A 72,089-nucleotide genomic window follows, 5' to 3' on the forward strand; every position below is an offset into this window, starting at 1 on the left:
AATAATAAATTCCCATTTATATTAAGGCTGTTGCCATTCTTCGTCAAAAAATAATTAGTCGTCCGATTATCAGATGAATAACATTAAACTAATCGTCCGCTAAAACTTTTCAACATCTTCCTACTGTAAATTTTTATTTACTTATTTCATGACCATGGATGCAAGGTACTTCAGTCGGAAAGTGTTTTTTTTAATTTTATGATTCCTTTTTTATGTATTAAAAACTTATTAAAACACATGTGTCTGATTTTTTAATTCAGATGTATTTTCTGTGTTTTATTTACACATATTTAGACACTTCGTTATAATAAAATAATATCATAAAGAGATGACGCGTTTAACCGCTAACTCTAATCCATTAGGCGGGCGGGTTTGGCTTCATACATGTAGACTAATAAAAATTATCATTTTAAATAAACCTAAATTAAAAGGTATACATATAGGTCATTGTTTATATTTATTTAATTATGAGGGTTTCATGCACTGGCCAACAAATGAAAACGCTTGAACTGCAGAAGATATCAAACAAGGTTCAACTGTTGGTGGATTATCCCATGAAGAAGAAAAGACTTTCGAACTTAAACAGATAAGCTCGAAGTTATAAGACATTTTGCGGGTTTTAACGTAAAGATCCTGCAAACATAATGAGACAAATAAAATGACTGTTTGTTTATTAACTCTTTATTCTCTTGAATGTTCGAAATTAATATTACAATATGAATGCGGGGTTCCATATACAATCACCCATCTATTTGCTTATATTAACACGACAGTCACAGGGTTCCGTACGTATGTTCACAATTCACAAAGATATCTAAAACTGGTTTAATGTTTCAACAAAAAACAAATAAAAAAAAGTATGAATATAATAAATTGCTTGCCACAACGCCTATAAAACAATAATTTAACGATGTCTACGGCGTCAAAATTTAACAAATAGATTCCAGTGAACACCGCACGTCACATAAATACATAAAGAAAAATAATATGAACAAAAATATAACGGGCGACATAAAACTTTCACATTTATTTACATTCGCTTAAATTTAGAATACAATTTAATTACTATACTCAAAATAGGTACATACATACATAGCTACATTTAAAAGATAAAATTGATCGATTACTTAGATCTAAGGATACAACGGAAGTTGAAACGAAGTCATGACAACTTTAACACGAAAAACTAATGAAAATATAAAATAGTAGTAAAAAAATTGTTTTATTGTTCAATAATATTGGAAGGACTCCTTTAAATGTAGGTAATACCTAAAGCCTACAACACTATGTATATGGCAAGAAGGATGGAGGTCGTATATAATCTATTTAACAAATTGCTCATTGTTCCATGTGAATTATCTGCAGTTCTTTACGACGCAGAAACAATAAAGAGAACCTGACATAAGTCATTGGACATACACAAATTTCAATATACAAAGATCTATTGTTGGAGATGAGACATGAAAACTAGTGTTTTCCATTTGATTTCATCGTTGGAATCTTGCGCATAATAGAACGAAACAAATCTAACACAGTCAAACAAACACACATACGCTCAAATCATAACAATTTTGTAATAGTTTCGTATACACTTTCTGTCATATACCTGCCTGTGTGTTCTGTTGCGATCGGATCATTCAATCAATCATTTCATCCAATAATTCATAATCAATACTAGAATAGTTAAGCGCTTTCGAACAATACATTCACTGATTCTACGCTTATCCTAATAACCTAAGATAGTTACGACTATTAATTATAATTTATTAACCTACATCACGGACTCGTAAAAAAAGAAGGACTCCGCGCCATGATATTAATAAGTGAAGCACCTTTATGCTAGTGTGTGTGCGGTATACCAGTTACACAAATTTTTCTCCCTTAAATAATCATATATCAACATATTTTTCATATAACTTTTGTTATTGTCATGTCTATGACGGCATTTTTAAAATATTTTATTGAGACGCAAACATATCTGTCACAGACGATGACAATTCTCACAATGGCCGCCTATCGGCCTGTAGTAGTGTAAGTGTGTGCGTGGGGCTATGTATTTACACGTTAATCGGCTTGTTTTGGTGCTACACTGTTATGTAAGGTGACACGAAGTCCTTATTTTTTTACTAGTCCGTGACCTACATATACACCGAAATTATTTAAGTACATTTTGTTCGGCTAACTGTTGACAGATGGAATCATTGTCTACGAGTTTCATCACACGAGATAATATGACAACAACGAATATATTAATTATTGCACATTTAGATCGATAGTTTTAATTCCATAAATGAAATGGTACACTAAATATTCATTTATATACGAAATGGCTTGGAATATTTTAAATGTACTTGAATCTTACAACTATAGAATGTATTTGCTAACTCCACAAAGATATAAACCTATTTCTGGTGTATTACGAGTGGACAGTTAGATGATTATATTTTGAAGCGATAGATTTGATTGGATACATTTGTTTAATATTAATTTTTCATTAACACTACCCTGACGTAATTTACGTATAATGGTGACAATAATATCTAATTTATCACTAAATTTTGTTCGGATTTCACGCTTTTAGTAAGCGTATAATGCACATTTGTAGGTATTAAAGGTAGGAAGAAACTTACGTATTTGGCACAATATTGTTTAAGCAAATCAATATTCTAGAACGTTCGAAATTATTTGCAGAAGCTTTATCTAAATAGAGATAGGTTACAGAGAAGCGTTTTGTGAATGTCGTTAATTATTGTTGATTGTGGACATGTATCTTCTACCCCACAACCATCAAGCGAATATGACTCTTAAGTATAGATAGGACATCTTAATTGATTATCTTAATTTAGGAATATTTTACACTTATTCTATCCCTAAAATATTTTAGTCACAATATTGTTTATTATATGTATCATGTTACGTATATAATTTTGAACTGTTGATTAGATTTGGACATTAAGTTGAATTCTCTACCGAAACCAGTTATTTGGACTCAGGTTTTTAATTATATTAAAAAAATATTGATATTTCTAAAATTCGTAAAACAGAATTCTTCAGACGACATACTTAATGGAATTGTACTTTGATACGTATTTCGTTATATTTCATACGTTTAACGTTGCTTATGAATTTAATTTTTTTGTATAAAATTTAAAAATATATATTATAAGTATAAAAATTATCAACATAAATGATGTAAAAACAATAAATTGAACTTAACCAATTGAAATGAGTCACAACATAAAAAACTTTGAAATCAACTGACAAAATTCAACAAAATTTTATATAAGTACAGACGCGTTTATCTGCGAAAGTCTAAACGTAACTGTACCGCCAAGACCGGCAAAAACTATACATAATAATGTACATAATATAATAATCTATAATAAAAAGAAATAACATAATGAATTAGAGTTAAATGTAGTAATAAATACTATGAGATTCACAGATTCAAAATCTTAACTAACAATACCGAAACTCACTCGAGCGTGTAAAACTTAGAACGATTCTAACACCTTTGTAAATTAGTAAAAATATTATTGCAATACATGGTGTGGTTATGGCAACAAAATAAATGCTTAAAGCACATCACCAGCCTGTTCACGGGCGAATGACACCGAGGCAAGTCCTTCGCACTAAAGGAACATTAATAAAAAGACTACAATGCCTCCACGATAAGAAACACTTTACTAATTAGCCGCAAATCATAAAGTACTGGATACATCGACTAACGATCAACCGAGGTCCTTTGACGAAACACATCCAACCATCACACTATTTATGATACAATGTCAGTCCGGATATTGCAACTCGGTGCAGAAGCGCCTTACGTCGGCACTTTGTTCACTTTGAGGATGTCACTGGAGCCTTTGTCAATGGGCATCTTCATGGGATCATGGTGATGTGTCACATGGTGTCCATGATGTTGGCTTTCCAACTTTGCCTGTTTCTCTTGTTGTTGCTGTTTCATTCTATCCTGCTCTTCTCTCTCCCTTCGTGCTTGCTCATTGATTTCTTTTACCGCACGAAGCTCTTTCTTTAACTTCATGCGGCGATTTTGGAACCAAATTTTGATTTGCCTTTCTGTAAGACAGAGCGCATGCGCAATTTCTATCCTGCGTCTGCGCGTCAGATAATGGTTAAAATGGAATTCCTTTTCTAGTTCAAGTGTCTGGAACCTTGTGTACGTCTGTCTACCACGACGTCTAGGACAACCGTTGGGGCCTGAAAACAAAAATAAACAATAAGAATATTTATTTGTAATTTTAAAATTAAAAATGATTGTGATGTAAAATCTGTTTTGGCTTCGATTCGCAAACTATAAAGTTTCATTCTTATAACATCTTAGGATTTAATAGCTCGTTAATATTTTACTGCAACAGTAAACATAATTTAAGATCACCCGCTACTGGAACGACCGTTAAAGTGGGGCAAATACTTTGGTTGATCCGGTAAAAATATTTTAACGTTAACGAGGTAAACATAAAGAACCTCTAAGCAGTTAATCATTGATGTCCAACTTGACCAAATAATAACGGAAAGGGTTAAATTTTAAAGCGGTTTTTGGTACAATACAATAGAACAATTAGTTAAAAGAAATCTTAGTTAAAATGCAAGGGTGAAAAGGGTTGCGCAACTTTCTAATACATTGTAGGTGCTTTTGTGTGCTCTGGTAAAAATACATTCTGAGAAACTGTGAAAGTTTTAACCCTTTTTGGTTTGGATGTTTTTGTGTTAGGCTTGATTTTTATTGGACATACCAGTCGCTAGAGTAGTTATTTATAAGTAAGATAATAATATTTATCTAAGTTATTATATCAAAAAATGTGTTGTTTTTGATGATGCATGTGCAAACATACATACTGTAAATTGTGTTTAATGTTATTAAGTAATTGCTTGTAAACTTAAATAATATAATAGATTCCAACATAACACAAAATGTTTTATAACTCAGTATCACTTATAGGAATCTAAATAAGGACGTACAAGAAGTGAAATGGCCATGTTAAATATATCGCCTCACATGGGGCTTTTAGACCACCAGCGAGTAAGTAGTGATTAAGTATTAAACGAAATAATGACGATGAAACAACACACAAATAATAAAGTGAATTTGAGTATCTATATCTAGCTTCGGAAACTTCCACGGCCTGCAACTAAAAAGTAGTACATCGGTTTTTTAGTGTGTCGTACCCAAATAGTAAAAGCGGAACTCTATTACTACTCTCTACGACTCTACTGTCCATCCGACTGTCAGGACGGTGTATCTCATTAACCGTGATAGTTAGATTGTTGAAATTTTCACAGATGATGTATTTTATCGATGATGTCTTTAATGAGAATAAGGGACGAGACGAGCAGGACGTTCCGTTGATGGTAACTGCTATGCCCTGCCCATTACAATGCAGTGTCGCTCAGGATTCATGAAAAACACAAAAATTCTGAGCGGCACTACAATTGCGCTCATCACCTTTATACTTGTTGAGTATCATTAGCCCAGTAATTTCACACATTAATGCTTCATGACATAAATAGGCGCTGTTGTGGTACCCATAATCTAGCCGGCATCCAGTGCAATGGATCACTGGTAAATCCTAAAAATTACTAAAAAACATTAAAATTAATAAATTTTAATCTGTTTTTCAGTAGTAATTACGATTTTATAGATAATGGTATGGAACCCTTCATATACAAGTACGACTCGCATTTTACCAGGTTTTTTAACTAAACTGCTGTTTTTCAATTATATATTGGACGATCATTTTTCATTAAGAGATTCTTAATTTATTCGTATTGCCGCCATTTTGCTGACCATTGCTCAAGTCCCTCAATATCCGAAGCGTTACAAGCTTACGTAGCATTACACAAACAAAATTTTAAAACAAAATTATGAACGATGCGGGACTCGAACCCACGGCCTCTCGCGTTCCGTGCGAGTACTTTTTCAACTGAGCTAACAGTTCGAGTGACGTATCGTCATAAAATCTTGTATGCTTTGTTCAACCTGAGAGGTTGTCGCTTCATCTGCAGGATCTATTTTACTATTAACTGAATATTATGTATTTGCATACCTATTAGGAAATTGACTTGAAATGTCGCTCTTGCAAAACAAATTGTTTAAATTTGCAAGAGTCACATCTCAATTTTTTCATTACATACAACAATTCGTAAATTATACAGAAATACAAATTCTTTCTCCTTCTAATATTAATTAAATAATTAATATTTGTAACTAGGTATAATAAATTAATCCATTAATATTATTTATTTGCAATTGCCGACAGAATTTGCCCGTCGCGAATTGCAGTAACTGTAGTATTACTGTAGTATTGGTAGGTACTACTAATTAATAAGTATTGATTTATATTGGGTTTTATCACTGCAATGCAATAGCAATGTGGGAAGATACTAATATTATCGATAAACACTCAAATATAGGGAATAATCTTAATATATATAAATCTCGTGTCACAATGTTTGTCCTCAATGGACTCCTAAACTAATGAACGGATTTCAATGGGGATTACTTCATGGAGTGCAGTTTAGTCCAACTTAAGAGATAGGATAGTTTTTATTTCGATTTGGGACCCATAATTATTTTTATTTCCAATATTTGTTTTGTTTGGACATATTTTCTGTGAGAGTATTTTTGACGCGCGGTTTGACAGTTCTGCTGTGAAACAATTTCATTATAACAACAAGGAGCATATTATTATGTTACAATGAAAAATTATTGACAAATTCATCAAAAACGGTATTTTATTTATTATGTACAGAACAACGTCTGTCTGGTCAGCTAGTTATTAATGTAAAATGGTGTAAGCATTAGACGGTTACAAATGCTAGGGCTGTCAGGCGCGAATTGATTATTTTTGTAAGTAATAAAAAATATTGATTAGTCAAAAACTAATTATAGTTAAATATTATTCACTATTATTATAATTATAAATTAACATAGACAGGTTGTTGTAGTAAAACTATGATCACGAAAATATAATGACTTACTTATCTACATTTAATACTACGGATAAATATTTATAAGATATCTATATAAATTTAATTTTCTAACTGCTATATAATACTGCTCAGCTTAAATCTTTAAATTAGTCTGAACACCTACAAGTTATAACGTCAATTACTTTTAGGAATGGATTTTAGAAACTTTCATCCCTGAGGATGAAAAAATCATCCTAAAAGCGTGAAAAAATTTTCTAAAGAATCACGAAATTTGGGACGAGGGAGGCCTTTAAATAGAAGTTAGTATTCACATAAAGTTAAGACAATTAAGTTACTGGGGCATATTACATTTGTAGTTCTTACTTTTGTAACTTATTATCTTTTTTTTTATTGTATACTAGCTGACCTGGCAAAGTTGTTTTGCCATATAAATAATATATGAAAACCTTCCTTGAGCTTTAAAAAATCTATTACAAAAGATTTCATTGAGATCGATCGAATAGTTTCGGAGTTATTAGGGAACATACAAACATACAACTCTTTTATATATATAGATAGATTTTCATGGCAATGATTTAACCGTTAAATATTTATTACATGTAATCATAATAAATAATCCTTTTATTTTAAAAAAAGTATAGGGATAATATTAGCAGGTAAGTTCCACATATTCTGGTATTATCTTAAATACAATTAAAAATTAATTTAACGGGAGCAATCGGCTTTATTAAATTTAAATTAATGCGCATTTTATATAAATCACGCTATTCGCCAGAAAGTTAGAAACCGCGTTAAAACGACCAATAAATTAACGTAACTGCTTTTTTACTGCCGATTTTACATTAACTGCCGATGCTTATTTCAACAAAAACTTGAAACTGTTTAAAATGTCATAAATAGACAATAGCGTTATTACACGAGCGCGGTTGGAAAAGGAGAGAACACAATGATGATGCACGAGAAAGAGATAACGATATCTATTCTAATTTTAAAAAGCAAAGATGGAACCCAAAATAACACACGTCCCGATTAAATAATCAGGGAGAAAAGTCGTAAGCGATATGTTTTGACGCATAAAATAGATCCTTATAAAGAAAGTAATACAGTCCATATTCAATCGGCTTTGGGGTGCATTTACTTTACTTAAGTTGAGTATGATAATATATTAGCAAGGCAGGTTGGCCACCCTTTACACCGTTGCCATGACAACGGCCAAAGCACCTCCCGTCAGCTGGGTCCCATTATTCTTTGGAGTATTGTAAAACTTGTATCTGTGTGAGTTGTATTGATTTCTATGGGAGCTTATCTCTTAGTGACCGTTGACAATTTTTCTTTCCCTGATAGTATTTCTGTGAATATATACTAGACATAAATTAGTACATATTATATTATGTACTAATTTATGTCTAATTTAGTTTTAGTTCAAATTTAATTTATTTGTAATGAAGGTGCATAATTTATTTATGTAAAACTCAATCGCGCTATATATCCATAGAGTGAAAATTAATATTAATTCATTTTATATATCCGAAAAATTTATTGTCTGTCCATATTAACGTTTCACAGGTCATTGTAATCTTTATAGCTTAAATTTTTATGGTACTCTTCATTTAACTCATCGAAATTGGGTAGGTACTTAGATCTAAATAAATAATAATATTGACTTCGCTTTTTATGAATGTAACAATAGTTATATAATAATGTAAAACTAAAATATAATCCTCAATATCTGGCTGTAGCTTTCCTCAAAAGTACGGTGTTCATGGAACTTTTTAACACGTACACAATTAAAACTGGAATAAATACAAGTATTGACAGTTCAGTTCTTGAAGAAAACCTTCATGAAAGCATGTACCCCACTTAAAAGGCCGACAAGGCTCGTATGACTTCTCTAGTGTTGTTAGAGTGTATGTGCAGCGATGTTAGAGAGCAATCACAAATTCAGCAAACACATAATACATGGTGTTTTTTTTTCCCTGCATAGATTTTAGAAGTACATAGAAACAAAAAAATATGTAATAGCTTTGGTATATCACTCCTATATACAGAGTTCTCAATAAGCGATAAAAATACTATATAGATAACTCCCGATAACATCTAATAAATTTAAATGTCTTTCGATAACATAGATCATTCATTTACTTCTAATCTCACAAGACAAGGGAGCTAAAAGGACCGACGCGAGAGCCCAATATATCTACATTCTGGGGACAAGGTTTATAATTAGAATTTATAGCGAGCCGACACAGAATATTATAAAATATAAACACGGACACTCAAGGTACTATCATCCTTTTTTCTCCGAAATAAATCTCACGGAATGTATTCGTTTATTTATTATTTTATTTAACTTTGTATAAACCTGCCCACCTTTTGTAAGAAACCCGTTCTCGGCCGTTTGATTAATGTCCGCAGTCGGGCCGTATTTAAGGGTCATATGTGAATTATATGTACGTTTGTCCGGTAAGAGGGTTATTTATGGAACGGCTGAGTCTGAGAGCTGACAGAAGCTGGTATTGCTGCTAGATCAAGATATATAGTGCCACTTTTGTCATCTGTGCCCGATTTATTTTTAGTTTTTATCATAAAGTTGCTGTCGTTTAAAGTTTTAAATGGCTAAATATAAATTTAGCTAACAAAGAATTTTATACGAAATAACCATATGAAGGTAAATGTATTATAACGTAAATATAATATATATATAGGCGTACAGATAGAAGAAAATAAATTAGATAATATGATCCGATACACAATTAATATATTTAAATAAACATGGTTATGGTGACATCTATAATAATACCTTCCTACCTCTTTTTTAAATACCTAAGAATAAACTATGCTGTTATTTGTAAATAAAGAGACAAACCTCTCGATAATTCATAGTTATTATGATTGGGCATATCGAAATTGTTAATTTTTTTATTTTTTTATAAATAAGACAAAAGTGCCGTCTCCATATGTTACAAGTATATTTTGTGAACAAAAGATGGAGGCAGGAAAGGCCCTAAAGTACTTTAGTGAGATATGAAAATTTATTTGTCTACAAAACGAATATTTCAGGCTTGCAGCACTAAGAATGGACTATTTTTGTTCATTGTGAGAGCCAGTTAAATCATCACAATGTTGGTCTGTACTTCGCTTCGTAAAGGACATTGGCTTTGCCAGGGCTGCCACTCAATAGTAAAATATAACCGTTATGTTTACAACACGCTTCATAATTTTTCAACATTTCAGTAAGTTATGTACAATTATTATATATAATCTACAAATATATATGGCACCAGAGCAAACGAGACTCCTATAGAAATTCAAAAATTATATATAAATAAAAATAAGTCATCGTTAAAAAAGCACTTTTTACAAAATCCTTCATTAATATTATTTTAGCAGCGGTAAGCTAAGTAGACAACTAATTTGCAATTGTTGATTATTATTTTTTATTTTCATTTTATTGATTTCTATACTATTTTGTTTGAAATAAGATCTTTGTTGTAATAAGTGTAATTGAAAATAATTTTTCTTTTCTTTTTAAATTTTATGTAATTAAATTTTTAGCGGCTTCACAAACAGATAAGCTTCCTAAAGTTTAAGTGTGTGATATTATATTGTAAGCCATAACTACATTGTATTTTAAATAAATATTATAAAAAAAAATTTACCTATAAGACATATTGTTTACAGGAATTGGTTTTCCAATGTCATGTTATACGATTGTGAGTTTTATAACAAAATGCGAGAATACAATTTGATTATATATTCTCTTGATAGCATAAAGTATTAAATCTAATGTATAAAATTCTCGTGTCATGGTGTTAAACATTGAACTCCTCCGAAACGGCTTGACCGATTCTCATGAAATTTTGAGTGCATATTGGGTCTGAGAATCGGACAACATCTATTTTTCATCCCCCTAAATGTTAAGGGTGGTCCACACGATTTTTTTTTAATTTGTTTGATTATGAGTCAGCATTAAAAATACATACAACTTCAAATTTTCACCCATCTACGATCAACAGTTACTTTTGTATCGCGATTTTAATATCGGCAATACAACGTTTACTGGGTCAGCTAGTTTTTATATATTATGTACTTAGATACTAACAATTCTTTTCAAGTGTTAAAAAATAAACTGAAGTGTTATAATAAAACCAAAACAGATGACAATAGTTAAATGTTGCTACCTACTAGATTATTGTTATGTACTATTTTGGTGTTCAATAATTAGTCATTGCTCTTTACTATATACCTAGAAATCTATCAATAAAAATAATAATAATAAATTAATATTATATATATATATATATTACTACTACTATTCGACTAAGTCGAGTTAGTAAGTATGTTCTGGGGCGATGTATTTGCTTTTAAAACAAGATCCCAAAAAATGTTCAAAACAAAAGTATTCTGATATAGCATAAATGACTTTTCCAATAATACCACAGATTGGGAATGAAGCGACCGCCCTAAGGCTATTGTATAATAAGTTTAATTACAATATCACTTTGTAAACATATTTTTTATGAAAAAAATAGCCCGCTGAGTTTGTTGCTCCCGTTCTTCTCAGGTCTGAGGCATTATTTTTGGAATGGATGGTAGTTTTTGACTTTCAATAAGTGATATCAAATCCTATTTTGAATAAAAATATTTGAATTCGAATTAATATTAAGTATGAATGAGGTTTACATAAGATATTGTTGCAACCCTAAGTATGCTAGTTGCAATTCTGTTTGAACTTTAAGCTTTGCTGTTGTGCATATATCTCAAGATTGAACAAATTGTCCATTCTAATTGAACAAAACGATCACATTTCATACGAATCATGCTATTCTGATAGACAGACAAACATACCAGTTTGTTGTTAATATACAGGAATAATAACTTGCATAAAATTATTAGATAATTATTGTCTCTATTCAATATGCAACTTACTGATATAATAACAGATAGGAACTTAGTTGATTTGCAAATACGTTAGTAAATAGTTTAGAAATGACAAGGTTAAATTAAATAAAGTACCATTCTTGGGCTTTGCACCTCTAAAGAGAGTAAAAGAATCTTTATAGGATCTTATCGTTGTTTGTATGTCCATCTGAGTAAGTCTATTTCTTAGAAACTGGAGAGTAATTATACGATGAAATTGATTAGATAGGTATTCTATCTGTTAAGTTAATTAAAAGTAAAAAAAAAATGCTAAAAATCAATCCAATTAGAAGATTTGCCTTCATAACCCATATTTTTGCATTTTACATGCAAGTGAATTGCACATTTTTAATATAGAAAGATTAATAATATCTTATATCTTATCGATAATTTATCGCGATACGTCTGTCACTTTATTATAGAGTGCATGCGTTTGATAAAAATATAGGCTAATATTTCACCTCAATTATCTAAGGCTTATATAATAAATAGTGGGTTAGTAACAACGTCGACATTTTTGTCCCACAAAGATTGAAACATCTTGAATTCTTGACCAAAAATTTGTGGTCTAACCTACATTACAATTTATTCCCACCAAGCCTAAAGGAGGTTTCGGTTTTTGTCGAATATATTAAAAGATAAAATTCTTCTTTTATTGTATTTCGTGTTGAACTGATAGTCGTATTATCAATTCTTTAATTAAAGTAATATAAAAATACTTTAAACTTATTATATTTTGAAGATGCAACGAATGTACTGTAGAAAGCGTGGCAACGCATCTACATAAACTCAGTAACAAGGGCTGACAAAATGATTCAATGTTACACGGGTCATTGCCTCAGACTGAGTATTCTTATTATGTGCACTGTTACATCGTTAACTCTTCACGAGATGTGCTTGTTAAGCATAAAATATAGAACTAAACCAACACAAATGTAGAGCGAATTTTTCACAATATCTATTCAATAACCTGGGCGAGATTTTATCTTTCAGATTGTATTTAACTTGACATTGCCTATGACATGAAGTAAATAGTTACAAAAGAATGTAAAATCAGAATATAATTAGTTGAAATGCGAGACAAAAGAAAAAAATATTCAAATATGCTATGCAAATCTTTTATAAAAATATATATCATAGATACAAACCATCTCTATCACCTTTGCAGCAAAATAGAACTCATAGTCTAGGAGTTACGTTGCCACAGATAAATATAAACACCAAATATAAAACAAGCCCCGCATTTTGTTTCTTGGGTTAAAAATAACAGATTTAAAATTTGATTTTGATGAGGATGAATTTGTTCCAACAAAAATTACCTTATTCTTGTTTTCGTATGGTGGCCAGAAAGAATGAGGTTATATTATAAGTCATAATGAAAAATTAAGCTCTTTCATTTCCAGTTTATTTGCACAGTAATAACTTTAATACTATAAAGTCCGTGCACAATGAAAGCAAATCGCTAGTTCATAAAAGACAGAGATTTTTCTCTGTCATCTGTCACTATAAAGCTATAACACAGCAATTAGTTTATTATATTATAATAACTATCCATTAAATCATATTAATATACTTATTTCCTTTAAAGCATCAATAAGAGAATCGCTGTTACAATAAATCGAGTATTATTGATAAGATGCTGTCATCTACAACCCAATTAAAATAAATAAGGCTATGTAAGGAACAGTGAATACAGAATTGCAGATCACAGCACATAAAAGCTATCATATATATCTTATATAGTAACACATTGTACTGTTATGACAGCTATTATTGAAATTGATGAGTTTCGTCGAGATAAACGGGTCACTCGGTATCTTGAACACATAATATTCGATTTAATTAGTCGCTCAATGTTTTCATTATTGCGTACTTACCTCAGTGAAACGATAAATTATATTCGCATTTATAATAATATATCGAATGTTCGTATAGTGAGAGATTTTTTTGATGAATCAAATGACGGTATTTAGTAAAGGCCGTTCTCAATATTCAGTCTATCTCTTACTTGAGATAAAAATCGTAACTATCGTTGAATTTCACCTTGATACACGCTGTCTGTCAATGGGACGACGTATAGCTTACCAGCGATAGAAGTTTGTATGGGAATTCCAATTCACGCGGCCCAATATTAGGCTATAAGAATGACTTATCGGATATATTGGAACAGCTTCAGATTATTGACAGCTAATTACTGACAGTAGAAGGTAGTAGTTTATCTCTATCTGTAGATATTATATTAGGAACAGCCGTAACTCGTACGCGATCGGGATAAGTGTCAGTTTAGCTTACAGCTGGTTAAATATCTGATCCCTATTTATAAATGATTTAGAATACAGATTTGTCGATCAATCTTGAATCTGCAATTCAATATGTCAGTCAATCTTAACCTTCAAATCCTTATAGTACTTTTTTGTCACATCATATAGATAATAATATATTGATGCATTGAAAAAGATCACTAGAATGATCGATAGATTAGTTATTGAAATGCGAAAAGTAGGAAATGAATTAAAATAACTCGGATTGTAACTGATTACAGAAATGGAAAACCTCTGAAATAGAATAATAAAGTGAAGTTAGCTTTTGTCGTTTATTATTACATAGAATAAACCGACTCAATTGTAAATTGATTGGTGACTCGATGCATGCAAATAAAGACTAATGGAGCCTATGTTTTCATATATAAAATAACATAAAACTATAGAGATGTTAGCAAACTTGAAAAAGAAATTAATTTACTATTGCCCAACCAACCGCGCTTTTACAAAACCAATAAAATTATATAAATTGTATTTCCGATACAAAGGGCGTGTATTTACACAAAAATAGTTGAATATTCATTAAGTATTTAGTAATTAAGTAATCATTTAAGCGGCAATTAACAGTATTATGTATATTTTACAACTTCACATGCACTGCAAGGTGCAACTTCGTTTAAATTAATTTATGCACAAACGTCATTCTGAATTAATTGGATATTATTTGCATCTGTCACGCGCGTAGAGTTATTTAAGGCTTAATAAAACCATTGCAAATATGTCCAAAGTAAATAAAGTTAAACCGAATAAATCCTTTATGTAAATTTAAACCAATGCACTGTATTTATTTCTAGTAGATTAAGTAGGACTAATAACATTGTAATAACTGCAAGTTGCGCTGAATGGAATGAGTTGAAACACGAAAGGACAGAAATTAACCTGCTAAAAGCCAGTCAGAATTTAGACTCTATCGCACTCAACATAAAGGCTGTGTTAAAAATCGATAGTTCGGTCTGATTTTCTCTTTCAAGCTTTGAAATAGTTATACAAGTTTCGCAAATAAAACAGAGTACGCCCACTGCAGTGGAATAATTAACTCAGCGTCTGTGATGCTACGTTGTAATTAAAAAGAGACTCTGAATTTGAATTTTTAAATTACATTTGTCTCTACTAATGTATGGAATGGAAATATTCCAGAGATAATTAAGAAATGAAAGATACATCTTGCTAATGAGAGCAGAAGACAATATGAACAATAAGCCTGCATCAGTGCAAATGTTTTAATCTATAAGGACACTTGTTTTGTAATTCAATTAATTAATATTTTTTTATCCGTCTAAGTGTTGATAATTTTTACAGCGTTTTAGCATTATAGCTATAAAAATAATTTGTTTTATCAAATATATATGAGGTAACAATATTATTACGTCGAATATACTATATGTCACAAGTACACCTATAAATAATGGAAAGAGTTATGACTACGAAAATAATAATACCTTTTCTTTATACTGTGTAGTTAAGTACACCCAACTATATAAGAGCTATGTACATATATTGTAAATTAAATGACAAACACTTCGATTTATACTACGATAAAATTATGACTGGTTATTTTGAAATCGTAAAAGTAATTCTTATTTTTTTTTAATTTTCATAAACTAAACTAGACAAAATTGCCGTCTCCATGAAAGGCATATATTTTTATCAAAATTGACTCCATTAAAATTCGTGTTGATACCAGTTCAGAAAAAACGACTCATGAAACTCTCCCAACATTCCTGTTTTTTCTGTAATAAAATAAACAATTATTTCAAAAGTTATTGCTATAAAATAATCATATCAGGAATTATGTGTCTAAATATTTTTTACACAAAAATTTTGTGAAAAATAGCAGTGGGAGGCTCCTTTGCACAGGAGTAAGCATTACTGTGTTTCGGTCTGAAGGGCGCCGTGGCTAGCGAAATTACTGGGCAAATGAGACTTAACATCTTTTGTCTCAAGGTGAAGAGCGAAGTTGTAGTGCCACTCAGAATTTTTGGGGTTTTTCAAGAATCCTGAGTGGCAGTCCATTGTAATGGGCAGGGCGTATCAATTACCATCAGCTGAACATCCTGCTCGTATCATCCCTTATTTTCATAAAAAAAAAATATTATATCGCCTGACTTCAGGCAGGAAGGCGTTTCGAAGTGAGATAAGTGATTTTATTTGTCAAACACAATACTAAATATATTAAGCTTTTAGGGCTAAGAAAGGACTATCACACTAACCTATAATTAGGTATAGCTTATAATAGAAATTATCGACGTTAAATTGTAATATTATCTGAAAGTATGTAATAACAAAGACTTTCATTTCGTAGAAGACTTAAATAAATAAAGATGGCTGCCATATACGATCGAGTTTACAATCAAGGGCGCACTCAGCACTATTTCGGGTACAAGGAAACAAATGGCTTACTCTAACTTTTGGTCGTTGTTGTTTATACATACCATCCACGTGTTAATTCTAATAACAGGATGTTTAAAACATCGATATGCGGCTCTTAAATGCGTTATTCATTTCCTATTAAATATTATTCGTCGACGTTGAGATAAGCTCCACGAAACCTGCCGACTTACAGTTTATTTTGATAATATATTGATGTTGAGCGGTTCGCTCTCTTGAAATGAGAGGGCCGTTTTATTTTTGAAAATGGCTCCATTATTCACCGATAACGATTCGAGAGTCACAAAAAACGTTAACACTGAGCATTATGTGTCACATGCCATTGAATAAACTGAGACGCATATTGTTCGAACAAACGCTGTGGTAATATTAGACCGGGTGTTTCGAGCATTTAATTGACTGGTTAAAATTATAGAACAATGTGTGATAAATTAGAAACTTTTTGTAAGAGCACTTTTGTCTGTTCTTAATAAGTATTTCAAGTTCAAATTAATATCTACAGATTAAGTATAAGTAGACACATAAATTTACAACAATGACAGGATAAATAAAATGCAAGCATAAAATATTGTACAGAACATAAGTGAATGGGTATAGTGGTGGAAAGTAATTTTATTATAAAAACAAAATATTATAAGTAATATATTTACAGAGACCAGCTTGGGCATCGAGAGATTTATTGCAGTATTCAAAACGTTATCTATATTTTTTTATTATTTTCTACAAATATTTATAATTAATAAAATCTAGAAAATACTAAAATAACAATCAAAATTGTTTGCACAATGTTCAATTGTTCACTCAACTCATAAGAGTTTAATCAAGCATACTTATATAAAAAGAAATCCTCTACTCTTTCTTTATCAGAAAACCTCAAAAGTTTAACAGAATTGTTTGTTTTGGCACTACTAAGCAAAAATAGTTGATACCATTTAAATTTTAGTAGTTTTTTTTGATTCTCACAGCACCAATTATAGATCGGCAAATTTATATATAAAATATTTTAATTTTCTATAAATAAATATATCTATACTAATATTAAAAAATTAAAGATATTAAGTTAAATAGATACTTAATTAACTGGTTGTAAAAATTCTCTCACCAGTAGAATGGCATGATATAACTGAATAACATGAGTTGTATTTAACTGAAAAATATATAGTTCTACATAAATAGCGATAATTTAAAAGACAAACATCGTAGCCAATGTTGCTTTATAACACTTTGCTGTTCAGAAAAGCAAGGCAGTACATTTTTGTTCCCATATTATCAAATTACTTATATATAAGAGGCATTCATTTTCTCAAAGTTGATTCCTTTAGAATTATTTTTGATGTCAGTTCAAACACTACCAACACTTCGGAAACAAATGACGCTCTGAGAGAGAAACTCTCCCAGTTTCCTTTTTGCGCTTTTACCAATAAAATACAATATAAAATATATGACCTACTGTCATTGTTATTGCTATAATATTCAACTGCGGAGTAGTAAGATTTACGACAGAGCCATTCTTTAATAAAACATTTAAATTTATTGATAGATAATGCCTGAACGCAACTGGGAGTTTATATCAAATGTGTGTAAAATATTTACCCTTTAAGCATGTATCCTATGAAGCCTACTAGAATTAGTTACAATAGTTAGAAGTTAAAGTGACATAGATGGGGAAGCTAATATTAATTAACAAACTAGCTGACCCGACAGACGTTGTTCTGTATATAATAAATAAAATATTTTTTTTTATATGAATTTGTGAATAATATATCATAACATCAAAAATTACTTCGTAAAATATGCACCCTGCTGTCGTAATGAAATTGTTTCACAGCAGATCTGTCAAACCGTGCGTCAATAAATTTTCTCATAGAAATTATGTATGGACACATCAAAGGAAAAACAAATTTGTTGTTTTTATTTAATTTAGCAGCATTTTCCTATTATTCAACTTTTAAACCTTCTCTGGACTTCCACAAATAATTCAAGACCAAAATTAGCCATATCGGTCCAGCCGTTCTCGAGTTTTAGCGAGACTAACGATCAGCAATTCATTTTTATATATATAGATATAGATGAGTCATAATTCAACGTAAAATACTATTTATCAAATGATATAAGGAGGATTGTCCTTCAATCGTCAATTTCCCAATAATCTTCTGAGTATTATTTAAAAAAAAATATTTGCAATAAAACACAGCCAACCTCAATGTTACCTCAATAAACAACGTAAATTTCTTAATTGACTTTAGCAACCAGTTTTAAAGGATATAGGCAGGTAGGTGGCTTGTGATACGCCATATCTATTGTTTTTTAAACAAAATGCATATTCAAGCTGATTATTCACAAAGTCATTCGGCGATTGTTAGCTATCCTATTTATATGTAATCAAAAGTGACATTTATAACCTTAATATCATTTAAATAGATTCGCATATCGTTTTAAAAGTTCATTATTGCGTGTTGAGTTATCAACACATTTTGTATTGACTCGCCATTTACATGGTAATGAATACCTAACCTGCCTCAATGTGGCCGATTAACCTCATACTCAACGTATACCATATGTGAATTTATCTATGAACTATTTATTTGTTTAATGGCTCGAAGGCACACAACACAAGGTCAAATGTTGGTTAGTTAATCACCCGATGTTTTTTGCAATAATTACTTTACAATTGTCCGCCTTTTAGGTGAGTTTGTGACTAAAATGATGATGTTTATGACTGAATTATGACTAACCGACCTAATAATAAGCAAATTGTATCCACTATCTCTTACAAAAGTTATCAGTTGACTAGTGGTAGCCCAGAGCTCTAAATTCGACCATAATTCATTTAATTTTTATTTTTATAATAAAGCATTTCATAAAAAAAACTATTTATACGTTCATCCGTTCCCGCAATTTTCTTAAAAAGGGGTACAAATATTTCGCTTTACGTATTAATATATAGATCAAGTAACTAAGTGAATCACATATAATCACAACCGCTTCAGAAACTTCTGAGAGAGAAGAAATGTTACAATTACTTATAATATATATTATATCAATTTAAAATAGTCCAAATTTAACGAATAAAGTAAATTGAGAACGCGAAAACCCAGATTTTGTATATCGGTCGCATAATAAAAGAGCTTTGAAAACACGGAGCGATCTCGGTGGCCATTCACTCGATCGAGTTACAGCCATGTTTTGAAAGCACATAGAGGCTATTACGATTACGTTTCCAACGAAGTGTCGACTTCGGGTTACGTTTTATACCGTCATATGAATCTTCTGCTCGGATGTTTGGCCCGAAGTGCCCGTTCATTAGCATTTTATGAGTGATACGAGCTATAAAAGTGGAGTAAGACGCATCCAACGGCTCGTATCGGGTGATAGACGCACCGGCTCTGTGGCACAAACTACAGGAAGTCGGCGGTCTGTTATTGCTCCAAACTCGTCGGGAACACCACATTCTGATTCACTAAATTGTTATTATTGCACGTTTCATATGCTTCGACGTCGATTTTGTTTGTTTTACGTTTTCAATGGCCGATTCAAGTGCCTGGAGGATAATCTCGCAGACGAGGTTATAAAGTTAATTTAATGTGCATCTCTTGTGTATAATATATTGCGGTTTGCTTTGATCTTTAATCAATCGATGACTGCGATTGAATCCTGCGTTTTTAATGCAGAAAAAAATATATTTACATCATCACTATGGCGGTACGGAGAAAGTGCAAAGTGGCTAAAGCTCGGCGTTGCATTTCTCGTCAGATATATTTATATACTTCAGTGTCGTGTCCCAAATTTTCCGACATTACAAAATTAATGATTGCTGTTTATCTTTCTGTTAGCAGTGCGTTTATCGGTATATATTTTGGCGGTACCATGACAGCAAAGCTTATCGAGAATTAAAAAATAAAAGACAATGATTTTAACCCTATAATAATGGAACTTGAGACTGAATTCGATAGTTATTATATAACAAACACGTGCGGAAGTAAAACACTATATAAATGTCACATAATACCAACTTCTGTATCTTGGTGTATCAGATGTAACATACAATGAAAATAAAGGAAGCGTGTACCATCTGCCAATGATTCTGATTGTCCATCCTTCACTCCTGCTCTCAATGACTTAACACCCCGAGGATATAAAACCAACAGACCGGGGGGCGCGGAAGATCGTAAACTTTTTTAGATGCTCTCTCAACAAAATGCGAATCGTAAAAATAATTGGAGCCCATTCATATTAATAGACATTTACGAGGACTCGTTCATAAAACTGAGATTGTCGCTCTTACAAATGTATCGACAATCACACCAATTTTAATTCCTTCAATACAAGTTTTATTGCTTACCAACGAAACGTTGATCCGAAACCTATATTGAATAGTTTCACGAATTCTTTCAGCAATATACGAGGGATAAAATTTCATATCACGTCGTCAATATCTAAACATCGTTATGACATTTCTATCTACATATCTATATCTCCCCGATCGCAGATAAATAGAAAGAGCATTAGGCTTCCCAGCTGTCGCCTGTTTCGTACCTCCTCAGGGACGAACGCAATTTTCTTACCCTCAACTTCAGTAGAATCTCAAATGGATTTCACTCCGATATTTATTATTATATCTTTATTAACAATCTCATATATGAAAATTTATTGAAGTAGTCGTTACTTTGCGGAAATCCATAATTATCCAAATGATTTGAGTTTTCTTTAGTGTTAATTCCGCCAATATTTGTCTTTAGACAATTCGACACGTGTTTCGCCTAGACTCAAAAGTCTCGTGCCAGATTTTGGCAAGTCAATACGTCCTGTGGATGCCTCACGTAAAGGCGAAACACGTGTCGAATTGTTTAAAGACAAATAATGGCGGAATTAACACTAAAGGAAACTCAAATCATTTGGATAATCTCATATATCTAATTTGTCGTCCATAACCTTTTTCATACATCTGAGTGTCGTGTTCAAACATTATTAATTATAATTAAATCACCTGTTTCATAAATACTTTGCAAAATATATACGACTGACGAAATTCCTCGCTCTCGCACTAAATAATATTAAGTGTTTTGTGAATTTATTTTATAAAATTTAAAAATGTTGTCTCAGACTTTATCTTATTATTTACGTGAGACATGTTTTTGACGAGTTTGACCGCCACTTTAAGTCGAAAGCGTATGTGGCACGTAGGTACGAGTTTTAATGATTAACCGTTGTACCATAATATTGTGCAAAACACAATGATTTCAGGTTAATATTATGTAAATGTATATCCACTATGGAACAGAAATAATGTCTTATAATAATATATAATCATATATCATAGTAAATAAAAATCATACTTCTTATTTTTTTTTTAAATGAAACTTTTATTATAACGTCTCAAACTTTTTCGTCTGTGTGCATGTCGCGTTCATGTTCGCATATTGGATGCAATTGCGTTCGGGTGGAAGAGTAGGTTCGAACCCCACACACTTGATAAAGGTTTTTTTATTTTATGAAAATGTAAAGCATAATATATAAATTTGTTTTTATTTTCTATGCTGATATTAATACCTATGTTATTTTATGATTAAAAGTTTCACTTGCATCGTGGTTTCATAAAACCACAAAATTGCTTTTTTATTTTAGTAAATTTTGCTTATGCTTTTACAATTATACATTTCCGAAATAATACTTGAGGTTATTTGATGCAAATTTCAATTGGTCGTTAAAATAGTAAATGACGTCATCGGGCCGTAATTGCGAAAATATCTCAATCGCAAGAAGACTGTAGAGGGATGCGCTTTATTAGCCAATATTTTATCTAAACCCTCTCTCTATATTTCAACTCCAAAAGCAATATCGTAGCGTAATTTTAAACGAATTAGCCTCCCCCTACGAGCTCACAAATTTAAATATTCTTGCTCGCGCCCCATTTACAAAATACATTTTATTTTTTAAACAAAGGGGAGGGTTCTGTTATTATATATCGTGAGTTACCTCCACCCTACCTTTTGCTTCTCCGTTAGGGAATTAATTTCGAGCTAAATAAGCAATTTCTATGGAGGAAGGTGGATTTAGCATGTTGTGTACTGAATAATGTAGAAATTGTCTGAATTGAATTCATTCCATCAATGAATAAACCTACTTACTAGTGACTTATATTATTACTAGCTGACCCAGCAAACGTTGTATTGCCGATATTAAAATCGCGATAAAAAAGTAACTGTTGATCGTAGATGGGTGAAAATTTGAAGTTGTATGTATTTTTAATGCTGACTCATAATCAAACAAATTAAAAAAAAATTTCGTGTGGACCACTCTTAACATTTAGGGGGATGAAAAATAGATGTTGTCCGATTCTCAGACCTACCCAATATGCACTCAATATTTCATGAGAATCGGTCAAGCCGTTTCGGAGGAGTTCGGTCCCGCACACCGTGACACGAGAATTTAATATATTAGATTACCTTAAACTACGTAACTGAATAGAATTAAGTTCTATTCCTAATTAAGCTTAGATACGATTTTAAATGCTTATAGATGTTATTTTTTTCAATAACTGTCATTATTTGTAAAAATGTTTACTAGAATCAAGAATATCATAATTAATAGAACTAGATAACGCATCCAGAATGTATTAGCATAAATCCTTGGTTTTCAACTTTACCAGGGGCGTGCATTGTATATGACGACCGATATAGCCGAATGGTTAGTGACCCTGACTACTAAGCTAGAAGTACCGGGTTCGAATCCCGGTAGGTGCAATAATTTATATGATGAATATGGATGTTTGTTTCCGAATCATGGATGTTTATATGTATTTATGTATGATTAAGTAAGTATATTGTATTAAATATATTATCGTTGTCTTGTACCCATAGTACATACAGGCTATGCCTAGTTTGGGGCAAGATAATTTGTGTAAAAGTGTGTCAATATTATTATTATTATTATTGTACTAGTAGTAGCTGAGCCAAAGCTCCATATCCCAAAGAATATGAAAAGATTGATCAAGGTATTTAGTATCTAGTTTAAAGAAACAAAATATGGGTGGGTGTTAAATAGAAGTTTGGTTATAAAATAACCAAATTAATCTAAATTAACTTTAACACTAGTGCTACATTTGTTTAGGTTTATGACGAATTAGGCACTGTAATATAAGATATAATAATAATATTGACACACTTTTTACACAAATTATCTTGCCCCAAGTTAAGCATATGTAGCCTGTGTTATGGGTTACAAGACAATGATATATTTAATACAATAAACTTACTTAAACATACATAAATACATATAAACATCCATGACTCGGAAACAAACATCCATATTCATCATATAAATGCTTGTACCTACCAGGATTCGAACCCGGGACCTCTAGCTTAGTAGGTAGGATCGCTAACCACTCGGCTATACAGGTCGTCATATGCACATCCCCTGAACTTTACTAACATATTGTATATTTAGCATATGAATTCTCATTTTTTTATAAACCAAAGAGTTATATATTATATACCTCACCTATCGAATTTTTATTTTGGCATCGGTTAGGAATCTACCTTTTGGATTCACATACTTACTAGTAATATTTGTAAACAGCGGCTCATTGCTTTTGGATTTTATTTACTTTCCAACACCAACCATATGCATTCAGATGCGAAATAATATTAAATTTTCCAAACAATACAATACCGAAATTAGTGAAACATTAAATTGTAACTCTAATAAATTTACTTATAAATAATATCCAGTAAGTTTACTTATAAATAATGTCCAGTTTATTACTATACGTAGGTAATATAAAGTACCATATCATTCTGCTGAACAATGTAAGCAATTAGTTCACATAGTCTGTAAATGTTTAGATTACCCCCTCTGTATCAAACATGGCCGCCTTGCACTGGACTGGGGGTGTTATGGGGTTGATAGCATGCAAATTTGCTCCTATCCAAGCAGTGACCACCGACAGAGCCTGTTCTATTGTACGCTTATTAATTCAACTAAGTAATTTATGGAGGTTTACATCGGCTCAAGCTCATAAATTCTCATAATTGAAACTTAATGCGGGCTCAACGGAATATTGGATGTATGGGAACAATTATATTAGTCTGCTATACTGAAAAATTAATGACCATTGGTAGACGATAATCGTTACGAAATAATGATTTAGATATTACAAACTCAGCTGTTATCCTCTCATATATAGTAAATGGTTTGAAATTTTTATGAAACTTGGTTTCTGTAATAGTAGGGGGTAATCTTTGTATCTACTGAACCGATTTTGGAAATTCTGTTATCAATAGAAAGCCACATTATTTGTGAGTGTCATAGGTTATATATTAACCCGAAAAATAAAAATAATTTCGTGATGCTCACATTTGCAAAGTAACTAAGTCAGTGAAAAAACGGTCGAACGAAAACATTTAATATGAAGGCTGCCTTAACAATTAGAGATATATGATTGTTTTGTATATCAATATATACATATATACATATGACAGCAATGGAACAGCTAGTTAATTATAAATAGACTACTGTGTTTTACTTAAGATGAATAGTATTACTTAATTTATCTTATTATTATTTTAAATTTTTAAATAAATGTATTAAACTCAATTTGAACTAATCTTTCCTTTTTTGTATAAATCGTTTCAAATATTGTTGAAGTTATACTGCTTTAGGCGCCTTATGAAAAAATGATTAGATTGAAATTTAAAGCAGCGCGCATCACTGTAACACAAAAGTAAAGGGTTAATATGGTTCCTAAAATTTTCTGACGTTTGCGACATTCGTTATTTTTTTTTGGTTACTTCGTCCATTATTAGGATAGGCAAAGGGTTCAAGCCCGTAAAGCCGTATTCGTCATTTAATAGTTAATTGTCAAAGCCATCGTTGAAAGGTTTTTACAATATTGTTCTTTCTACAAATGTAGGATAAATAATTTTAAGGATTTTTGCATTGCTAGGCCAAATAAGTATAACTTCTTGTAATACATTAGTATACACACTTTTTTGCCATGGCAATCCTGATGGCGGCAAAATGTATCAAATTAAGACAATTTAGCACCAAATTTAACAATATACATATGATTACCTTAAAAACTAATTGGAATGAAAAATTAATATTTCTAAAGGGAAATTATTGACATATTTTTGTATCGTATTGATTGTGTTATACAGATTTATATATAAACTATGTGTTTTTTTATTAATTTATTGGAAAACAAACAGCTTAAGTTATAACACATTGTAACACGTAATTTATATTACACAGGCCAATAAAGTTTCCACTTAAATATAAACAAAGTAGGAGTGAATATAATACAAAACATAACGATTTGATAAACAATTAAACATAAGGCGAAAAAAGTACACAAAAATACAAAATGAAACAAAAATTATCAAATTTATCGGTTGGACATATTTTAATGATGTTTAAGATATTATTTAATTGTTGTAATATATTTGATAAATTTACACAGAGAAAAATATAATTAGATTCGTTTGTAGTATAACTTATTCACAACACCTGTAGCTCAAGGTTGATGAATTTGCCGAGAGAAATATTCCTACATAATCGTTTGTTTAGAGCGTTTTAATTACAAATGCTCAATTCTAAGGGTCTTATGTGCCCTAAAGCGACAGTAGAATTACACCCCTAGCTTGTAAAGTACACTAGCACATACATAATTTCATTGAAGGTACGCTTAATGACGCATCTAACTTTGGACACAGTTACTTTTATAATTAATGAACTAAGCATATAAAGTTATATTTGCACTTGTTTGTATTTTCGTGTTTCACGGGCCGTTAGAGCCCAAACTGTATTTGTCTTACTGATTTGAGTATTATTTAATTATTATTGTAGTAAGACTGCATGCCTTTTTAATAGAATATTATTTCTTTTAAGTTTTTTTTAGTAGAAAAGAGTAAGTTGATAATTATTGGATTATTTATTGCATATTGTGTAGTGGTGAATGTAGTTATCACTATATTTGAATCTACGTATGTTAAAATGGAATATTGTTATTGTTATAAACACGAAAAGAATAATAGAAATTTTAAACAAAAATCACTAAAAAAATTAAAAAAAATAAATTGGCGCTCAGCTCTACAAAATTTCGAAATATATACAGATTTTACATTTACACAGATTTCGATACATAATATCAAATTAAATTTGTAACCAACATTAATGAACGATGCGGGACACGAACCCGCGACCTCTCGGGTTCCGTACGAGCGCGTTCTTCCACTGAATATGCAGCTGTTATGTTGGTTATAATTTTATTTGATTAATCCCAAAAGTGAGAGATGTAAATTTAAAATAATAGCAAATTGTATTCATAATATCATCAAACTTTGTTAGTTAATTACAGTAACAAATAAACTTTCGAATTATTTGAATGCAAATCGTATAACACTCAAAGGTATATTAAAGTTTAATATAAGAGCGTCGGTAATTAAGAATCCAGCATTTATAAATCTTTTATAAGTCAAGTATGCGTATAATGCTCCCTCGGTAAGGCATTAAGGCTTGCCGCTTACGCATTCAGGCTACGACTCAAACGAGCGCCATTTGCTACGACGCAATTACAATTAAAAATTAATCCGGATTCAAGAGATACCGCCTCGCGTCTCAGTAAAATACTCCTACATCACAATCTGTGGCTTCATTTATATTCCTCCTTAGAATCGTTATAATATGACTAACTATTATTAAAATAGCTTTTGATAAATAAAAGTATTGTAACAGTTTTGTATACTTCTAAACAACATGTTTTTGTTCAGTAAGCTATCTTACACAAACAATGAATTCAAGCTCTAAAAGTTGATGCACACGATATACGATAATTTATATTTATACAGTTTATTTTTTATAACTTTTTATGTTATATATAATTCTAGTAGGCTTCATAAGATACATAATAGCTTTAAGGGTAAATGTATAGACTTCTATAATAAAGTCCCAGCCACTGTTCAAGCATTATCTATGAATAAATTTAAATGTTTTATAAAAAAATGGCTCTGTCGTAAATCCTATTACTCCACTGCTGAATATCTAAATGATCGGACAGCCTGGGACTAGATTGTGATTATTTTATAGCGATAGAAATGACTGTACAATATTGTATATTTTTATTGAAAAGAGCGCAAAAAAAGAATGCTGGGAGAGTTTCTTGCGCCGCTTCTTCCCTCTCAGAGCGCCATTTGTTTCCGAAGCGGTAGTAGTATAAGAAATGGCATCAAAAATGATATTTAAAACGCTTATTAACTTTAAAGATGATTTATATATCAGATGCAGCATCTTACAAACTAATTTATTATGTTAGTATATTACAACTATTTTACATACTCATTGATGAGAAGATGAGTAATGAATTGCCGTTGAGGTTCTTGTATGTTCAAAATTCTTGTGTAAAGAAATTTAAATTTAAATTAATTATATATAATGACGATTAAATAGTGCATAGTTTAAGCCTATTTGAATAAAGTTTATTTGACTTTTGTTTTTATGATTAAGAGATACTATTTTAATACACATTGTTACAAGTTTAGTGCATGCAATTTTTTTTTTATGAATAAATTGACGAGACGAGCATGACGTTCAGCTGATGGAAATTGACACGCCCATTACAATGTAGTGCCACTCAGGATTCTTGAAAAACCCAAAAATTCTGAGCGGCACAACAATTGCGCTCGTCACCTTGAGACATAAGATGTTAAGTCTCATTTGCCCAGTAATTTCACTAGCTACGGCGCCCTTCAGACCGTAACACAGTAATGTTTACACAATACTGCTTCACGGCAGAAATAGGCGCCGTTGTGGTAACCTAGCCGGCATCCTGTGCAAAGGAGCCTCCCACTGGTTATTTTAATTATCATAAATTAGAACGTTTTATTTATTATAGTAAAATAATGAGCATTCATTGGATTTTAACCGAAATATGTAAATGCGTACTACCGCCGTAAGTACCACCAGAAGGTTAAGCTTACTTTCATGAAATTATTAACTGAAACGCGTATTTTTATTCGTCGGGTGTATATAATGTACACGGGAAATTGCCAGACAAGCCGTTATGTTAATGTTGGGCCTCCCTCACCGGGCAAAGAGATAGGATTGCAAATTTGCGGCTAAAAATTTATGATACCCGCGTAGCCATATCGTTCCCAAAGGGGCGTGGGGTAAAATAGGTCTATCGACATTTTGTAGAGTTGCTTTCCCTCGTTGCCGGCCGAAGCGACCCTAAACATTTTATTTCGTAGTCACGCTATAAGAAGCCTAGAACTTATTCCGATTAATCTTGAACAGTTTCGAGCATGTTTCACACTTTGACTAACCGTTTACTGCGTGGGTATTAAATGTTTCTTTAAAGAACACACGCCGCCTGCTGTTTAACTTACCACGTACATTTTCATACGGGTTTAAACGACTCGATATTAATTTGACTCCTATGGTTAATCTGAATACCTATTCTTTTCATGGCAGCTATAAAATATTTTATAAAACATTATTGATTCGCTTGTAGTACGAATGAGTATGTTTATTTATCGAGTTATTTAACGTTTATGTTTTGGTGGTAACAATGTCTCTAGACACAATAATATGTTCTAAGATGTAACGCACCACAAACCGTGTGTAACGGTACTAGTCTTGTCTAAGACTTTAAGGTATTTATCCCATTTCTATAAGCTATTCAACTTAAAACCTTTAACCTTTAAAACCGAAGCCCTACTTCGTAAAGGTTCATATAAATAATAACGCAATCAAATCGTTTTTATGCTTAGTTATATATTATATAGTTTTTTTTATTAAATATAATTTTAGACAAAGACTACGATTTTACAATCTCAGTAGGTCTCTGATTAAAATATAGAACAAATTCTAATAATATTTTTTATCAAAGTGCTTTATTCGCTCTGGCATCTGGACGTCAAAAGAAAAAGCTGGCATTTGTAAATAATTGTACCACAGAAATCCAAATAAGGAGGTAGTGGAAATGTTATGCTTATTCTTTGTCATACAACTATCGACTATATGTATAAACATACATTACATTGCTGCGTACACTTACAACGTTTACAATGTTGACGGACTTATGCAGCAATGATGTGCAAAATGACGGCAACACGAATATATAAAGAATCTTATAGTAAATAATGTTCATATATTTTATTTTATTTTAAGAATAGCTGTTTAGATAAAAAAAAAACCGTTGAAATGTAATATTTTGATTCGTAGGTTGTGGAAGACTTTCCGCTGTTAGATAAGTATCATATGTACATTAGTTTCATGTCCACCTTTCCGATTGATACTAATTTAATACTTACTCGCAGGTGGTCTATGGATCACCTGTGTGGCGACATTTTTACGCTCTTTGCTAGTTGTACGCACGTTGCACTTATCTCTCGATCATCAGATTACAAACTCTTAGATAATTTATACGTCTAAATAGAGCCTCTTGCTGCCAGACAACCGATGGAAAAAGTCCAGGTTTATCACTTTATTGTATGTGACAAGCTACGTTGTGTTAGTGTGCGTGCATTGCTCAAAATAGAGGTTAACTGTCAACTTCAAGTTTTTTCGATTCTTTCATAGCTTTCGTCTAGACCTGTAATTAATGATCTAAGAACAAACTGTTACAAATTGCAGCATTTACAGGCCCAATATTGTTAAGTTCATACACACAAAACATTAAGCTTAAACCATACGTCCATTTAATTTGGTTAATCCGTACAGCATTCACAGTATTACGCCAATCCCTAATAAGTTTTAGTATATACTGTCTATAGCTAAACTTATATGGGGGGTGAATAAAATTAGACGGGAGCAATAAGTCGAAGGTAGTTATTGGCTCTCGATTAACACCCCAGGAGCGTAAACAAGGCACAAGGCCTGTAATTGAAGTGGACTGGTAATTGGATGACTCGATACCTATCCATCTCACGGCAACAAACGTCTGCAGTGAGCTTTTATAGTAATTAAAATCGACTTTCTGTGTCGACTTTACGTGAGACAAAACTAGTTTTCTATAAGTAGCGCATTATCGTTATCATCATATTAAAATCGGATAGTATAAGGCTTAATTTTAACTATTATTAAGAAGTTTAGGTAAGGTAATCTAATCTTTGGATCAACTATATCGATTTGAAAATTTTGATATCACTACAAAGCCATATCGTTTGTAAGTATCATAGGGTATATATTAACCCGAAAATGAAAACGCTTTTTCAGTCAGAGAAAATATGGGCGATTGATATATGACTGTTTTGTATATGTTACTGGCCAAACCCGATTTTAGGATACACTAGTTTTTCCTGGCCTTTGGATAAAACCGATAAGGCTGAAATAGTTGAGCCTAACATGAAGAAACATCTGACTTTGACTTGACTTTACACTAGGATAGACTAAGCCAAACCAGTTTATGCTGAGGTGTACTTATTCGTGTTAGGCTGAACTAATTCAATCTAGGCTAAACGGGTTTGTTCAAAGGCCGGAGAAACCAGTTTAACCTAGTCTGTACCGGTTTAGCCTATCGCCTAAAGCATGAACTGATTTGGCCTAGGAACAACTAGTTTGTCCTAAAATCATGTTTGGCCAGTAACATACCTATATGTAGCTGCAAAGGAACACTAACTAAAATGGTTACACTGGTAAATTCGGACGGAGTCACGCGTAACAGCTAGTAGTAGTTAAAAAATTAAAAATCGAATAATTTTGAATTTTGATACCATTTTCAAATTTCTGTAAAACGCCAAATGCGTTTGGTAGTTATTTGTATGGCTTGACGGTAATACGAGTACATTTTATGTTTGCCAAATATTACCAACATGAGTGAAGAATTCATATTTTTCTCTTGAAAAATATGAATATATAGGCGACCTCCGACCGTTGGGTGATTACTTATTATGACTTGCCGATAATGTTTTGGTCATAAAATACATGTTATGTCTTATATTTACGAACGCATGTAATATCGACGACTTTTTAGATGTGATAATGAGGTATATTTTTGTAGAACATTGTATTTAAATACTTATGAGAGATTTTTATTCCGACTGACTACAGAAAAATCAGAACTTGATACGAGCCGGAAGTTGTCCAACCACCAGAAAGCTATTCCTCATGAATCTGGGTATCAGTTACAAAGCAAATTTTCCAAATTCTACTTATGCATCCTGAGATTTGCAAGTTGAAAACTATTCGGCTTTTATTATTATCAAAGACTAGCTGCTGCCTATGAGACGTAATCCGCGTGAACGCTGTAAGCTGTGGATTTTTTTTCCGTGCACCTTTTTAGATAAAATACAGCGTAAATTCTGCTCCAGGCTACGCTGAAACCATTCGTGAAAGTTTCATGAATTTCTTTTCAATAGTTTCAGAGGTTAGCGTCGACAAAAAACAGCAATACAAAAATTTACTCATACAACATATGCGGAGAATTCGTGCGAAGACTGAGTTAAAAGTTCTTAGACACGCAGGACAGCGCACGCCTAGGTCCCAAACTATCACCGCAAGATACGAGCGAATGGACTTTTTGACGTTTCATCGCAATGTATTTCAAACTGTCACTTATTGCAGGTATTTATATCTTTCACTTCTAGAATAAAACACGCTGTAAGGTTGTATCCCTTAAAATCGTTGCATAATCGATCTGAAGAACTTTCAATCTAATAATATATACTACATCTTATTCCGACTTTTATTTCCAACACCGTATTCAATTGCGACTCGTAAAGATCTCACGAAAACAAAAGATAGAACATATTGAACTGGTCCTGTAATAGGTAAGCCCCATGTGCTTCATGCCGAAACCCCGAATGTAAATATGACACCCCATAAAGTGAATGTTTTATCGACTGTCACTACAGTTCCAATTTATTCTGGTCATTTTCTATAGGTGCTTCAGGGGTGTTCGATACAAGGGGAGAATGCTTGTTTATGGCATTTGTTATGACTTTTTTGGTAATACTGATCAATTATGGAATTAAACCGTTTTACGTGTCCGACTAATATTTATATTTTAGGTATTAATGGTTAAATAGAATGTAAGAAAGATGAATGTTGCACCACTGGAGAGTTCAACATGCATACCAAGATTTACGAATAGAACGTCATACGGACGATTAGCTTAGCGGAAACACCATTTGATAAGGTACAGATATATTTGAACATAGGTAGTAGTAAAGAAAAAGGAATAAAAATTAATATATTTTGTAAAATTTCGAGTATGATATACCTATAGCCGTTTCGCAAGTATACTTCTTTTTTAGTGAATTTTTACGATGCGGGCGCATACCGCCGCCCTGACGCCAGTTGGTCAACTAGACCATTTGCATCATAACATGTCTTCTGAACGACATCCAATGGACGAAAGTAAAAATAAAAATTTCAGTTCTTTCTTATTGTATAGTAATAATTATAGATATTTAAATTAACGTTATTCAATTAAATTATGCAGAATAATAATATTTTCGTTGGCTGTAATTAATATTCTACAAACGTAAAATAGCACGACGAATGATTTTTTTAAGGATTTTTTTTTGTTACGCCAAAGAAGTATTAACTTTTTTTTTTTTTTATGTAAATAAGGGACAAGACGAGCAGGACGTTCAGCTGATGGTAATTGATACGCCCTGCCCATTACAATGCAGTGCCGCTTAGGATTCTTGAAACCCCCAAAAATTCTGAGCGGCACTACAACTTCTTGCACGCGTACACACACACCTTTTGTAAACAAAAGCATGAAAAGACACACATAATTTTATATAATAGACATGTTTGCTAATATTACAGTTTTCTCAGATATAACATTGTATTGACTAGCCTTCCCGCATTGTAATCCGTTGTTTAGCAGATATACCGCGCGCTAACAAATTCTGCTCTCGTCCCAAAGTAACGCCCTACGCAGCGTCGGCCCTTGCTATTTATACCTCCGTTATTGGCACTATTTCAATGTCAGACGCACCCTGTGTCTTATCCCCTAAGCCCCCTTTCTAACCCTCCTACAAGCAATGCTACACCGCTTGAATGCTAAGGGCCACACGAAATTATCATCAATCGCATGTATTTTACTGCCGAATTACAATTTTAGATTTAACACCTACGCAAAAAGGTTGATTGAACTTTAAGGACTGATTTTCGTTAAGCAATAAAATTGAATTTCCCTATTGTGTACTCGAGGCATATAATATAACTATGCATGCACCATTTAGTTTATTCCAGTTGGCAAATACTAAGAAGTACCTAGTATTTGCAAACTTGCTCAGCTAGAGAATACAAAATGTAAATATTTCACAGCTGCGTTTTAATTACGTTTTCGTTTTAATGTCTCTAAGTTGCGAGATTATGTGAAAAGTTTTTTCTAAATAACATTTTTAAGAACACCTAGATATAAGTTTTTATATTTATATTCATGAATATTCAAAAGTATATTTATTCAAAAACTTACTCACTTATTGAACGTCAAAAACTACCCCCCCATTCGAAATACTATGCGTCAGACCTGAGAAGAACGGGCTCAATTTTATTGTCGTCCCTTTCCCTAGAAAGCTGTTCGTATTGTCTCTTGTAGTTTTATAGCTCCACAAAGGCTAGCTGGAGCTGTTCCACAGTTTGGCGGGCTTTATTTCCTCGGGTCATAATTTTTATATCACTTTTATAAATAAAAACTTAATACACAATAAACCTGTTGATTGTTTTATACACTGAGTTTCTTATAATACTTTTAAATGATTGAACAATTCATTTTAACAAAATTAATTGGGAGATGTTCAATTTTGAACTATGCCTTAGGGTTGCCACCTATATACTCTGTCAAATTGTGATGTATTTGTCACAATGTATTGACTTTCAAATTAGCTAAATTATATTGGAGAATCAATATTTTACTTTATGTACATGATATTATGTATCTGGTAAGTATATAAGATTGGTAGTTTCCAATCTGTTTTGTACATGAACGCCAATTTCTGCCGTGTAGACGTAATGTGCAAGCATTATTATTTTTGGGTTTGAAAGGCTTTGCAGTTAGTGCGGGGCTAATTAGACTGACCATCTTATATCTTATTTTATTGCGATGCGATTCTAAGCAAATTTTTGGTTAATCATACATCTTGAGCGGCGTTTGTAAAAGATAGAGCGTATCACTTATCATCAGCTGAACGCCTTTCCGTGTCGTCAATATTTCTCGTCAAAAGAGGATATAAAAATAAAAAACTTTAGGATTAAATCGCGCGTAATTTAACTGTATTTTTATATTAGGTTTTTGTGTAAAAGTTACATTATTATTATTATTATTCTATTTAACCCGACGTTTCGCGACCTTTGCAGAGCACATTTTCAGGGGGACTGCATTTGACAGGATTCGAATTAGTATTTGTCATTGGCACTGTGAAGTTCAGCGCCATTTGTTGCCACGAAGGTGATAGCTATTTTACTGTACATAGGTGTTGGTAGCAAAATTTACAGACAGAATCCTTTTTTTAGTATCTATAGTTTTGGGTTTTAATTTGGGGGTTATTGGATCCCAGGTGTTAAATAATTTAAGAAAGTCATCTCTATTGAAATTTGAATGTATTTTAATTTCAATGGCCTCACGTACGTAATATAAATTTTTGTTTTGAGTGTAACTGGTTCTTAAAATAGCTGTCCTGACAACATAGAAACGACATCAAATTTAAAAAAATAAATTCAACGTATAATTACAATAGCTTATGAGTATTGTTTATTGAATCGAAACCATGGGTGGTGCTAACGGAAATAATAAGAATCCGCCATTATATACGTGTGGCCAATCTCAATAAACTTTATGCGATACGATGTAAGGCTAGATTACTATAATAATTTACAATACCGTGGAACAGAACCGGAATCACATACCAATGTGCTCATTTAGATAAAGTCATTAACTTAAGTTTGTTATTGAAAGGGAAATCCAAATAAGTATGGCAGTAGGCGAGGACGCCAGCTGTGTGCATTAAAATACTTAAAATGTACAATTAAGAGAATAAAATCGCGATTTAATTATATATTAGTGGAATCAAAATTACTTCAACGTTGCCTTAATTGGTTGGCACCACGGTTCAACAAAGTACTCGTGTGTTTTATGCGTTTTTTTGCTAATATATTGCAACGTGTTCGAATTTATTAATGAAATTAAATTTAATATATTATAATCTTGTAATTGGTTATAACTTGGGACTTGTGTAGTAAATTACTATTTAGATTTATTTTCTGACAGTTATACATATATTAAATAAGGTTTTTAGAATCATATTCGTGATTTGATGTTAGGTGTCAGTATCCAATATTATATTTAAGTTGAGTAATTATAGCTAAGTATAGTAATTATATATTTGTCTCTAGTTTGCATTAAATTATAACTAGCTCTTACTCTTTTACTTAACACCCATATTCTGTTCTGTAGGTATTCTATTTTGGCAAGCAAGAAGAAAAATAAACAGATATTGTTTAAAGTTTATGTCCAACATTTAGATGTAATAATTGTGATGTGTTGATCCACTTCAGAGTCCCTTCAAATTATTTCAAGTCAATATACGCGGTATTTAAAGTATAATAAGATAAAAAATTGAGTTTTCCAAATATACGTAACTAACTTCAAAAGAAGAAATATTATTGGTTACATTTATAATAATTGCATTAAATTAAATTGTTGGTTACAACGAATGTTAGAAATTATTCAAAATAAAGATAACAACAAGATAACTTAACAAATAACGACAAGATAAATAATAAAATAAGTTTTAATAAATAATTAATAAGCTTATTCTTGCACTGAAATAATACATACGTAAGTGTTGAGAAATTTTTTCAACGATACTATATACTCTTTCATCAGAAATACGAAAGCAAATGTTCGAATAACTTGCTACTTTTATTGAAGTAGGCGTTACTTTGCGGAAATCCATAATTATACAAATGATTTAAGTTTTCTTTAGTGTTAATTCCGCAAATATCTGTTTTTAAAACAATTCGACACGTGTTTCGCCTCTACACAGGCATCCTCAGGACGTGTTGTCTCGCCAAAATCTGGCACGAGTCTCGTGTAGAGGCGAAACACGTGTCGAATTGTTTTAAAAACAAATATTGGCGGAATTAACACTAAAGAAAACTTAAATCATTTGTATAACTTGCTACTTAATTACCTACACTAAGTTCGCGTAATATTTGTAGAAAATTAGCATGGCCAAAATAGTTTTAATAGAAGAAATCTGCTCTCAAAGAATTTTCCTTCAGAACCATTTTCAGAATGAACTGAAAGATTTCATCACCTTTTTTAGATTCGTTATCTAAGGAAGGAAGTGAAGGAATTGAAAATTAAAGTTAAGTGTATCTTGGTGAAAATGAAGGGATATAATAAATATATAATCCATCATCCAGCAACAATTTTTGTATTCCAAATTCAAAACTTGTAGTTGACTGAAATAATTTCAAACTGACTTACGATAAGACACCAAAAACATAAATTGGACATGATTAAAGCGAAACATAACAGAACAACAAACAGTATTTCCACAAACCTTGCCCGAAGGTGAAAACATCCACTTATATATCAAGATGCTATCAGAGGTACCAACCCACGATTGTATCTCGGAGATTAATGCGCAAGAGTCGCATAGAGCCTACATCGTAATGTAATTCCATTCCTTTATCTCGTTATTTATGTGTTAGACTCTGTCCTGTTTTATTGTGTCTTACTTGATTGGCGCCTCGCTTTTCTATATATTAAAGGATTTCAAACGCTTCTTCAAATTTATCTTCATTATATTTGACCTCTTTACATAATAAAGCACCACAGATAGCATAAATTTTGTGCGATTTATTTGAATAATTTTCTTTTAGAATAAAGTGTTTTGGCCAAATACTTAACGCTGAATATTTATTGGTCTACAAGGTTTTTATTGAATTACAACTCAAAATGATATTTGATGATTTATGAGAATTAATGGTATTTCTGGTGAATATTTTTTAAGGTAAATCAAAATTTAAGGTTTAATTTTATTTATGACCAGCAGGACGTTCAGCTGATGGTTATTGATACGCCCTACCCATTATAATTCAGTGCCGTTCAGAATTCTTGAAAAATCCAAAAATTCTGAGCGGCACTACAATTCCGCACGTCACCTTGAGACATAAGATGTTAAGTCTCATTTGCCCAGTAATTTCACTTTTGTACCAATGAGGTAGTATTAATATGTTTTCACATGTAATATAACTTCCAGTTTGAACAGAGAAATATGTAAGTAATATTAAAACGTCCTTATATTTTCTTTATTACGTTTATGAGCGTGTTACGTGAAATGGTAGTAAATCAAGTGGAATAATGTCACACTGTTTCCTCGTACGTGAGCAAACCGCGGCTCAGTTCAGCGACGCAGCAATTCATTTTTATTAAGACTCCCTCCAGTTATGCTAACTGGTAGGAAACACTGAACGCAATGTAAACAAAACTAAACGACCACTTTCTAACGATCCCTGCTACCGAACTCACTCAACATGATTTGCTAGTAATCACAAGGATCAATTTTACTTGGACATTAGTAACTTCACCTTTAATCTTGCGAATGTTTTCACATGCGGCCGAGTTATGCTCTACAAAACAAACAATGCTCATGTTAATGGAGATATAAATTGTTTTTGTTTTAGTAATCCCTTTGAGAACCGGCGGGAGTATGACGTATATATTACAAGGCTTTGCGTTATCGGAGAAGCCAAAAGACGTTATTGCATTTAGGGTCAGCAAATAATGCGTCGGCAATATATTACAATAACTTCCACTGATTCGATCAACTATTTTAGAAATACCCGCAATATTTAAGTTAAGGTATACAATTTAAGTGTTCATTATCTTAAGTTTGTTATTATTGCACAAATACCTACATAATAGTTTTCTTAATGATGATTTTTTTTAATTAATGTTAATACATCAATAATTAGTAAGATTCTATGAAGTCATAGATGTTATTTAAAATATCGGTTTGAATTAATATATTAATGTAGATTTAGTTTGAGTTTGATTTAGATTAGAGCTAATCTCACCTATAAAACACAGATACGTCTGTTTAGACTGTGACAGCTGTGATAACATCGAAAAAAATTGAAGTTGGCAGTTAGCCTGTATATTGTGTGGTAAAGGTTACTATAACATAAATGACTTTCTTAATGATACCACAGATTGGGAATGGAGCGACCGCCCTCAGGCTATTAAATAATAAGTTTAATTGTACAATATTACTTTGTAAACATATGTTTTGAAAATAAAAGCCCGCTGATTTTATTCATTCTTCTCAGGTCAGAGACATTCGTTTTGGAATAGGTAGGTAGTTTTTGACTTTCAATAAGTGATGTCACATCCTATTTTAATAAAAAATATTTGAATTTGAATTTGAATTGAGCAGTGCACGCACACTGACACAAAGTGACTTACAAATCGCGAGTGTAAGACTTACCTTGTCACACACACTAACGTCATAAACCCACACACTAACGTCATAAACCTGGCCTGTTTTCATCGGTTGTCTAGCAGCAAGAGGCTCTATCTAGACGTTTAAATTATCTAAAAATTACGAGATTTCATTCGAGATAAAATAACAAAGTAGTCTATTGTTCGCTTGATAAATTTAGTTGTATATCTCGACAATTGTAATAAATATCATCTATGTAAGTAAGTTAGCAAAAGATAATATTAAATGTAGACAAATAAAATAAATTCCAATTGGCAGACGTTGTAACATCAAAATTAACATAAAGTATTTGGCATGAGAAGCTGATCCCTGCTTTACAAGTTCGTTGCACGACTGAACAATGCTCCGACATCTCTATACATTATCAATGGATATGAATTCATATTGGCTTGATTGTAATACAAAGTCGTATCTAAATATTATTGTTCACTTAATTAGGTGAGGCGCTCTAGGTCACTGATGATTCTCATTGTGTGGTCCAAATAAATAATTAATTTAAAAAAGGAATAATATGTATGACTTTGTTTATCTTATGATATTAATATTTGTAATTGCGATTGGCTAAAACACCAAAATTGCATCAATGCTTTTTGTGACGCTATGAAAATTATAAGGACAATTTTGCTGAAAATTAACCTACATCCAAACTTAGGTGTATTATCGAAGGAATAAATAATAGCGTAGTAGATTTTACATATCGTCTTGTACTATTGTATACTATTTGATATCGTGGACTATCAGAATCATAGTCTTACAATAGCGTATAGACGACCTTACCAGTGGAGGCTCCTTTGCACAGGATGCTGGCTAGATTATGGGTACCATAACGGCGCCTTTTTCTGCCGTGAAGCAGTAATGTGTGAGCATTATTGCGTTTCGGTCTGAAAGGCGCCGTGGCTAGTGAAATTACTGGGTAAATGTGACTTAAAAACTTATTTATTTATTTTTATATATTTATAATTTTAAGGTTTTTCAAGATTCGGGAGCGGCCATCAGCTGAAAGTCCTGCTCGCCTCGTCTCCTATTGTCATAAAAAAAACCTAACAGCCCAATAATGCGTAAACAATTTCGATTTCTTAACATTGTTCCATACAATAGCTATTGGTTTAGTATTCAAAATAAAATGACAATCAAATTCGGTAAGAATGACAATAGATTTTCTTTCCTTCTCTATCTCACTGTCTCCTTTAGAGTCCTTCTTCTCCCTCGCACGCTTTGTTTGTATATACCTCGTTATGAACCTTAATAAATTTAACACTAGTTAAAGTTATTAAGGTTAATTTGGTTACTTTTTACCAAACTTCTATTGAACACCCACTCATAACATTTTTCCTTACTCTGGATACTAAATATCTACGGTCAGCAATCTAAGCTTATTCCAAAGCTCAACTACAACAAGTTAGATCCACAGCCTACCTTTCTAGAAAACCTGCACTATTATATAGTAAGTCTATGATCTGAACGTATTTAGCGAACCACATAATAGAATAAGAATTCAAATTCAATTCAAGTTTTTTCAGAGTTATTAATTTTCACTTAAGAAATTTTATAATACGATGCTCATTTCCCGTCGATTATTCTATAACTATGGCGCCTCTGTGAATGTGTAAATATGTTATTTTGCAATTGTAATTCATATCCTGCTGACATAAATGTGTAAGTTTATAACCTGAAGCCTTTCTGAATACGTTATTTGCTATAAGTTGTTCAAGTCATACGGCACGACCGCACAGCATGTACAATCAACTTTCATACGAGCTATTTAATATTAACGGTGTTTTATAAAACGTTAATTAATTAACTAAATGATTATGCTTACTTTGTTATTCAAAAACTCACTGGACCGTTAAATGTTTTTGCGTGTATTTTTTTATATCTTTCTAACTTTCTGCGGAGGTAAAAAATAGACTTCCTTAAAACACGGGTAACACTTAAAAAAATTATTCCTTTTGTTTGTTTTAAGTTTATTTTATACAAAAGTTAAGGTCTTTTATTTATCGATTGAGGCAGTACGAAGTCTGCCGGGTCAGCTAGTTTATAATAAAATTTAGTATAACATGTATTTTATTTAGTTTTTGTTCTCTGTGGCCAGAACAAGCAAGTGGAATAAATACAATTACTATTCTTTCTTTACATTAATAATTTTTGTATAGCTACAATACTATGTGTTACACCTAACGAATTATGAAGCAAACCGCTTATTATAATCATTTTGTACTGTTTTAAGTACCCACGACTAATTTCTAACCCATGATTTAATCTCCATGAATAAATCAATACATTATAGTACATTAACATACTGTTTTCTAAATCCAGTGATTTGTTTTCTACATACACATCAATAGGTAAGCAGTATCACTCATTCATGGTAATTTATGACTAATGGTATTTACATGATCCGTTTGTTTGGCACGATTCTTGGTAGCGATGATTGTAAAAAATGTAAGAAGTAAAAAAGGTTGGGAGAGAAACAGATTAAAATATTATGATTCTTCTCTTTAATTTTCCTACTCTTTATAAATTTTTTTTTTTATGGATTAAGTATATATTTTATTAAGTATAAGTTATATATCTGCATTACCAGTGAATTTATAAATTTTTTCTTTGCATTCTTATATATTATGTAACAGGTATAAAGAAAAATCATACATTAACAAAGAAATATAAACATACATATTCTATACCTATTACTACATAGGTACTATGCCCACTCAACCAGTACAGAAACATAAGGGCTGGGCGTGTGAGCGAGCGCGAAGCATTGACAATACTCTTCGCACTGCACATCGTAATCGGTAACTTGCTCCGATCAATACCAACTCTATTATTTGTTGTTGTTTGTGTTTTGCAATGTTTTATACCTATATATATATTAATATTATTACCTAATTATTGTATCGTTGGAGAGAAGTTTTTTACATTATCAAAATCTGTCCTTCGTTTCTTTTTCTTTTCATTCAGTATATTAATAAATTTTGTTGTTAATGTTAATATTAATTTAAATATTGAAATAACACAAAAACATTTATAAAATTATGAGGATTCCTCATTTACATCCAGCTATTATTTATAAACAGGTATAATAACCGCGACAAAATAAATTTGAAGTGACTAGTACTACAACAGGACTTAAGGCGCGGTCATACCTCAATGTTCACAAAAATTGGTTTCTTAGAGAGTCGATTACAACATAACGCAATGAAAATATTCCTACGCAAAAAAATCATCACAAAAAGAAAGACTTAAAGAAAAATTTGAACCGAATAGAATGTTTATATTGAAATGTCCAATAAAAAATTTGGAAGTTGCTTCCCAAAAATAAACTTTGGAGTTTAATATCTCTGAATTTTCAGCGATAGCAACATTCTTTTATTAAAGAATTTAATAGAATTAGTATTTTTCTAAAACTTAATCCGAACAATTATTCAATTTAATATGTATTTTTTTAATAAACAAAAGAATAACAGTAAAATGGGCAGCTTAGCCCATTTGCTAAGCTGCAAATGGGCTAAGCTGCCCATTTGCAGCTTAGCCACATGATCAACACAAATATTGGACTATTGGTTGTAGCGTTTACAATCCAAGTCAGTCCGCGCCTTAAAAACATCTAGCAATCAACCATCAAGTTAATTATTTATATCCCTATGAAATACTCATATAAAATATTACAATTATTAACATAATTAATGCGAAAATCTTAACGGCGTGTTTTAAAATCCTTATCAACTTTTTTAAAGAAACAGTTGCCAGTGGTATCTCGACGTAGACATTGCTCATTATAGAAACATCAAACGACGCCATTAACCCCTTTAACACGATAATTAATGATTTTTCTCAACTTTTCAAAAGAAAACGTTATTGATGTGTTTACGAGACTGTAGATCCCTCAGATATATTAATAAATATAGTTTTAATAGATGACGTGTGGTACGTCCGTGCGCCCTCATATAAACAAACTACATAGATCCCGTTATCGATGCCTCACTCTGTTTTAAATAGTTCCGTAGTTATACACGAATTGATTTTTTTATATATACAATATAACGAGAGCTGATGGTATTTAATACGCCCTGCCCATTACAATGCAGTGCCGCTCAGGATTCTTGAAAAACCCAAAAATTCTGAGTGGCACTACAATTGCGCTAATCGCCTTGGGACATATGATGTTTAGTCTCAATTGCCCAGTAATTTCACTAGCTACCGCAGAAATAGATGCCGTTGTGTTACCCATAAGCTAGCTGGCATCCTATGCAAAGGAGCCTCCCACTGGTTGGTCAAACAGCTATAATATACGAAGATTAATAAAATATATTGCAATAAATGATTAGTCTGCAAAAAACTGACCCTGTCTTAAAGTTAATTTTCATATTATGAAAGCACTATAAAACCATTCATAGTATCTTCTTACAGAAGCGTTGAGTTTTGAAAGGTTTTAGTACATCTTATTAGTCGTAAGTTATGCATTAAATTCAACTATAAGGGTCCTAGCTATGACCTATCCATCTAAGTATTTAACATGTGCAATCTGCGCTTCATACATGTGTTGAATATAGTATGAGCAAAGTTCGACAACCTTCTTGCATTTTATAAACTTAAAATTAGTTGCGTAACATTACGCGCAGCCTTGAACGAACGCCGCATGTTCAAGATCTAACACTGAACCATGTGGAGTCAGTTACGCGCGTGCGGCGTGACATTATATTATCTACGTCACTGACATTGACATTTAATTTTTGCTAGAACAAAGAGTACTTACATACTTTTAAAATAATAACGCGTTATTCTTCCTCTATATGATTTGACATCACTTTTTTATCATGTCCCAACAATTTGCTTGGTTTAAGCTCTTATATTATAGACCTTTTAAGTATTTACAAAAAAATATTCGATCGATTGTTTTAGAAATAACTTCTTTGTATAATTCTAAATTAATTTGTATATTTGAGGTTACCATAGCCGTTCCAGTAATAAATAAACAAAGTTATCACCCAAAAGCATGCTAAAGCTTCACTAAATTAGAATAAAATAGCACATCACTAAAAGTCTGCGGTGAAAACGAATAAATCACGTGATACGATTCTTTATAAGCCTTTAAAATTTTTATGACACACAATGCGAAACTAGGCGTCGCGATCGACAGACAGACGAGCACATGTCACAGTCGCGCCAGCTGTTTCTATGACGATCACGTTCTTGAATCTCGCAGTGTTTATACTACACTACTCCACAGGCTTGCCTCGTTAAATTTTTATTGCCGCAAGGTCGTCACTTTATGGTCAATTCAGAGAGGTTATTGTTCACAGGCGCATTTTTTTCCAAGCGCCTACAGCCGAGTTACGATTGACAATCATTACTTCTTAATTGTTATAGAGCTGTAAAAGTTTTTTTAAACAGTCTCTAACTGTAATTTGTCTTGTTGTTTCCTATGTTATCTATTCGTATAGCTGTTTTATAGCAGAATTAAATTTGTTAAGAAATCATGACATAATTCGTATTGTTTTACTCGTGTACTATGAATGAGACGTGTTGTTTATCACTTAGGTAGATACAGTGTACTTTGATACTAGTATAATGTCTGCTTTACAACGAGTAATACACAGTTTGGTATTTATAAATGATATCCCTCAATTCTGGGATTAATTATACATATTAAACTTGTTCCAAAATTTATGGTTGATGCGGAATTAGAACCCGCGCCTCTCGAGTTATGTCCCAGCGCTGTTTCAACTAAGCCAACCGAACATACAATATTGGCATGTTGTTTAACTGTCAGTTAGTTAGTAGAAGAGCTGAGTTGGAAGAGCGCTGGGACGTCATCCAGCATCGTGGATAAATTTTGATACATATGAAATTTGTGCAAGAAGTAGTACAATGTTTTTTTTTTATAATTTTATTATTATAATCATGATTTGTAGGAATATATTGAATAAAAACTTAGATGTTTACGAATAATTCTCAAAAAAATTGACTTATATATACTAATATAGGTAGTTAGTGCGTAAATAGTGCGCGCTTTTCAAGAAACTTTGGAACGAACTTTAGCGTACCAAGGCTACAAACGCGCTAAGTAAACTACAAATTATCAAAAAAGCACATACACGCACATCTTATAGTCCGGCAAATCTCCTGAGTCTCGTGCTAATATTGCAAGAAACCATAGATAGCGCTAATCATCATACGTCATAGTCGTTTATCCTCCCAACCGCATAAAAAAGCGGCGATTATATTACCAACAGGCTCTGTATTATTCTTAAATCTATCAAGCTTTAAGAATAATTCAGATATATGCTGTATGCTTCTATATCTTGAGCATAGGATACACCTACCTTGAACATAAATATCTACCTCTATTGAATATTGAGTATTATCATAAAATGTACCTTTCCAGTAAAAATATCATAGATCTCATTGGCACAGGAGGCGGGGGGAGGTTCTTGCGCAAGTATCTGCACTGCTTAAAATCAGCCGTTGCTCAAGTTGCCAAATGTGTAGATGGGTATTATGTATAAACTGACACATAACTCTCTCTCCTCTTTTTTAAATTATTTCATAAATATTCAAGCATATGGCAATCCGGTATTGCCAATTAATGTCTTAGAGTCAACTAGTAATTATCCAAATTTTGTGAGTTTTCTTGATTGTAAACTCCGCTCTTTAATCAATTCCACACGTGTATCGCCTCTACACGTGGCATCCACAGGAGATGTTGACTCGCCAAACTTTGGCACGAGACATTTGAGTTTATATTTATGGAAAAGAAGGACAAACGAGCGTACGCGTCAAGAAAACTCACAAAATTAGGTTTATTATAGATTTCTGCAAAATAACACCCGATTCAATAAATTTTCAACTAGTAATGTTTTTAAATCTAAATTCAGAAGAATGTTATTGCCGCCCTTACACTTGCTCTTTGTATTAAGATAGTGAATAATGTTTGGTCTGTAATTTTGGGACTATCGACTTTCGTGAGACGCGTTCGGTAATAAAGCAATTTGCGAGCGTGCCAGCGAAACAATGGGAGCTGTTCTAAGCTTGTTTTAAAAGCTTTCGACACCGTGATTTAAAACCCTTTGACTTATAGTTTATTTGTAAACATCGTGGTAGCACAAAGGATCGCTATTTTAAGCAAAAAGAAAATTTGCACAACCCCATTGCCGTGAAACTTTTGTTCGTTTTTTTTGCGCAAATTGGAGAAAGTTGCAATTTGGACATCTTCGCTATAGAATTCGGCAAATAAAAAGCGTAGAACAAAGAGTAGTTTGTAGACAGGTACTGCTACTGTTACTGCTTCTTTTTTAAACTAATACACGTTTTTTTTTAAATTATATTATTAAATATCACAGTAATAATAATCAATCAATCCTCTTCCTAAATCGAAAATATACTGAAAGTGGTATTTTAATTTTAGCTTTATAAAAATCAATTCATAATTTGTTTGGTAATTTTCCTTTTATTTTATTGAAATAAGCGACTGACGAGCAAATGAACCAATTATATCTGTGACAGTGAGTAGTATATGATCTGAGTCGGAACCATCATAAAACGCACTCACCGTGGCGTACGATATTCATAGCATAGCGCATATATATGCTTCTAAAGGGAACTTAACATCATAATAACACCACAATTTTGCCGTAAAAATAGGTAGGAACAGTGAGTCTTACTTCTACTGTTATAAGTTACAGATATCTTTAAAGTTGCATGAAACCAGGTCAATCTCTAAAATTTAAATCCAAAATTTATTTATCGCTTACAAATAAAATGTCTCATAAAACCAAGCTTAACTCTTTACCTCCAAAGTTTCGATAGTTCTCATTTCCTATTGTTTACAGAGAAAGTTGCTGTTCTTTAAGTTTAAATCCTTTCTATATTTTAAACAATATAACTGTTGGGTCTTCTCTGACACTCGTGAATTATTGTGCAATATAAAAGTTAGTATTGTTAGCAGGCAGCGGTAAGTATTGAATAGAATCAGCGCTTGTACCTATATTTTATTAGCTAAACTCATCTTCATATTTCACCAGAGCTGCGGTAATTAAGTTGTTATTCAATCTCGTATTCTAATATTCATTTCCTTTAACTGCGCATACTAGAAAAACCTTAGATCAATCAAAAAAGTCTTTAAAATTCAGCGTTGCGAACGAATTTAAGAAATCCCAAATTAAAACATTTGATTAAATCGATTCCAAGATAAATGTTCGAAGCCAAATCGAATGTTACAAAAAATCAGTAGTTATAACACTAATCGACAAAGCGTTACAAATGAATAATTGCAACAAAATATACGGAAGGCATTGTTTCAGTCTTCATACGCTGGCGAGTGCAACGAATTACGACAGTCTTGAATTAATATTCCGGATTACATCTTCATACAACGTTTTACTGTTTTTTTTTAATTATTAGAGTATTTCATTTTAAATGATTTGCGTACAGCGTTATAACTTGTCATATTTAGTACTTATAATTAATATTATTTATACATAGATGAGTTTAATTCAATGCCTTTTTATGTGTCAGTATACCTTTGGATTTTAGGCTTATGTTAATGATCGCCAGTAGATAAATGAAAACAATAATCTGTTAACGGACTTCAACATAAATGAAAACTCTCATCTCAAACGAAATGAAACCAAATCAAATCTAAAAAATACTAAATATTGTAAAACAAAAGGCATCAAATTGCTTGAAATTTGATTTAAATTTTCTGCACGTATGAAGACTTACAGCCTTAGTGGTTATAAATTAAATCAAAATAAATAGAAAATTATAATTACCATTGAACTCACCGCAAACCACGCGGTCGAAGGGGCTCATCCAATCTGGAAATGGAAAATCTATTATGAATAGTAATGAAAGCTCACTGTTTTGGCAGATTACATGCATACAGACGACACAAACAACAATATAAATACAGTAAATTATAATAAAAATACATTCAAATAAAATGCATAAAATATAATTTTCAAATTCATCAAACTCTATTTGGCTAAACTACTTTCAGCTGTGAAAATACTGTTTACATTGCTACCAAGGGCTGTAGGTATATTACTTGAATTACCTAAGATATGAAATTTATACCTTAGGAAATATAAGAATATAATTTGCATATATAATTAATAAAAACTATACCTACTTACTAAATTTAATATCTAGTATTCGTTAGTATTTGATATTTATAAATATTAAAAAATAATATTGTAAACGTAAAATCAACAAAATTTACACACATTTATTTGAATTTATGCTAAGCTAGGCAATTGATTAGGAAAAATATGATTTAGAAAATAATAGTTAGCTCACCTTCAATACCATAACAATAGGTTTTATAAATTAGCACAAAAATTATAATTAAAACTCAGATCTTTTAATTGACCTCTATGGCCAGTTTTTTAATATTAATATTTTATCTATGTAGGTAGGTACGTACCTATTTATGTTAGATAAATAAAAATCATCCAAAATACACTTAGTCCCAGAAATTTTAAATAATTATTGAATATAATTAATTATAAATTATTATTATACATATTCGATTAAAATCGAATGTATACTTTGCTATATAAATTATCTTAAGACTCTTCTAGTCTTTTTCATTATTAAAAAAAATATGATATGCGATGGTATTAAAAGCCTAAATAGAAACAAACAGACAGATAGGTACTAATTACGAAAGGTAAGTAAAATAAAGAAAATGTATTTCAACTTTATTTACATCTATCAGAGAACCTTATAAATGAGCATGATATGTAGCAGCTGAGGAAAACAAATCTATTCTAATTTTCCATGTTTTAAAATATATTTTAAGGTAATATTATATATACCTGACATAGTTTATAATTGAATAATATCCAGTCGAAAATGTGAATGGGTTAATGTTACTTAGATCTTTTGAGGAGATTTTGAGGTTATTTTACTTTGAAAAAAGTTCTTCGTGAAACCTAGTATTTTTATACTTACCAGCCAAGTAATTATACCAATACTGGTGTGAACATAAAGCAGGTTTAATTAGGCTTTAACGATTATTGAGTACTAATACCGGTTTTCGATAGCTACCTAAATAATCGACTTATGTCAATCGGAAACATTAACCGCATCAATAAAATACGTTTGTATTTTTAATAATGTACCAACTTGGCAACTTAGCATCCGATATTTCTATCAACGCCAGATTATTTTGATCTATGAGTGACATTTACTTAACACAACGAGAAAAACCTATCAATCTCAAGTGCGGTTCAAACTGGAGTTGATAGTTTTTTTGGATATTTGAGAAATTATGAAAGTTTTATTTTTTACTAAGGCAGGATAAATTATAGAAGACTCGGCATTGTGACATTTGGCATTTTTTTAAAGTATTTGTAAATCATTCTTACCTACTGCTTATGCAGCCTATAATTTCTGATAAATTGTCAGTTACCCAATATCAAAAATTCAAGTTATTTCCTTTACATTTCTGCCATCTCTCGGGCAAGTTACTAAGACCTTTATGGTTGAACTCGGGGGACCAGGATAGTGGCCAAAATGGCAATTTCATACTTAAACCCCTATTACGTAGATTACTATCTGCTTAACTGTGCTTATTTAATGTCATATTATTTTAGTTTGTATTAAATATTTCTATAGATACCTACCTATACCTACATAGGGCAGGGAAGCATTAAAGTTGTCGATCTAGGTGAGCTACCTACCTCAGAACTACATACATAATACATCACATGTAATATTTTTTAACAATATGTATATTATACAACAATTCTATTAAAAAATAGTAAGTACCTAGGTACCTAAGTAATATTAATCTTTAGTAATCGATAGAATTAAGAAGTTGCTTTATCACATAACTAGCTGTGTGCGTCGCCCTGATTGGACAGCGGCGTCGGCCATTTTGTTTTGCGCATGCGTACCACATATTACGGGTTCATCTGAACAGATTATAAGTTAGCATGTGTACCTGGATTACTGTCAAAGATTTAATTAATTTTTCTATGCAGGTATCATATTTAAAATACCATTAAATAATTTACTGTGGTCGCAGTTAGGCATATGATTTTTTTATAGGATAGACCTATTTATGGAAATACGATAATACCTATTTAGATGTTAAAAAAATATTTTATAGAGAATGCCTTTTCTAAGCTAAGCAGGAATAAACCCACATATTTAACTTTGACATATTTAACTACCTATAGCATTATAAATTCTATTATTTTATATTATTTACATACATTTCTTTAATTATCTCCATGTCTACATTAGTTATATAAAAGACCAACCAAATTCAATTATAGCTAATAACAAAATGATTTAATATTTCCTTTAATAAAGCTTTAATACTATAAAACAGTACGGCATAAAATATATTTCTCGGGTTGTAACAATTTCAACACATTAAATTGCTCTTAAAGTATCGACAGTATTCACTATCGAAAGAATTTTAGAAAACTCGGATAGATACAGCGTCGAAAATAAATTAAAATAATTATATTATCAGTTTTAAATTAAAATAGACTTAAATTCAATACTTTAAAGTAGTTATTCGTTTATTTCAAGCGCTCTAGTCGTTTTAAAATTTGTCTCAAAATGTAGCGGCGGCTGTAATAATTCTTGTTACGTTACATTAGCAACAAATCACACGAAGAGTCCATTTAAAAACAGAAACAAGTCGGTTATAGGCCATTTGATATAATTTTATTGAGATATGAGACTGTAACGGTAGCAAATCCGCTTTTACTACGGGATTTTTATACATAATCACTGTTACGGACAGTCGCTCGTAGATATTTGACGGAGAGTACGCGTTACTTCAATATTTATAAACTCTTTATTTTGTGTTAATTTAAAATAATATCTTGCTTCAGTTACTATTTCATAGGGTATTTGTGACGTCATTTGTTTTGCAATATTTGTGAAGAAATATTAAATTATATTTGTTTTTGCGTTTTAGGTGCCCTCAAAGATCTCTATGACGAACGGTCCTCCGCTGCCCTCATCCAAAGTATTCCGGCGATCTTGACCAGATCGTCGGTCCATCTTGTGGGGGGCCTACCGACACTACGTCTTCCGGTACGTGGTCGCCATTCGAGGACTTTACAGCCCCAACGGCCACCTGGCCGTCGAACTATGTGTCCTGCCCACTGCCACTTCGTATATAGGTACCTAAGCTGTAGTTATATTTTCATACTTATTTTACTGAAAAGTAAAAATTCTGAATTCTCTTCGACAGCGTTTGTACCTACTTATGGTTAACTGCCCCGTCGGTGCATACTTAGAATGTATGTATTTTTTTAATAGAGGGCGACACGCATTTATACGTGTCAACTGAGGTTATTTTATCAACGTGACCCATACTCCCTTGCAACAAATGAAGTTAAGTATACCTACCTATATGTATTGGACAACCGAAAACACATTGCTGCCTACAAGGAGATATAGATGTATTACTTATTTAAAATAAACAATAACTCAAAACGATCTAAAAGGGATTATGCTGATGGATTTTCTTTACTTTCCATATCTTTTTCTGCTAATCAAATGTCTTAGCTAAAAAAAATGTGAGTACCTACATGTTTATATTGTCTTCCTATAAATATTATTTAAATAAATTTAGACAAATTGTAATAAAAACTAATACCTACTAATTATTCACTTTTAATAAATTCGATTTATAAACTTTGTATTTTAACCAAATTAAATTTAATTGTTTTGTTTTAATTGTTGTGCAGTTCATCCGTTTAGACTTGAACATAATCTTGAAATATCTTTATTCTTTATCGATTAAAAGACTTGCAATTTTTTCATAAGCTTATTAAACTAACTACTAATTAAAAATAGTTTTGTTTCGCATCCATATTAACTCTAATGAAGTGTTTGAATGAAATCTCAATAAGAAAGCCAGCAATCGCAATAAAACGCGAATAAAATATAATTGCTCTATTGTATTCAAAGCATACAGGCAGTAAAACTGTAATAGGCATAGTTTTTGAGTACAAATTGGCCCACACGCGAACTTGCCTTGACTAAGCCAAATTATCTTTAGTCAAACTGAAAAAGTACGGCCTATGAAAAAATATATTGCCCTTGTAATGCTAAAGCGGGCATACTTTGTTGGTACATAATATCTGGAATTTATATCGAATGCTGCATCCTTCTTTCTTTACACATAAATAAGTCTATTTTTTGTATATTTCCTAAAGATTAAAACGGCTGGACTGATTTTGTTGAAATTGTCAGGCAATGTCGACTTTTGTCACATATCTAATGACAATACACAAAATCATTACTTCCATAGCTCTATAGCAGATATAGTTTTTGAGACGTTGGAGCACTCATATCTCAACATCGACAAAATATGGTTTCTTAGAGAGTAGATTCCAACATAACGCAATGAAATTATTTCGACGCAAAATATTACATTACAACCGAATAGAATATTTATATATAATTTGAAATGTCCAATAAAAAATGTGAAAGTTGCTTCCCAGGAATAAACTTTGGAGTTAAAAATCTTTCAATTTTCAATGATAACAACATTCATTTTTTAAAGAATTTAATACAATTAGTATTTTTCTAGAACTAACACCAAACAATTATTCAATTTAATATGTATAATATTTTGAATAATCAAAAGAAAACCAGTAAAATAAATGCTCATTTGCAGCTTAGCCACATGATTAACACAAATATTGGACTATTGGTTGTAGCGTTTACAATCCTAGTCACTCCTTAACTAACTAGATTTAGGCTCATGTTTGTAAAAAAAATTATTAATAACCTTCCAATGCTTTGGCTGACCAACAACATCCTCAATAGCAAAGAGTTTGTAATATTTTTCGAGCAAGTAAGAATAATATTGTGATGGTAGAAATTGATAATTACTTGATATTTAATTGCATACCGCACGCGAAGGCTATTTGTAAATGCTACTAATATAAATAAGAATTCTGCCCGTGACTTTGTCCTCGTGGGATTTGGTTACGGGTACGAAAATTTCCTGAAGTCAGAAATTATGTAGGACGTAGAACAAAACTGTGGAACGAGTTTCCTTGGACATGGAAATGCTGGCAACGCTCCTGTGATTACTCTGATAATGCAATACAATAGAATAGCAGCGGTGATCACTTACCAAAAGGTGACTCGTGCTGTCATTTGTATTCCTATTTCATAAAAAGTCTGCATATCCTTACTAAAATTAATCAAAATATGTTCAGTAGTTATGTCGCTTAGATAGACAGAGTTACAATCATAATTATAATATTTGCAAGTACAGATTAGGTCCATTATGGAATACTGATGCCACGGTTGGATGACTAAGTAACAAGGGTGAATTACATATGTAAACAGCATATATGCGTTTTTTTTACAGATTATATTATATACCTGTTTTTGTGATTATATTGGGAGGGTTTTAGTAAAATGTATAATATAACATCGTGATCTTTTCGATGAGGTACAAAGAACAAATGAATTCCTACGGGGCAGTGAATCAATGCGTATCCTCTTGTCTTATTTGTATTACATAATTAAATTATAACAGCTCAGAATATAATATTTATACATTGTAATTTATTAACATTTGAATCAAATAAAAATATAGAGATAGTCTTAAGTGTCCTATTGATTAAGGTAGAGTCTCACTAACAAACCCTCCAAATTTTTTAACATCACTAAATTTTAGCAATAAAATGTCTATAAAACTTTGATGGCATATAATTTTAATTTTTATTGCTTATATAATATATTTATTAAATCGATTTGATTGCAATAAAGATACATTGAATTTCTTATTTTGTATTTCAACTGGCCTATTATTATCATTATATTAAATTGATTTATTTAATCAATTAAAAAATGATTTGTTATTATAAATTTTACTTTTATTACCATTATTATTGTGCTGATAATTAGGTTTTGATTTTTAGTTTTAGTACTTTTTTATGATCCATGAAGAGAATTAGCCGTCGCTCGGTTAAAATATTTTTTATTGTATCAAATACGAATATAATATATTTTAATAATACCTATTGGAAGAAATGGTTTTATTAATAAATAAAAACAGATACAGTTATCAATACTCAGAGATTACAGTATGTGAAAGTAATGTAGGTATAACTGTAAATATTATTACATTATGGTCGTTATCAGGTGACGTTAAATGGGTTTATTTATTTTAATGTGCCATTAAGCAGATTATATTTTATTATTATACTATTTTTAATTGAAACTTCTATTTAATTAACTATAAATCAATAGTGAAAGATTACTAGATGCTCGCGTTGGTTTTAAACGTAAGTTATTTTTTTATCAATGTTTATTTATACATGCTTTCTTTTAATAATATATTAATAAAACGTTAATTAATATATAATAAAGATAATATTGAGACGCTTTTTAAAAATATGTTTTAACAATATCATGCTCTACGTAGCAATAATTTTGCTAATAAGAAATATATAAGAGCTCTACGTTTGAAGCCAAACAAAACAATAAACAAAAAACTATTATTGAATTTTACAAACAAAATGTCTGTTTATTTTAACAAGCCTACTTCAAAGCTTTTAGAAATAACAGCAAAAAAACAAAATTAAACATTTATTTTTCCAGATCTAATATGAAAACAAATCAACAGACATGCGAATACAGTGATGAGATTTACCAGTGATGGACATCCAGGGATAGCGTGGTATATCGGGCAGAGGCTGTGCCGAGGGTTGCGAGCAGGCTGCTCCCATGGCGTCCACGGAGGCTGCCGAGGCCGCTGATGCTGCGGAAGCCGCGGCTTGGTGATAGAACTGAGCAGCAGCCGCCATGCTGGCTGATGCCGCAGACACGGCAGCGCCGCCGTTGTGCTGCCCCAGCGCGTAGTTCACCATCGGATCACCACCCACACCCACGGCAGTAGGGTACCGACAACTCTTATCGTCCGCGGAGAGTCCGCCCGTGGGGAACGGCACCGAGCCTCCGAACTGCTGGTGGTGCGATACGTAAGGGTACATCCTGGCCGGCGCCCCCGGCGAAGCTGATGATGAAGAGGACGAGCGCTGCGGGCTCCCGGCGCCCGGAGAGCCGGCTCCCAGCGGCGCCACTCCCAGCCCGCCCGACAGTGACGATGACAGCGACGTCGACAGCGACGAGGACAACGACGAAGACAACGACGCCTCGATAGGCGACGCCCCGGCGCCCGCGAATAGGTTCTGGTGATGGAACTGCTGGTGGTACTTAGGGAGCATGCTATCGATGATGAACTTGGAACTCATCGCTCGCGACGCGGCGCGCGTGTATCGCCGGCGCTCGGATCGATGCTCGCGCGTGCACCTCTAGTATGGCCGCGAATCGTTTATGACCCGCGTATGAGGCTCTACGACTCTGGATTCCCCGTCGCGGAGTTACCGCCGCCTCGCGCCGGCGAGACGGCCGACCTAACACCCGAGTGCGAACGAGAAGCAAAAACAACGCGCCGACACGCCGAAACCCTCTCCATCTCATTAATTCATACCTGCGCCGCTTATATCAGAAAGAGATAAAAGCTATTCGCTAACGACCATTCGGACGGCCATTGTTTGTAATGGCGCCCGGCTCCCTTCCCCCGCGTTCTCCTCGTCTACGCCAATAGTAATCCGGTGCAGAACATTCACCACCAATCACAAACCATTCCGGCACTTCTAGCTGTCAAAATGAACGGCTTTATGCAAGAGCGCAACAACTGCTCGTATAAGCTTTTGCACTGGCGTTGCTCCGATTAAATATGACTTTTTAATTTTATTAGAACTTAATAAATTCAATACATTTTAGGATAAGGATGCATTTGGATTATTTAAGGAATAGGTTTTTATCGTATGATAAACTACAGATAATTATTTTTAAATTAGTTATATGTACATCAATGATATTCATATTAATTTATTGAAACAGTTACAATTTATTTCAGAATATTACTTTACACTTTCATTACCAAGTTTTGACTTTGATAACTTTTTCATTTAAAAAGAAAACTTGGCTATTTAATTTTTCCAATTACAGAATTTTGTATGAGGTAATAATAGTAAAACGTGTAGGTACAGTAACGAAAATTATTTAGAGATAATAAACATATAATGATTAGCTTATAATTGTAACGTCGGGTATAAATAAACATCGAACATTGTATTTCATAAGTATTATTCTATATATGAATGATTTCTTCTAATTTTATGTGACCATTACAAGCAATTTCTTAGCGCGCGACATCTCATAACAGTAAAATAATCAATAAAATTCCAATAAGAATAGCTCATCGCTGTGTAACGCCGACCACGTGGTAAAACACGTTCCATCTATCTCTATTCAGCAAACACACCTCTCGCTCGCACATTTCATTCATGAACAGAAGTCGTAACCATCACCGAGCACGTGTTGAATAACAAACTTTACGACTATTTGAATAAAATTGTTTATTGCTTGAGTGTTTATTTATTTAATGCCCTTTCGATTGTTGCGATGTAGTGCATGGTTTTTATAGGCTTAAAGTTGCCTTTTGAGCTTTATCAGGTTGTGTGGCAGTAGAACATTGCATTAGTATTGAATTTACGTTGTTATTGTTGGTTTTATATCATAAACGCATAGGATCTTGGTTATGGGCACTACAGGTCATAATTTTATGACACTTACACTTTTATTGATCTGTAATTGGTCATCCGTTCACCGACTTAAAGGTTAATTACATTGCGTATTGGTCATGACATATTTTGTATTGAATTATAATTTTTCATAATAATTAGGTAGCAGCATAAAAAATGTGTATAATATTTAAAAAAAGGTAACTTTATATAATAATTAGGAACATTCTTTGAATAATAATAAAATTCAAAATAATTAAAAAACAAGTTCGATTTGTATACGTACTTATTTATAAGGTTTTTTTACTTTAGAAACATTTAAAAAAACAATTTAATCCATCAAGAAATCTTAAAAGTTAAAATATAGATTAGTAAGTTAGAAAATATTATAGAAGAAAAAAACTTATTAAGGTCCGCTAAGAAATTTATTTTGTGTATGTTGAATAACATTGAGCCGTCACGCTCGGCTTTGTAACGCTCGTTCAGTTAAAGCCGACACCAGATCAAATCAAAGCAAAAAATATAGTTATATAAATACACAATTATAACTATAATAATGTAAATGTGATAACTTATATGGTACAAGTTCAGCAGTGGTCTTTGGGCTGATAATGATGACGTATGTAAATGTAAAAATGTGCCTATTTTATGTATATAGAAGAAATTTATTTGTTATTCGTAATGTTAACCATGTCAACTGCCAAAAATGTGATAATATTTACTTATGAGTACACATCTAGTACCTGATTTTTATGATAATAATTGATGAGACGAGCAGGACGTTCAGGTGATGGAAATTAATACGCCCTGCCAATGAAGTACCGCTCAGGATTCTTGAAAAACCCAAAAATTCTGAGCGGCACTACAACTGCGCTCGTCATCTTGAGACATAAGATGTTAAGTCTTGTTTGCTCAGTTATTTAACTAACCACGACACCGTTCACACCGAAACACAATAATGCTTACACATTACTGCTTCCCGGCAGAAATAGGCGCCGTTACCCATAATATAGCCGGCATCCTGTGCAAAGGAGCCTCCCACTGGTAATAGCTCAATTGTTACCACCCTCCTATTGAAGATTTGTAAATCGGTCGACACGGTGATTTCTGGTATAAGCTGGTATTAGGGTGCTTTAGTATAAATAGTACTTGTTCGTTCAGATCCTATCTTTATTGTACATTTTTTGTGGCGCTTACCTACCTAAGTAACACATTTCAGGGTTCACTTCACTGTCGTATATATACCTATCACGTACGCGGTGAAATCTGATTGTACTGAGTAAAACGAAAAAAAAATAAACAAATAAAATAAATTACAAAAAAATAAACTGCAAATAAAAAAACTAAGGCCAAAATATAAATAAATTACCAATTGTTCAAAGTTTAAAGTACTTTATAATCATATGAAAATTCATACCTACTGGTATATCTATATGGTATAGTGTGATAGTATGACTCACACTTGACTAGTTTTAAAGGTTTTATTTTTAGTTACCTATCTTTTAAGGTATAATATGGTGTTTGATGTGCAATGGATGTGGGCAGGACATGTGGCTAGGGTCCAAGACCAAAGATGGACACTAAAAGCGACAACATGGAGTTGTCCCTCAGGTAACAGATACCGAGGCAGACCCAAAATGAGGTAGAGTGATGACTTTCTTACAGTGGTAAAAACTGGGTAGAGAAGGCAAAAAATAGAGAGTTGTGGAAGAAGATGGAGGAGGCATATACCCAGATGGGGTCAAGATTATAGTTTAAGTAATAACATTAGTTTAAAGTATATTTTTAAGTTACTAACACACACACTATAACTCTTGAATAAATATGCTTATTATTATTATGGTGTTTGATGGTAGTTCTTTAGAAACCAAACGTTTGTTGAATACCGCACATCTTTTCTTATACGAGGGAGGAATCAGGTGGTAAAGTATACTCAAATGAGAAGAAATATATGACCACCCATTGTTCAAAGTTCTTATCAGAAAACCTTAGCTTTTTCGAATAGGTACCTAAGTAGTGATACTTTGTCATCTGCCACCGGCAATTTCATGACCTCCCACAAAAATATTCTTATAAGAATGATTTAAGTATGTAAAATTCTATATTAATTATGATTGCATCTAAAACATATACACCTCAACAATATATTTGTCTTAAAACCAGTAACGGACAATATTTATAAAAAACAAATCTCGGAATATAATATAACAACAAATATTTCGTAGAATTTGCAATTAATTTGACAGTACTGCTATATTAAATAAACCGCTAACGTACGAATCACATACAAAGAGTTCCGTACTATCGTAACACTATGCATCTACTTTTTTTTTAAATTGCAAGTCAGCCATGATAAATTTTGCCATCTTGGTTCTGGTTATTTTTGTAATGACAAACAATACACACTCTGTCACAGATTTTCAACGGTCGAGTTAATCCAGCTTGTGATACAAACATTGACAACAGTACTCAAAGGTACGAAACCTCTGCAAAGTAGATAGCCCTGGCAATTAATACCGCAAGTTGACTCAATCTGCAGCTACTAATTATATATATTTTTTTATGGAATAGGAGGACAAACGAGCGTACGGGTCACCTGGTGTTAAGTGATCACCGCCGCCCACATTCTCTTGCAACACCAGAGGAGTCACTAGAGCGTTGCCGGCCTTTAAGGAAGGTGTACGCGCTTTTTTGAAGGTATCCATGTCGTATCGTCCCAGAAACACCGCACAAGGAAGCTCATTCCACAGATTTGTAGTACGAGGGAGAAAGCTCCTTGAAAACCGCACTGTGAAGTACCGCCACACATCCAGATGGTGGGGATGATATCCTAACATGTGGCGTGTCGTGCGAAGGTGGAATTCGGCGGCAGGAATCAGGTTAAACAGCTCTTCGGAACACTCCCCGTGATAAATGCGGTAGAAGACACACAATGAAGCGACGTCTCTACGCAACGCCAAGTGATCCAGCCGTTCACAGAGCACTGAGTCCCCGACAATTCAAGCTGCTCTACGTTGCACGCGGTCAAATGGATCGAGCAGATACTGGGGTGCGCCAGACCAGAGATGACAGCAATACTCCATGTGCGGCCGGAACTGCGCTTTGTAGAGTGCTAGAATGTGGGCCACCTTGAAGTATTGCCGTGCTCTATTGATGACGCCCAGCTTCTTCGAAGCCAATTTGGCTTTGCCCTCCAGATGGCCACGGAATTGGCAATCGCTCGAGATTTCGAGACCCAGTATTCCGATACTAGGCGAGGCTTTAAGAGAAGTGTTTTTACAGTTAAGGACAGCACTGAAGAATAGGTACGGACTACGAAATTAATACGACTGTAAATAATTAATTCTAATTAGAAGATCTTGTCAAATTTATGCAACAGATTCTTGACACCAAATTATACTTTTCCTTGAAGGATATAGAATGAAAGGGATATAAATTCAGTCTTGATGAAGAAACACCCACACTGCGATTTAATTATATTTCTTGTACGTGTCCATCAGTATCGTCTAATCAGCCGCGCCACGATTAGAATAGGGCTTATTTTGAAAATTTTATTCGAGCGTATATTCGTTTTAAATCCTATTTTGGCTGTAGCTACTGAAAGTGTCACTGCTTCACATAATATTAATTAGATCGAAATTATTTCTAAATCAACATTTTACATACCTATAGATAGTTGTGATTAAGTAAACATGTCGATGGCTGGGCACAAGTTTCAGTTGCAAAGCGGCCGGCGAAGCATCACGCCCTGTTTTATGCGGTATCGTTGTATAGGAGCCATCATAAAGCCACAAAGTCTCAGGTAGGTGTGTCTGTTTCCATCGTAAAAGTTCTACACTCTTGAGAAAATTTACAACTATTGCTTTCGAGATTTAACGACCAGTTTATAGAACTGGCACATTTAAATCCACTATACATACATGTTTTGTCACTTTTAAATGCTCGTCATTGTGAGATAGTGGACGTGTTAGATTAGTACAATTGTTTAATTTACGTCAATTGCAGTTAATTTGCGGTTAACTGCTATTGATGCTGTGTTAGAGATTAGTTTTATAGAAGATTTCGTTCAATAAAACTTGTTTAATTACATCGTGAATTATTGGGTTTGTTTTTCGGATCATGGATTTGTACAATAATACAATCATTTCTATGTCTATATTTTTTATGAAAACGAGACGAGCAGGATGTTCAGCTGATGGTACTTGATACGCCCTGCCCATGACAATCCAGCGCCACTCAGTATTTGAAAATCCCAAAAATTCTGAGCGGCACTACAATAATTGCGCTCTAAGGCGCTCTGCAGACCTAAACACATTAATGTTTACACATTACTGTTTCACGGCAGAAATAGGAGCCGTCGTGGCACCCATAATCTAGCCGGCATCCTGTGCAAAGGAGCCTCCCACTGGTACGGTATTATGTTTATCTGTCACAATTTCTCAAGTGTACATTGTACTTCACATCAAGCCACCGCCTGCAACTATATAAGGCGCAATTTCGACCTTGCATGTAAGTACTCTTAGATAATTTATACGTCTAGATAATCTCTTGCTGTTAGACAACCGATAAAAACATGCCAGGATTATTAGCTTAGTGTGCGGGACAAGCTACGTCTAACACTCGCATATTGTATTAGTGGGCGTGAATTGTTAGTTAGGTTAGTTCTAAACTCAATTGTTTCTACGTTTTCACAGCTATCATAGTCTACTTCTTACCACTGGGCGGGAACTCCCCAGTAGGTATCAGATTCTTCCATTTGACCGCATAAGACGAAGAGCGACTCGAAACACCGATGGCTTGGCCTTGCATAGAGATGTGAGTTCTATCTGCATCTTCTACCGTTATTGTCACGGGGAGAGCCCAGAGGAGCTATTCGGGTCAATCAATATCAGCAGCCGAATTCCTCCACCGGACGTTACGTCAAAATGCAAAATTCCACCCGCATCACGTTGACATCTGACATTCGCGCGTTTCTTGCTACAGTTTTCCCAACGTCCTGCTCTATTCGTCCTCTTATTGTCATAAAAAAAGAAAATTTCACTTCATATGAATGACAAATACCGGAGCGTGAGTTTTGCACTGTTTCATTTTTTAGGTCATTAAACTAATACAAAACTAAAAGCAACACATAATTATCATAATGAATATTAAAATATATAATCTGTTATTCATCATACATTTATGTAAGCTCCTTGTGGCTTTGAAATATTTTTTTCTAAACTTAAAGAACTTTAACAAAGTAATCTTTACACTATCATATACTTTAGTTTTAATTATTGTGACTTGTGTAACTACAATTTAATTACCCGATAGACTCTATTTGATGAAGTGTTTTAAAGAATTTTTATAAATGCTTATATTTATTCAAATAAAACAAAGATTATAACTATATTTACAATAGATACGTCCACTGCTGGACAAAGGCCTCGCTGTCCTCATCAAACGTATTCCGGCGTTCTTGACCAGATCGTCTTGATCTCCAGATCTTGTGGGAGGCCTACCAACACTGCACTACACAACACATAGGTATGATGATAACGTTAAATTAAAACCATCGTTACGGACATAATAATAATCTATCATTTAATTGATACTATCATTACAGGGAAGCGTATACCAACAATACTAAAGCATTTCCACGTTGGATAGCTAGGCTGATCCGTTTTACTGAAATATAATGAAAATAAAATGCTCAAATTGTTATGTGCAGTTGTCTTTTATGTTATTTAAAAAAAAGGAATACAATTTTATGTAAGTGAATGGAATCCGCATAGTTTTCAATGGGAGTAAATTATATGTTAAAACCAGTTTGTCTGGTTCATGCCTATCTTGACATTACCTACTTTGTAATATGCTAATAAGCACAATGCGAAATTCTTATAGGATTACAATCATATAAATTACCACATAGTGTTAATTGCGAATAATATGAAATACATTTACGGCCGCTCCCAATATTCAGTCTATCATGCTTACTTGAGATAAAAATCTTAACTATCGTTGACTTTTCTGTCAAAATAAACTTATCGACGGTAACTCACCTTATCCGTGCACGCTGTCTGTCAATGGGAAGACGTACCTATAGTTTAAACGCGATATAAAATTTGTATGGAAATTGTAATTCACGCGTCCCAATATAAGGCGATAAGTATGACTTATCGGGTATATTGGGACAGCTTCACATTATTGACAGCTAATTACAGACAGTAGAAGGTAGTAATGTATCTCTATAGATATCTCTCTATAGATAGTATACTACTATAGTAGGGACGGCCGTTAGAAGACAACTGCTTCCTTGATAAAAACAAAAACATCATAATAATATGTAAATGCTGTAGCTATGCCGTATATTCAGGAATGTTCGTTTAACATTTTTAATTAGACAACTACAATTTTTCAACACTAATACAAAATCGTAAGGCAGTCTATATCGCGTGGAATCGGCAATAAACATATAAAAATATACATGAATGTCTACCTAACTAATCGTATTTTGTATTCAAATTTAGTAACTTTTCACGAGTTGAAATATTCCGTTGTGCGTCTGATATCCCTCAAACAATAAAATGTATAACTTACCAAAGGTAGTAGTTGTTAAAAAAACCTGAAACAAATAAAAAACAATTTTAGTGAAATTTTCTGAAAATTTAACTTGTAGGTTATATTAAAATATGTAGTTTATTTTATTAATCACTCTCATATAACGCACGCTGTAAATAAATAAGTACAGTTAAAAATTCATTCAGAAGCCACCCCAAGCAGTGCCCGTTTTTCTTGCGACTCACCTCACGACAAGGCCACAAGAAATGACATCTTAATCGCCCGCGCCCCACTTATCAAAAAAAGCTCAGTTGTCTAAGACTCAGTTGTCGAAGACTATCTTAAAAAATGAGATATTTTATATTCTCTGTGGGATAACTAGGATATTTATTAAGCTATTCATGTTGTATACAAGACGGTAGGGTAAGTAGGAAATTTTAATTTCGAGTCTGAAGGCAAACGGGGGCGCGGAAATTTGTGTGGCATAATAAGTGAGATTGTTGCGAAATTTGCTACAAGAAAAAGAAAGAGGGCCTGTGGCGCACTACTACGGTAGGCTTAATATGGACATACCCTGAATGATAACTTAAGGTAAAATGGTTCTAAAGCTGATAAATCAATGAGGGCTTAAACATATTAATTATACTGTATATCTTCGAATAAGTGTAATGACATATACATAGACAATATTGTTTTATGATTTTTTTTGATTTATTTATTACTTTGGTCGTTCTTTTCGTCGCCGTCACAAGCAATGACATTAAGTGAGCATGACGAAACCTGTCACGAGAACTCAACCAAATAACAAAGAAAAATACTCATCTATATATTATGAAATACTCACTAAACATCTACTTACAATTTGACGGTTTTGCCTAAATTTGCATACTATAATTCATAATTATTAAAATTATATTTTCATTAGGAGAAAAAAAAGGTCAAATCATTCAGGGAAATCTATACTTGTACGATCTTGAACCTTAATTGCACGTTGTATTGTACTTGTAAGCGGTTTACATATACTCACGATTTTATTAATTAGTTCGCACGAAAGCATCAAGGCGATCGCGCGTGCTTACGCCTTGATTAAGCATAAATCATTTATCAAAATAGTCAATATAATAAAAAAAATAGAATATATTATAATTTTAATTACTCAAGTTAAGTATTAATTTCATAGCAACACAAATAAGTTAAGTAGGAAATTTTAATTTCGAGTCTGAAGGCAAACGGGGGCGCGGAAATTTGTGTGGCATAATAAGTGAGATTGTTGCGAAATTTGCTACAAGAAAAAGAAAGAGGGCCTGTGGCGCACTACTACGGTAGGCTTAATATGGACATACCCTGAATGATAACTTAAGGTAAAATGGTTCTAAAGCTGATAAATCAATGAGGGCTTAAACATATTAATTATACTGTATATCTTCGAATAAGTGTAATGACATATACATAGACAATATTGTTTTATGATTTTTTTTGATTTATTTATTACTTTGGTCGTTCTTTTCGTCGCCGTCACAAGCAATGACATTAAGTGAGCATGACGAAACCTGTCACGAGAACTCAACCAAATAACAAAGAAAAATACTCATCTATATATTATGAAATACTCACTAAACATCTACTTACAATTTGACGGTTTTGCCTAAATTTGCATACTATAATTCATAATTATTAAAATTATATTTTCATTAGGAGAAAAAAAAGGTCAAATCATTCAGGGAAATCTATACTTGTACGATCTTGAACCTTAATTGCACGTTGTATTGTACTTGTAAGCGGTTTACATATACTCACGATTTTATTAATTAGTTCGCACGAAAGCATCAAGGCGATCGCGCGTGCTTACGCCTTGATTAAGCATAAATCATTTATCAAAATAGTCAATATAATAAAAAAAATAGAATATATTATAATTTTAATTACTCAAGTTAAGTATTAATTTCATAGCAACACAAATAAGTTGCACTTATCAATTATCACGAAAAGAGTGTTGTGTCAATTAAGGACCCTATAATCCTTCATATTGTATTAAGATTTTTCTACAAGTTTATGTTTACTTTGTTGAGGGACATTTACATTAACTTTTCAGGAAGCTTATTATAAAGTCTGTCGTACCTTACGTCTTGAACATGCTTTTAAGCCATCATTTCAGGTAAAAGTATGCTTTAAGTCATATCGGATCAGGACAAGTGTTACCAACAGCTTATTGTACATCGTAGCCGTGACAGCCAAGAAGTTTCTTACGTTATAGCGCTATTGTGGAATGTTTGAAGAATCGACGTGTAGCAGGTGGAACTAAGCATTTTAACGTGATGCCTGGCATTGAAGTTGGGTGTTGGTATTTACCCAAATAAATATTTACAACTCCCCGTGTCGATCCCACAACAAAATTAATTCATATTTTAGAAATATTTTTAATAAACAAAAAAATACCAAATACAATATTTTATTTTATTTTATTAGTCAAACGATGCAAAAACATTTTCACCACAACATAAAAAATAATAATAATTAAAAAGCATGTCCATACTTTGTTATCCTCGCTCGACGGGCGCACGTGTAAGTGGCAGCTTCAATATTTATGTGCAATTTTTCCAGCTCTCCCTCCCGTACTTCGTCCCGATGATAAAGGATGCAGCTACCTTTGTACTAATCTCTCTTTTATTTTATATGGGGGGGGGACACTATGCCTAAGTATAGGTTATACTCTAATAATTCAGCTTTGTAAGAACTTTGTGCGGTGCTGTTACCCTGAATAAATCTTTGTTAAGTTGAATTAATGAAAAGTAACCCCTGCCTGCTATATCTTATATCTATAACCTATATGTATATAAGTACACTTATTTTTGGAGCGAAGTTCCTTACGGCAGGCTTGAAGGGGTTAGGGATTTTGCTGCGCGAACGAACTGAAAAAAATGTGATAGTAAAACCGTAAGAAAAAATCCGTGGAAAAAAGTGCGTGGAATAAAACCGCTAAATGAGACGTGCGCAGGCGCGACAGTCGCATACACAAGCGAGTAGTGTATATATTATCAATATTATTTTATTAATATATGATAACGATTATAGCAATATTAGAACGTTTTTTTTTTGCAATTTGTGTCGATTCTACATTAGCCGAAGGAACTTCGTTCCTACCTGGTGTCCCACGACACCACATCATTTTTGTATTTATATTTTGCTTATAACGGAATCAACTAACGATGTGATTTATTTCTAAAACCGCACTGTGGAGGACCGCCACACATACAGATGGTGGGGATGATATCCTAACTTGAGGCGTGTCGTGCAAAGGTGGAATTCGGCGGCAGGAATCAGGTGAAATAGCTGATAATGTGATTTATATTTTCCACATGGTGGTTTTAGTGGGTCTCTTTTCTGCAGAGTAGAGTTCGCTGTCCTAGGTCGTCATTAATATAGAGCTGTGAATCGAGAATTTTAATTTCGATTCGAGTGTTGAAAATGTTCACATATTGTGGCCAAAATGTACATTGAATTTGATAACAGTGGTTCCTTGATTATAAATTATTATTAAACTACTTACTATAAAAAAACACATACGTGACAAATATGTAACTGCACCATAAACAGTTGATCGATTGGTAGTATATGTGTACGAATAAGTGAAAGGGCACGTCCTAATATCCATTATAATTTTGAGGAGCAATTCAATAGAAACATCCTACTTTGCTGTGGATCTACTATGGAATATATAACAAAACTTTATAAAACTAAGAAACGTACCCTAAGAAAGTTTATTGAATTAGGCGTTACTTTGCGGAAATCCATAATTATACAAATGATTTAAGTTTTCTTTAGTGTTAATTCCGCCTATATTTGTTTTTAAAACAATTCGACACGTGTTTCGTGGCACGAGACTGAGAGTCTCGTGCCGATTTTGGTGAGACAACACGTCCTGAGGTTGCCTCGTGTAAAGGCAAAACACGTGTCGAATTGTTTTTAAAAACAAATATTGGCGGAATTAACACTAAAGAAAACTTAAATCATTTGTATAACGTACCCTAACCTCAAACATTGTATACACTTGCAAGAATTTGTGTGTAAAATATAAGTTTAATAATTGTAAAATATAAGTTTAATAATTTTAAAATATAAATTTACTTTGGCTTTAAAGAAAACTCTATTACATAGTATAGATATATCTTAATTCTATCATTTTATAATCTTTGCTTTTTAAGATACCGCAATTTCGTTCGGGAAAAATTCGCAATCTTTCGATGGAATGAATTCATACTAGCCAGAAACAAAACACACAGGAGCTATTCACTAATATTTTCAGCTTACTAAATTACACACTTTCATGACTTTTCTTTAGAAGCAATTGCCTTAATAATAACAAAACCCGTTATCTTCAATAAACATTCAGCAGAACAACACTAGGTAGCATTATGAAGTAATATTCCCAAGTTAAATTTGTATTATCATATCTGAATCCACGCAACCGCTGTAACAGTAATATTATTCAAATAAAAACAATTTCAATTTGTTTCTAAATTGAAACAAAGAGCAGGCGATGTTATAGCCTCTGGGCGGAGGCTTAGCTTCGGTAGAGCGTGTAAAGTGCCGATACAGCCTTCCCTCTCGGTCCTCATTGCCTATAATACTAGTGACGAGCTTTCCTCGAGAGCCTCAAAGAACGCCTCAAATTTAGCGACTTTTCGCTCTCAACACGTTTACACAACATTTACTCTATTATATGACTTAATATAAAATGTTTTTAATTTTACCCTTAACGTGTTACCATAATAAATGTTATGATTCCTTCTGCATCAGACATTTGCAATTAATGGCTCAAGAGATAATCTTCTGCATTGATAAATTACCACTTCGCACGATTACCATTATACGCGTTTTCTTGACTTTATTTGACTATAATGATTGGTATATGTCAGTTTTTTTTAGTTACAAACCAAAGAGCACCTACTATTTACCTAGTAATACCATAATGATATAAGATTCTGTTTTTGAATTTTAGAATTCCTTCTCAATGATGTTAAAAAGTAAATTTCAATAAGGTCAGAAAATATATTTTGTACCAGTGTCACCGCATAGAAGAATAATTAAGGTATATTTTAAAAAGACTTGGTGTATTTATTTTTACTTTATCTTTTCCTTCATTAGATTGTTGTTTGAAGTAAATTTGAAGAAAACTTATAAAGATAATAATATGATAACATCATGAGAACACATTCCAATTTCTTCCTAGAAATCTGTTATGTCCTCATGTAAGTTTTGAATAAAGTAACCAAGTAATAGCTGAGATCTTGCAAACAAAAACTAAGTTGTTGAATGGTGCTTTAAACGACTCTACTTGTTGTTGTAAGTGTTAAATTATTTGGGTTATAATTTTTGTGTTATAATAAGTAATAGTAAGCATGTTAAAATAATAATAAGTATTTCAGAAATCTAGATAAATTAATTAAATTAGTGACAGCGACACCTATATTCTCTCTGGTACACCAACTAAGAATATAACAACCATTTCACTACCAGTTATTTAAATTAAAGAAAATAATTACTAAAACGATTAGTTTTTTCTTAGTACTTTGAAGAATCTTTATGTTTAAAATAAAACTAATAAATATACGATGATAATCGTAACCATTATTTATTTATGGTTTTTTAATACTACGCCATCTTGTGGGTGGTGCGCTAACTACATCTCTATTCTCACAGATCTGTTGCATTTAATGCAGGTTGCATTATGATGCAATGATAGGGTTGTGATCCTTGTTTTTAAAATATATAATACGTGTTCATTCAATAATATTTTCTACAATTTCATTCTTATATAATATATATTATAATATATTCAAGTAATCTAGTTCTACCTCTATCACAAATAGATCACATTGGTCGCAATGAAACAGGGCTACACTGCAATGGATCAAAGCCACATTACAAACCATAATCTAGTTCCATAAATAGTCCAAATACGTTAAATAATAGGTATATCAAAAAAAACATGAGATTATTTACACAAAAAACTGATTACTAAATGTTCATATTTTGAATGATTTAAGGCAAAGACGGCTTTCTTTTCCATAAATAATGTAAAGAATAAAATGTAAAATAGAATTAAAATCGTATAGGATAGGGTACTACTTCTTTCATAGAGCTGGTTGGAATCTTTATGGGTGATTTTCTTCATCAGATTTTCTGAGCCACAGTACTACGTAAAGTTAAACTCGTAAGCCTTAAGTGTAGAGCCCATGAGAAGAGCATAAGAACAAAAAACGCAACCTCCGCTCTTAACCTTGCGAATGAGACCTAAATCAGATCAATTTTTATGTTATTCGTTATCGTATATGCTTTTAATGTACTGTTTGACCTGTTTGAGTCCATAACCATAATGTAACACGTCTTTGCGATACTATGATGTAATGTCTAGCTGTAATACACATTCATAGAGACGCAACGAATACATGCGTGCGTAGAGGCCGTTATGACGGCTAGGTATCGTGTAAAATGAGTTCATACATCGCACTGCCTTCATAATGATTCCATTCTCACGTTCTTCGCTGATTTACAACCCCACACGAAACCGCCGTAAGACTCAGTAATGACACCTACCGCAGCCACTTTATTTTGGACCTTTTTTTCACACGCGATATTTTACAATTTTTATCACGTAAATTTTCCGCTTGAAAGGGAAACCCCTATTGTCATTCAGCGTGGATTCGTCGTTTCCTTACAAACACGTGTTCAAATACTTATTATTATATGGATGTATATAGTTGTATAGTTATTTTTGTCACGCAATTTCTGGTCTTCAACTTCTGAATGTTTTACACGACGCAGTCGGAATTTTGTTGCATCTTATTCGGTATTGTCACGATGTGCGAAAGTTTTATAAATTCGTTGTATAAGCTTGCATGATTTATGTTATGTAGAGTTTGAAACTTCATTTTCTTTTTTCTTTACTGGTGGTGGTTGTACAAGTAAAGATATCAAATCTATCAGTTTATAAAGAGCGACATCTTAAGTCAATTTCATAATATGCAAATATTGGGGTTGAGCAGATAATCTGTAGGTCCTGTAGATGAAGCCACAACCTGAGAATTGAACAAGACATACAAGATTTATTAACGTTGCGTCACTCGAACGGTTTACTCAGTGGAAAGAGCTCTCGCGCGGAACGCGAGAGGTCGCAGGTTAGAGTGACGCACCGTTCATAAATTTTGTTTTCAAATTTAATTTGTATCAAGATATTGTTAGTTATAGGCATTGTATTTACTGACGACAAAGTATGCAAAGGCAGTAAGCCAGTAACCTATGCATTGGATCCTTTAAGTATGAAATGTTCAAGAAATTTCTTGAACTGACTTTGTATACATACATAAGATTTCATTAAACTTAACCAAATTAAAACAATGTATTAAATATATAATATATATTATTTATTACGCTTATATTCTTTTTACGCGTTAGTGAAAAATTATCAGAGTGAATTTTTACGATGCGCGCGAACTCCGTCACACAAATTCGACACCCTGACGTTAGCTGGTCAACTAGACCATTTGTATCATACTTCAGCAACCAAGCCTCTTGTAACTCATATGTCTACTGAACCACAACCGATGGACGAGGAAACATAAATTTCAAGTTAGAAAAAAAAATCTCTCCAATTGTATAAAAATAAATTAAATTATGCGGTATCATAATATTTTCATTGGTTGCATTTAATAACTTCCTTATTAGAATATTGTTTTTTCTACAAACGTAAAATAGCACATGGAATGATTTTTTTTAAGGATTTTTGTTTTATTACGCCAAAGGAGAACAACTTCTTGCGTACGTACATAACACACACTTTTTTTAAACTTTTATTACATCGTCTCAAACTTTTTCGTCTGTGTGTTGCATGTCGCGTGACGGTCGGGCGGCGCCTACAGTTCGCAGCATCTGACCGTGTAGTGTATAGACTATTACTAATTTGTGCCAGTGCTCCACGCTATTTTGTTTTATTACATTGTATTTTATTTTATGAATATTAATAATAAAAATGCATACCATATATGTGTGTTTTTTTTTGTAATGCTGATGTCAAAATGCTATTTTGTGAAAAAGAGTTTCACTTGCATCGCGGTTTCATAAAAACCACATAATTGCCTTTTTTACGAATACTCTACAGCCAAATACTAATTATATTTGTTTTTTATTGTAGTATTTCGTAGGTATAAGGACAAGATGTACCTAATCATGAGAATGACTTCAACCTTAAGGGAATTGATCACACAAGGCACTCTTGAAGTGGCGGAAACAAGCGCAATTGGTAAAGTGTGGGCGATTGACACTGCGCCTGCAATTGCAATAAATTAATAAAACCATGCAATTGTATGCCTACATTCGAGTAATATATGTGAATATACAGACCATAATAATATACTCTTATAATATGGTCCCTGTTACAATAAGTACGTGTGCATTGAATTTTTTTTATTGTGTACTTATCTTCTTAATATATATAAATCTTGTGTCACAATGTTTGTCCTCAATGGACTCCTAAACTAATGAACGGATTTTAATGGTGATTACTTCATGGAGTGCAGTTTGGTCCAAATTGAGAGATAGGGTAGTTTTTATTTTGATTTGGGACCCATAAATATTTTTATTTTCAATATTTGTTTTGTATGGACATATTTTCTATGAGAGAATTTAGTGACGCACGGTTTGACAGTTCCGCTGTGAAACAATTTCATTATAACAACAGGGAGCATTATTTACGAAATATTTCTTGATGTTTAGAAATTTTATTGGCAAATTCCTATAAAACAGTATTTTTTTATTATCTACAGAGCAACGTCTGTCGGGGCAGCTAGTTTAATTATATTTTTCACTTGTTAGTAATTTCAACGCCGTATTCTTAATTATAAAAATAATGG

At 32.5% G+C, this 72,089-nt stretch overlaps 1 protein-coding gene across 4 annotated transcripts; it reads right to left on the bottom strand.

Annotated features, from left to right (window-relative positions):
• Positions 1–665: 665 nt before the first annotated feature.
• Positions 666–55,556, bottom strand: LOC126966864 (homeobox protein abdominal-A homolog). 4 transcript variants are annotated; one of them, XM_050811138.1, is made up of 3 exons: positions 54,702–55,556; positions 47,836–47,868; positions 666–4,221 (listed from the first exon to the last, which is right to left on the bottom strand). In XM_050811138.1, the coding sequence occupies exons 1-3, from the start codon at positions 55,300–55,302 to the stop codon at positions 3,824–3,826; spliced, it is 1,032 nt and encodes a 343-aa protein (XP_050667095.1). In that variant the 5' UTR covers positions 55,303–55,556; the 3' UTR covers positions 666–3,823. The 4 variants fall into 4 exon arrangements, with proteins under 4 accessions (XP_050667095.1, XP_050667093.1, XP_050667094.1 ...); XM_050811136.1 differs by having other exon boundaries at positions 47,836–47,883; XM_050811137.1 differs by having other exon boundaries at positions 47,824–47,868; positions 54,702–55,548.
• Positions 55,557–72,089: the final 16,533 nt, after the last annotated feature.

This window comes from Leptidea sinapis, chromosome 11, assembly GCF_905404315.1.
Source record: "Leptidea sinapis chromosome 11, ilLepSina1.1, whole genome shotgun sequence".
Lineage (NCBI taxonomy): Eukaryota > Metazoa > Arthropoda > Insecta > Lepidoptera > Pieridae > Leptidea > Leptidea sinapis.

Excerpts from the sequence above, each read along its gene's own strand:
- LOC126966864 (XM_050811135.1), bottom strand. The coding sequence starts at position 55,302 with ATGAGTTCCAAGTTCATCATCGATAGCATGCTCCCTAAGTACCACCAG. Across the intron at positions 47,884-54,701 it reads TCCCTGGATGTCCATCACTG|ATTTTCCATTTCCAGATTGG; the intron begins GTAAATCTCATC and ends TATTCATAATAG. Across the intron at positions 4,222-47,823 it reads GGTTTGCGGTGAGTTCAATG|GCCCCAACGGTTGTCCTAGA; the intron begins GTAATTATAATT and ends TTTTGTTTTCAG.